At 44.2% G+C, this 72,089-nt stretch overlaps 2 protein-coding genes and 1 long non-coding RNA gene across 3 annotated transcripts in view; 2 read left to right on the forward strand and 1 right to left on the reverse strand.

Moving 5' to 3' along the window:
• LOC134485012 (sperm motility kinase Y-like) overlaps positions 1-2,422 on the forward strand; it is a 3,419-nt gene extending 997 nt beyond the window's left edge. Inside the window, exons 1-2 of the mRNA XM_063280835.1 lie at positions 1-688; positions 1,401-2,422. The exon at positions 1-688 is cut by the window's left edge and continues 997 nt beyond it. Coding sequence (XP_063136905.1) covers positions 1-645 — 645 coding nt within the window. The 3' untranslated portion in view covers positions 646-688; positions 1,401-2,422. The remainder of the gene's footprint in view (positions 689-1,400) is intronic.
• A 25,991-nt stretch (positions 2,423-28,413) lies between these two features.
• On the reverse strand, positions 28,414-44,717 carry LOC134485013 (uncharacterized). Its single transcript, XR_010062915.1, has 3 exons — positions 42,649-44,717; positions 40,641-40,763; positions 28,414-30,478 (listed from the first exon to the last, which is right to left on the reverse strand). It is a non-coding gene; the product is annotated as an uncharacterized LOC134485013 (long non-coding RNA).
• A 14,383-nt stretch (positions 44,718-59,100) lies between these two features.
• On the forward strand, positions 59,101-63,098 carry LOC134485014 (sperm motility kinase Y-like). The gene is made up of 2 exons (XM_063280836.1): positions 59,101-62,270; positions 63,000-63,098. Exon 1 carries the CDS (start codon positions 60,698-60,700, stop codon positions 62,225-62,227), a length of 1,530 nt encoding a protein of 509 aa, XP_063136906.1. The 5' UTR covers positions 59,101-60,697; the 3' UTR covers positions 62,228-62,270; positions 63,000-63,098.
• Positions 63,099-72,089: the final 8,991 nt, after the last annotated feature.

Here is a 72,089-nt window from a genome sequence, read left to right on the forward strand (position 1 = left end):
GACCCGGCCATTTTGGATGCCATGAAAAGCATTGGATTCCAAGCCTCTGTAGTAAAACACTCTTTAAAACAAAGAAAATATAATGAGGAAATGGCAACTTATTTCTTTCTACAAAAGCAGGCTCTCCAGGGGGATGGCTGCACAGCCCAGACACAGCAAGTGAGTCCCGTTGCAGCACCATTCCCTAGCCTTGATCCTGCTGCTGCTTTTAGATTAGAACCAAAGAGGAGTGGAAGCCTGCCAGTCCTTGGCACCTTGCGGGTGTCATCCTCCCATGGTCACATATCTCACTATGGCCAGAATGCTCATCCAAAAGGAGGCAAAAGATACACTGTGGCTGGTCGTCTCAGGCCTCTACCGATGACACCTACAAAGGACCACTATCACAAATGTGCCGTGAGTGTCCCATGCATTCAAACAACAAGCATCTTGAGTGAGAAGAGTAGCAATAAGGAAATCAAAGAAGACAAACCACTCTCCCACAGAGCCCCATTAGAGGATAAGCCCATCCCCAGCAGGGTCCGGCACAGAGGTTTTAAGGGGTGGACCAGGAATATAGCAAATGCCCTTATAAAGCTGTGTTGCTGTATGCCAAGGAGAAAGAAACCTCGCCTGGGGCAGAACAGAATCTCCCCCCAGAAATGAGCCACAACGGGATTCCAGAGAACAAGCAGCAGGCATAGCCCAGGTACCTTTGTGCTTTGTCCTTTTCAGTTTGCTCTATGCTGGTCCTTCCTCTGTCTCTGGTTTCCATTTTCCCCACAATTCTTACCTTGTATCTGCTCTAAGTTCTTTATGAGGTTTCCCCAACACCAAGCCTTCTCCCTCTTCTTGATTTCTCCTTTTCCCAGCAGGGACCCAAAAGGATTGATGATTTTCACACTCTACAGAGTTTTCTAGTTGGCCCATCCCTTCAGATGGACTCCAGCTCCCCCTTAGGCCAATAGCTCCCACAAGGTGAGGACAAGAGGTTCATGGGCTCATGGACTCCTCCAGGGGCTACTGATCTTTTCACATGTGGTCATCAATCACAAGTGCTGCAGAACAGAGTCTTATGTTTTCAAATGTAACATCCCATTCCATTAAGCCTCAAAATTAATTAACAAGGTTTGTCATTGAATAAGTATCAACAACCTAGTTTGTGGGTTATAGTTGATGGTCAGAATCCTGCATGCATGCATATTGTTTTGCATACTGGTTTTTTTTTTTGTTCCTAAGACCTAGTGATCTATTGAATTTTATAGGTAGTAGTTCTAAATGGTTTCTTTCAAAGACCTCAACTGAGAAGTAGAAAAAAGAAGTTATAATATAGTAAGGCAAATCAAAGCCCCAAATGGTAAGCTAAGAATTCTACCTCACTGTTTTTTTGCTTGGAATAAATTGTCTTGTCTATTTCACAGTGTCATCTGGAAATTCTTTCATGTCCTCAGTATAAACAGTAGGTGATTTCAGACACATGGCAATGGAAAAGACACCAGGAGAAACTAAAGCAGCAACAGGAGTAGCAACAATAGCAGAAGCAGCATTAGGCACAGCAGCAGCAGGAGGAGGAGAACGAGGAGCGTAGGAGGAGAAGGAGGAGGAAGATGAAGAGAGGAGGAGAAAGAAGAGGAGGAGGAAGAGAAGGAAGAGGAGGAGAAAGAGGAGGATGAAGAGCAGGGGGAAGATTTTGATTCCCTGTCCCCGTGAGAATTGCTGATGACTACTTCTGGACACAGATATCATGCTGAGAACTGTTTATCAAAATGATTTAACAGAATATTAATTTTCATAGAAGACATGTCAATGTTCCTGAGGGCATGCAGCCCTGGAAAGGAGAGCCAGATGGCAGAGGCAAGCAGTGTGGAATGTTCTTACTGAGGAAGACCTTCTCAAAGCTGATGATGTAATAGGTATGAAGGAGCATTTCATGGGAGTCATGGTCCCATGCCCCTGTGTCAGGGCACACAGAGCTCCTAGCCTTGCATCCTGCGTGAGAGGGGGCCTGGAATATTCCCTGATCCCAACAGGGTCCTGGATTGCATGGTTCTCCCTCAGTCATGGTCCTCCCTGTGCCTCATGGGGTACGCAGCTTCTACGGGCTGAATTTATATCAGTGATTAACTGGAGCTGGACCACAACCACACCACAGGCAAGCCCTGGGCACTGAGGACATTAAGAGCAGCAGACAACATCTCCTCCGCTGCTTCTGACTCTGCTCCACAAGTCAAGGCAGCTCCCACACAGCAGGCATCCAGCCTAACTCCCAGCAGGGAGAGTGTGAGATGTCTGTGGATGAGCCCACAGGGACTACAGGATTCTGTGGGAAGACATCTGGTAGCTTCTGGAGCAGCTGCAGCAGCCAGGACACATGAACTACAGTGGAGGTGAGCTATAGGAACAGGTAGCAAAGAGCCTGATCTGGCCAATGCTGATCTGAATCCCTGAGGGCAGGCTGGAATGGTCACTCAGGGCTATTAGAGTGAACGCCAGCCAAGGGCATACAATGTGTCACTAACATTCTCAAAGTTTGTCCAGGAAAAAACCACTGGCCTTGACCACTAAAGTTGAGTCCAGACTCATGGGCTACAGGATAGCAGATTGAACTGAGTCTGAATTCCCATGAGTATGACCTCTGGCTGCTCCCTAGGCTCAGTATAGATGAGCATGAGAAGGCACCATTGCTGTGTTTGCAGGAGTAGCAGAGAGCTCGGAATACATGACCCACTCCTAACCCAGACTGGAGCCACTCTGGGGAGGAGATGGCATCATTTGAGAGATGGGCTTTGCGGGACACTGTGCTCTGGTTTGTGGCACATACAGCTCCTGTCTTTCTTGCTGACAGTTCAGATCCTCAGCTGGCCCCATCACGGACAGTCCCATGAGGAGGGGGTGTTTGGTTCCTGCTTCCCAGTTAGGGCAGGAACAAGCCCAGACGCAGTGAGTAAGGACAGTGCTTCTGTCTTGACCCAGCTTCCTTGTCCTCCCCCCTCCCCCAACTCATCAGGAGCCACCCAGAGACCTTCATAGGAGTGTGGGTCATGTTAATCAGAATGCACAGCTGGAGATTAAATTCTGGGTAAGGTCTCCATACAGCCCTGGTGGCTCCCACACCCTGCCTACCTAAGTTTTCCCAATTGGGTCCTCAGGGTCGTGGAGAATCTTCTACAGGCTGCCATGAAGATACAGCCAGTTTCTTGGTAACATTGTGTTTAGCAGAGGTTCTCTGCTTCAGGCACAGAGCCTTCCAGTGAGAGGGTTTGCTGAGTAGCACAACAGGACCAGAAAAGTGTAGAGCCCTCCAGTGGTAGACATGAAGTACTGCAGGAGTTTATTTCCTGATTTCTTCACATCTACCTTGTTCTAAAGGCTTTTTGTCAGACACATAGGGACCTAAGAAACTTGAGTTTGCACCCCCATAGGGAACCCAGGACACTAAACCAGCAGCCCTGTTAAACATCGGCAGAGGACAGTCTGGGCTCTGTGTTTATAGAATGGCTCTAGACTGGTAAAGACTGATTGACCAGCCAGTCAAGGAGAGTTAGGGACAGTTAGAGACTTGGAGGAGAGCATGAGCGGCAGACACAGCAGAGTCCAGGCCAACAGTGGAACCAGTTCATTTAATAGAGAAGCATATGCCCTCCCAAAAGGCTGTCAGATTAAGGCACTGCACTGAAGACCTGACCCAATAACATGCCCAATTTACACATCACCCACCTGTGGCTTGTGGAGGGTCCTCAGGGTAGATCCTAAAGTCCATCATGGCTGAAAGGCAGAAGTTTGCACATCATTGCAATGTGGAGGCTACTCTCTGCTGATGGGACCCACACACTCTGTGAAAAAGTTTGCTTAAGTGAAAGTTGGCCCTCCTTGAACTCTCTGGTCTTCCAGGGTAGTGTGTGTTGACCGCATGCAGAGCCATTCCTGAAAAACGTAAGAGCCAAAATTCAACAATAGGGAGAGAATCCTGTGCCAGATGGAATCCCTCAGGCCAGTGCGGATTCAGAGACATCCTATGCCATGGCATGGAGGCTCCCAAGAACTTCTAGGATCAATGTGAGCCACACCAGAGGCCACAGTCTATCCTGGGAGAACATTAAAGTATCTGGAATTATCAGGGACCCTAAGGTAGGTTCGTCAGGATATGGAGCTGATGCATGGTGGGATGCTTGGAGGATACAGCCTAAGGCAACGTAGAGGAAAGTGTGTTATGAGAGCTAAGACAGAGCAACCACACAGTCTGAGAACAAGTTTGCTTAAGTGAAATTTGGCCGTCCTTGAACTCTCTGTTCTTCCAGGGTAGGATGGCCTATCGGGCCCAGGACAGAGCGACTATGCCAGAATTACAATGGTCTGTAATAGAGATGGAGAAGGTGTCAGGATGGGACTTGGGCAGTGGATGGAGCTCTATGACTGCAAAGACTGCCTAGGCTCCAAGGACCCAGAGCTGGCTGCTGCAGGAAGTCCTAGATCACAACTCTGCAGTTCCTCTTCCCAGGTCTTGCTTTTAACTACTGGACCCAACACAAAGCCTCCCTTGCAGGCTTACCAGAGTATGAAAATGAAATGGCCACCTCCTGTAACAAGAAAGACTTCTAGAAGAGGAAGGAGACATCAATACATTCACAAAACCTTCAACTCGAAATCTGTCTTGCCAATAAGTGTGCAGGGATAAAGGTAAAGCAGATATTGAGGGACCAACCAATCAATGACTGACACAAAGTGAGATCTGTCTCATGTGACAGACACAACCTCTGACGCTATTTATGATATTCTTTCTGATTTACTTGCAGACAGAAAAGTAGCACACCTGTCTCCAGAAGCTTCACTCAGCAGCTGAAAGCCACAGCAATCCTCAGATGGAGCTCGGGAAGTCTTGTGGAAGAGTGGGGGAGAGTGCCAAGCAAACTGGTTGGGTTAAAACACTACAAGAAGTCCCCTACCGTCAGATACCTTGGACCATGGAGTATGCTAGAGCCTGTGCAACCAACCCCAGAGCCGGGTTAGCTATCTGCCGTTGGTCTCCATGTGGGTCATCTGACAAGTAGATCCAGGACTGTCTGTCTGTGTTGCCTGCATTGGATCTGTTCTCCATACCCGGACTGCCTGATTGTAAATCTTTGGGGCAGAATGTGCTCGGTCCACCTGGGACTAGAAGTCCCGGGGTGGTGTGGTACCCAAGGGACTCTCCGCTTCTATTAAGCGAAGGGAGAGCATTATGGTAGAAAGGATTTTAAGGTGGGACTGGGAAGGGAAGAGGGAGAGTGACTGGGATCAGGATGTAACCTGAATAAAGAAGAAATTATTGGAACTAAACAAGTTAGCCTGGAAAATGGAAAGATTGGTAAGTGGCTAAGAGCACTGAATGCTCTTTCAGAGGTCCTGAGTTCAAATCCCAGCAAACACATGGAGGCTCACAAATGTCTCTAATGACATCTGATACCCTCTCTGGTCTTTCTAAATACAGCTACCCTGTACGTATGTATAACGAATGATTGAATGAATGAATGAATGAATGAATGAATGAATAAATAAATAAATAAATAAATAAATAAATAAATAAATAAATTTTACCCTGTCTTAGTTATCAGGCAATGAATAAAATATCGAGAAAATGTTCAAACCCATGTCATGGATTGCCTGGATCTTTTAGATCTGCAGGAAACATCTCAAGGAAGAACAAGAGAGGGTGGAGAAGAATGGGGAAGGGTTTGATCCCTGAAGTTCCTCAGTGTCCACTATCACATCACTTGTCTTTGGGAGGTGACATCTTTCACTCTTCCAGACTGTCTCACCAATCAGAATTACAAGCTCTGTGGATTAACCTGTAAAAAGGACAGTTACTCTTGGGCCAATATGGAGGTTCCTGACCTCTCAGCAAGCTCACTGCTGACTTTTGAGGTCTCTGGAGGGTGAGCAAAATGAAGACACACAGAGTAGCCTCAGGTTGAGTCAGCCAGGCCCAGGGGGCTCAGTGGTATCTCTCAGATTCCCAGGCCCTCCCTGAGATTGAACACTCTACACAGTGTAAGAGGATTAGGGGATAACCAGGAAATGCAGTTGCTCAGGTGGCTGACTCTGTAGGAGGGAAATAAATCATAGTGGGAAGCTTCAGGACAGTCAGGTGACCTGAGCCCTCCACAGAGTCTAAGTCCAGACTCACAGACATTCATCTGTCCACAAGTCTCCTAAACACAGGCCTTGTCTGACCTGCAGTCCAGAGTATGTTATCGTACAGTGTCCCTTAGAGAGAGGACATACTTTCCAGTTAGGCCTCTTCTGTGTCACACTGAGACTGGGTTTGTTGTACAGGTGATGCAGATGGGGACTGGACACAAGTGGCAGTCTATCACAGATCATGCAATAAGTAAATACATAAATAAATAAATAAATAAATAAATAAATAAATCAATACCCACTTATCTCACTGCCTGCAATCCTCATTGTCACCACAAGGGAGCGCTGCTTTGACCTTCTCAGAAAGAAAAGCTGACTTCCCTCAGGGAAATGGATGGATGGATGGATGGATGGATGGATGGATGGATGGATGGATGGATGGATGGATAGACAGAGAAGTGATTTGACTTAATCAGTTTCTTCCAGTCCTACTTTTCTGGGCTAAACACCTTGGACATGGCTGTTGCAATTGCTTGTTCTTCATTTCTGCTTTCTTTGGCTGTTCATTGAAGGGAGCCCCCTTAGAATCTGCTCATCTCAATAAAGGCCCATCTGTGGAATGTATAGCTTCTCAGTTAGGAGCTGAGGCATTCTTGGAAGGACTTCCCAAAATCCCCTCTGGGGCAGGTGCCAGTGTTCTCTACTTCAGACAGCAGCTGCATGAAGCAAACACACACCTGTCTGAACATTCCAGCTTGGGTGCACGTCACAGTGCACCTGACCCAGGGTCCCTGTCAGTTACACATGCCACAGGGCCACTACTACAAGATCCCTTCCCCAGGACTCCTGCCCCATTGCATCTCCCCCAGGATCACTGCTCTGTTGTAACTGAACCAGGGTCCCTGCCCTGTTGTTCCTGGCTCAGGGTTCCTACTCAGTTTTACCTGCCCCAACCACCCTGTCACACTGCACCAGCCTCAGGGATCCTGTCCCATTTTGCCCACCATGCTGCACTTTCCTGAGAGTACCTACTAACTGTCCCAAGGTGGCATTTTTCAAAATCTAATTCAAAGATCTTGCAAGTCAGAACCCATTGTCTTTGGTAACACCAAGTAGATATTTGCAGGGCTTCCTCACCTACACTTAATCAATCCCTTCTCTCAGTTGTCCATGTGGAAGCAAAGAAACTAGCAGCAGAACATGGATTATTCATCCAGGATATCAGCACCCCAAGAATTCTCATGAGATGGGCTGCTGTGACTGTGATACAGGGGTGGCAGGGAGGCTTTGACACTGAACAAGCCCAGAGTGCTGACCCTGCTCACATGTGTGCCAGCATCTTAGCCTACCTCTAGATGTCCTAAACTCTGAGAGGAAGAAGGAGATCTTCCTACATAGAAGCTGTTCTCTGAATCTGTGCTGGCCAAGGTCAAGCCAGAGTGTTTGAACATGCCAGTTCCAGCCCCTGAGTGTTCTCTGCCTGCCTGGTGTTTTGTTGTGCTTTACGTATGGCACGGTGAAGATGTGGTCCATACTAGGAATATCTTTGTAGACAACTGCCCTGGGTTCCCATGCTAAAATTCAATTAGGGACTGACAGGGACCTAAATACCAACAAGACAGTGCCAAGACCATGAGTTCCAAAATCAAGAGAAAATGGTGCCTTGATGTTATCCTGTGCTGATCTGACAGGAGTCAGCACACACAATTCTCCTGCACATCCAATGCCCCTTGGAAAAATCCTCTGTCAAGGGCAGGTGATGCCTCATGAGAATGAACTGTCAGCGTAGGACAAGACACTTGGGACTACTGTCCTGAACTCACCAGTCTCAGAAGAATGGGCTTTGAAAAGTTTTCAGAACACAGGACATGGGTGTGTAAGCAAGTGCAGGTAATCCTTGGGAAACACATAGTTCCTGAGGAGGTTCTGAGAGCTGTTGGATCCAATCCTGGAAAAGGCAGCATTGTGTTCAGGGGGGTAAGAAAGCAGGACCCTGCTGATGTTTTCACAGTATTGCATGGGAACAGTAACAATGCCCTTAGGAGCAGGATGTCCTAGCACTCTCAGATCAAGCAGACAGCCTAGAGCCTATTAGGCCCATATCCCAAGAGAATGCCGCTCATGTGTGAAGCTTCTATAGCCAGGAAGCTGAAGCAGGGAACATCGACATTGTCTCAGTTAGTGGTTTACTGCTGAGAACAGACACACCATAACCAATGCAGCTCTTATGAGGACAACATTAATGGACACAGGATTGCAGGTTCAGAGACTCAGTCCAGTATCATCAAGCTGGGAGCATGGCAGCATCCAGGCAGTCATGGTGCCAGAGTCAGTGAGAGGTCTACATATTCATCTGAAGGCTGCTTGGGGAAGATTGGCTTGCATGTGGATAGGAAAATGGTTTTAAAGCCCATGCCCACAGTGACACACCTACTTTAACAAGACCACGCCTCCTAATATTGCCACTCCCTGAGCTAAGCATATACAAACCATCATAGACATCTTGCAGGAGGGTGGTACTGTTCTAGCAGAGAGAAGCCTCTGCTCCCGTTAATATACTGAGGTCAACCCTGGATAGGGCCCAGAGCCCTCCACACATCCTGGGACTCAGGGAGGCATCCTATGAAAGAGCTTTTTCCTTGAAGGACACATGGGTGTTAAGGCCTCCCTTCCAGCCATGCCGTAGGGAGTGTCCAATGCTAAACTCTGTCTCTTTGCAGAAGTGAAACAATAAAAATTCACCCTTCACAGTACAGTGAGTAGCAAAAATGGTGAAAGGTGTAAATAGAACCAATTAGTACCTGAGCATGAGGATTGGTTTTATATGAAATGTGGGTGGGTGCAGTGCAGTATCCTCCTGCATGTACCTACATGTTCAGTAACTACCCTGTTCGATGCTGCTTTACACAGAACCATCTGGAATCCATTCACTGAGGGACTCCATCCCTGGACTGGAAGCTACAGGTGGGACTTTTGTATCCAGGTCTCCCAGCCCTGGGACAGGGATGCATAGATAAAGTGGAGAGAAGCAGACTGGAATGGTGCAGAGGTTATCCTGCCAACAACCCCAAGCCCCCAGCTGCATGACAATGTAGAATAGCGAGCAGTTTCCCAGACAGCCTCACTCCCCATAGACAGACTTCTTCCAGTCCCTCCTTATGCCAAGGGAAAGAAAAGCAAAAAAAGCAGGAGCACGGAAAGAAAAATTGCACTACTCCCAGGAGCCAAGGACAAGCCCCCTCCCATCCTCTGATCTGACCCCATAACCATCCACAGCCAAGGCCTGGGCTCATCTCTAGAGGCACAGGGACCCAGGCAGATGAGCCCTTGAATCACAATCGGCTCCTCAAAAGCATCCTATGGGTGTCAGTCCTGAGTCCATGAATCGGAGGTGCTCTGCACAGCTATTCAGAGAAGCCTTCTCTTGATCTCTGTCAAAGATCTCTGTGTTGGATGTCAGAGGAGAGTGTCCACCCAGTATCAGTCCTGGGACTGTGGCCCTCTAATATGTTAGCCCATGTGAACCTCCCCACAGAGCACCACCTCTCCTTGTGCAACTCCTCCTTGATCGCCTTCTATAGGAAGATATTTAGAGTCCCTTGCACGAGGCAGGGAAAATGGCACACAGCTGAGGGTGGTAGACAAAGCTGGGAACACATCAAATATTGAGTTGGTGTGAGGCTCCCTAAGCCATGCTTGGGCCGGTCTGTGCCAGCGATCCCATAAGTCCCTTTGAATCTCCCCATGTACACAGCAAGAACCAATTGCCAGGCCTACCCTCTGCCCAGAGCAAAGGGAGATTGGGACTTGGATTCCAACCTTGGCCATTATTGTAATACCTGACCATGTAACCCTTGCTCCCTTTGGGGCTCGAACAGTCCCCCTCAAATGTAGACAGCAATGTCTAGATGGTGTTCACAGCTTTTCTTGCCTGAAACTGTGCTGTGTTTGATACTACAAACCAGGAAGTAGAGACTTGAACTTGGGATCACTGACTCGGGCTAGGGAGGACTCCAGGGCACCTGAGCTCAGCTGCAAAGGCAGAAGCTGAACCACAGTGAGCAGAGGTGGCACATTTTCCTGTTTCTTTCCTTTTCTGCTCTCAGGCCTTTCAATGAACTCCACAGATGGGGATCTTTCCTCCCAGGCTGAGTGTCTGCAGCCATGAGGGTCCTCTCCAGGGGATTCAAAACCCCAGAAGAGTCTTCAGAAGGAAAGCGCTACACACTGCTCTGCCCCCAGCACTCTGAAAAACAGAGACCCTTTCTGGGCTTTGGCCAGTCAGTGCTCAATAGTTAGCTTCTGGCTGCACTGGCTGCTCACAAATAACACAGCTGCCTGGGTCCTGTGACCTGGCTCTCACAGACTGTGATTGAGAATTTATTTCAACTGTGTCAGCAGAGCCACTCTGTTCCTTCTTGTCCCAGTTTGCACAGAGCTCCTTGTCCTCATACACGCCTGTTCCATCACTGGACCTTAATATTTAAAGTGAGCCCTACACTCAGGATGTACTTGGTTTTCTATACATCATGCCAACCTCTGTGTGAGAGGAAGTGTCTGCATGTGTATGCATACCCCCTTATGTGCCTAGGTGTCCATGCATACCACTACCCCATGTCCTGTCAGGGGCCATCCTCTGGACAGGTCCTCACGTCTGCATGTCAGACCACCTGTCTTCAAGCCCCAACCCCTCACCACTGCACAGATGCTGAGCTTGTGGGCTTTGCTGATGCATCCAACATTGATGGGGGTTTTGGGTATTCAAACTCAAGTCCTCACCCTTGGGAGGCAAGTGCTCTGCCTATCCCTGCAGCTTTGTCTCAGGTGTTTGATGATAACCTAGAGCCTTTCTGAGGATTTATGAGAACAGTGTCACCTTGATGGGTCAGTTTAGAAACTCAGCTTTGTCTTTTTTCATTTTTTAAAATCTGTACCATCAGTTTGAGGCTAATCATTCAGAATTCAAAGAAAAAGTGACACAGCGAGCATAGACATGAGGACTTTAAAGCAGGAGGCACAGCAAATATTCAAAACAGAGAACTGAGGAGAGGTAAACATCTTACAGGCTTTGATTTCTAAAAGCCTAAAGTCTCTCCATAGCCCACAGAAGCCAGAGCCTTGAAGCCCTTCCCAACCATGTCATGACAGGTCCTATTGTGACCTCATGAGGAGCGACTGTGAGGAGGTCCTGCCAACAGATGTTAAGCTGTAGCCAGGCCTGGATTTCTTTGAGTGCTTTGAGAGGAGGTGTGGAGTGGAGCCCTCTGGGACTTGGTTGTATCTAGTGAGCTGTGTGTGGTTGTATCGGATTTTACTGTACTGTGTATATGTGTATGTGTCTATGTGTGTAGGATGATGTGTGTTGACAGATTTGCTTGTGTGTGACTGTGTGTACACTTTCGCCCGTGTTTGTCAGTATATGTAGGAGTGTGTGAGTTTTCAGGTTTGTTTGTTTGTATGTGTTTGTATGTGTGTACGTTTTCTTGTGAATGTGTGTGTCCCTGTGTGTATGTTTGTGTGTGTATGTGATGTGCGTTTTTATTGGTGTGCTTGTGTGGAGTATGTGTGTACCTGTTCATATGTGATTGGGTTTTGTGTGAATCTGGGTGTTTGTAAGAGTTTGTCTGTGTGAGTATAAGTACACTTTTGTGTATTTCTGTGTGTGCTTCTGTGTGTGCCCATGTGTGTGTGTGTGTGTGTGTGTACACACGTTCCCATCCCCTTTTGCCCCTTCTTGTATCTATATTACCTTCACCTCAGTGCAAGAGAGTGTAGAGGCCAGAAGTCAGCCCGGGCTCCTGTTCCTAAGGTAGGTCATCAACCTCATTTTCAAGACAGGCTCTCTCACTGGCCTGCTGCTGCCCAAGTACCTGTGTTGGCTGACCAGTGGCTCCCAGGATTTTGATATGCCAACCCCATAATATCAGATTAAAGGCCTATGTAGACGGCTGCCTGCTCATTTATGGTTTGATTTTTTTTTTCTGTGTTTAAGAGATAGAATTAGGCCATATATTCTCAAGACCACTGGCCATTTCCTTATTGTGGTTTTGATCTTTCTTTCTTTCTTTCTTCCTTTCTTTCTTTCTTTCTTTCTTTCTTCCTTTCTTTCTTTCTTTATTATGGATTGCTGGTTTCATTTTTTGGTGGTGGTTTTTATGTTCTCACATGCTATATTACTGCTTTGATTATATACATTTGTGCAGTCGGATGATTCACTCTATCTCCATTTTCAATGTCCTGCGGTTTCATCCTTTTACATTATTCCTGTTTCTCTATTTATTGAGTACAAGCAATCATTGGCTTAGTCTTGATACAAATTTGCCCTTTGTGACACTTTGACTCCCCAGCCTTTGCTTAAGGTTTACTGTTCACTGATATTTAACTGCCTTATTCCTTGTGGTTGGTTAATTTTAATTTTCAGTATTTTGCTCTGGAGAGTTGTGGAGTTTTGTGGATCACTAGGTCCTGAAATTCAATGGAGTTTCCCTTAAGTGTTGGCTTTTTACATTTCTTTGTTTTGTCTTATACTAATTGTTTCTCCTCTCGTTTCTTTCATCTGACCTTTTTCTTCAAACTACATCCATTCACAGTATTGATCAGCTTTGGCTGCACAATCCTATTGTAGTATGACAATTTTTATTTTCATCATTGCATTTAGTATGTGTGTGCTCTTGGCTTTCTCTTTTGGGTTTGGTTATTTGGGTGGCTTTTACTTATGATTCTTCATATTTTCCCCCTTTTCATAATTTTATTCTATTTTTCTAGTCTAGTCTTTTCTTTGTTTTTATTTTTTTCTTTTTGTTTCGTTTGTTTCTTTTAGGTTCCACATGTGTAATTTTAGTTCCTGAATTGCTCCATCTTTTTCATTATTTGATTCCATTTTTTTTTGTTATTTTTAGGTAGCATTAGTACTGATAAAATGCCTACAGAGATTGAGAAGGAGTTATCCCCTCCTAGGCCCGATCCCAGTATCTCTCAGGAGGGAACCTTTCATTCCCAATATAAAGTACTGAAGACTATTGGAAAAGGAAGCCATGCCAAGGTCCTCCTGGCCCACCACCAGCTCACAGGAACCCCAGTGGCGGTCAAAGTTCTCCGAAAGAACAAGCAGTGGTTCCGGCCAGCCATGACAGAAGCAAACATAATGAGAAAGATCAACCACCCCAACATTGTTTCTCTCTTACAAGTCATTGAAAACAAAACTAGAATATACCTCATAATGGAGCTGGTGGAAGGCCAACAAGTCTACCAGTACATCAGAGAGTCAGGGCACATAGAGGAGGATGAGGCCCGGCAAATATTTGAACAGATATTACCAGCAGTGAGCTACTGCCATGGAAAGGGGATTGTTCACCGAGACCTGAAAGTGGACAATATAATGATCGATAAAAACAAAAAGGTCAAAGTCATCGACTTTCAGCTTAGCACCGAAACACAACCTGGACATATGCTAAACCAGCACTGCGGTGCATAATCTTTTGGTTCCCCGTAACTCTTCCTTGGACTTCTGTATGACGGGATGAAGAATGACATGTGGACAATAGGAGTGGTCTTGTATTATATGGTAGTGGGAAAGCTTCCATTTGATTCAGTGATCATCCAAGAATTACAAAAACAAGTTGTTGTAGGGGTGTATCCTGCCCCCTGTGGGGTTTCAGAAGACCTGGAGAACCTCCTTAGTCAATTACTAACAGTAAATCCAATGTATAGACCAACAGCCAGTGAGGTGATGAAACACGCCTGGTTCAAAGAACACGGGAAGGGGTTCACAGGTCGTTGTGAAGAACTGCTTCCCCTCAGGCCAGACCCTGAAATTTTGGGTGCGAGGAAATGCATGGGATTTCAAGCCTCTGCAATAAAATACTCCCTAATAAAAAGAAAATATAATGAGGAAATGGCAACTTATTACTTCCTACAACAGCAGGCCCTCCCGGGGTATGGCTGCACAGCCCAGGCACAGCAAGTGAGTCCCATTGCAGCCCCATTTCCTAGCCTTGATCCTGCAGGTGCTTTTAGATTACAAAGAAAGAGGAGTGGAAGCCTGCCAGTCCTTGACACCTTGCAGGTGTCATTCTCCCACGGTCAAGTATCTCAGTATGGCCAGAAGGCTCATCCAAAAGGAGGAAGAAGGTCAACTGTGCCTGGTCCTCTCAGGGCACTACCACTATCACAAATGTGCCATGAGTGTCCCATGCATTTAAACAACAAGCATCTTCAGTGAGAAGAGTAGCAACAAGGAAATAAAAGAAGATAATCTACTCTCCCACAGAGCCCCATTAGAGGATAAGCCCATCTCCAGCAGGGTCCGGCACAGAGGTTTTAAGGTGTGGACCATGAATATAGCAAATGCCCTGATTAATCTTTGTTGCTGCTTGCCAAGGAGAAAGAAACCTCGCCTGGGGCAGAACAGCATCTCACCCGAGAAATGAGCCACAGGGAGAGTCCAGAGAACAAGCAGCAGGCATAGCCCAGGTATCTTTGTGCTTTGTCCTTTCCAGTTTGCTCTATACTCCTCCTTCCTCTTGACTCTGGTTTCCATTTTCCCCACAATTCTTACCTTGTATCTTCTCTAAGTTCTTTATGAGGTTTCCCCAACGCCAAGCCTCCTGCCTCTTCTTGATTTCTCCTCTTCCCAGCAGGGACCCAATATGAATGATGAGTTCCCCACTCTACAGATTTGTCTTGTTGACCCATCCCTTCAGATGGACTCCATCCCCCCCTTAGGCCAAATGCTCCCACAGGGTGAGGACTAGAGGTTCATGGGATCTTGGACTCTTCCATGGGCTACTGGTCCTAGCACATGTGGTCATCAATTCCAAGTGCTGCAGAACAGAGTCTTATCTTTTCAAATGTGACGTCCCATTCCATTAAGCCTTAAAATTAATAACAAGGTTTGTCATTGAGTAAGTATCAACAACCTAGTTTGTGGGTTATTGTTGATGGTCAGAATCCTGGATGCATGCATAGTTTTTTGCATACTGATTTTTTTTGTTCCTAAGGCCTACTGATTGGTAACATTTCTAAATGATTTCTTTCAAAAATCTTAACTGAGAAGTAGAAGAGAAGAAGTAATAAAATAATAAAGCAATCAACGCTCCAAATGGTAATCTAAGTATTCTACCTCATATTTTTTTTTGCTTAGAATAAATTCTTTTTTTCTTTCACAGTGCCATCTTGAAATTCTGTCATATCCTGTGTATAAACAGGTGGTGATTTCAGACACATGGCCAATGAAAAGACACCAGCAGAAGCTACAGCACCAACAGGAGTAACAGCAATAGCACCAGCAGCATTAGCAGTAGCAGAAGGAGGAAGAGGAAGAAGAGGAGGAGGAGGAAGAGGAGGAGGAGGAGGAGGAGGAGGATGAGGATGAGGAGGCAGAGCAGGAGGAGGAGGCAGAGCAGGAGGAGGAGGCAGAGCAGGAGGAGGAGGAGAAAAATCTGGAGGAGAAGGAATAGGAAAAGTGGAATAGGAGGAGAAGAAGGAGGAGGAGAAGGAAGAGAAGGAGGAGGAGGAGGAGGAGTAGAAGGAGGAGTAGGCAGAGCAGGAGGAGGAGGCAGAGCAGGAGGAAGAGGAGAAAAATCTGGAGGAGAAGGAATAGGAGAAGTGGAATAGGAGGAGAAGAAGGAGGAGGAGAAGGAGGAGGAGGGGTAGGAGGAGGAGGAACAGGAGGAGGACTTTGTTTCCCTGTCCTGGGATAATTGCTGAATGACTTCTTTTGGAGACAGATACTATGCTGAGCAATGTTTACGAAACAAATTATCAGAATATTAACCATTCATAGAAGACATGTCAATATTCCTGAAGAGGATCACCCCTGGAAGACAGAGTTAGATGGCAGTGCAAGCTGTGCGGAAAGTCCTTAATGAGGACGACTTTCTCAAAGCTGATGATGTAATAGTTCTGAAGGAGCATTTTGTGGGAGTCAGGGTCCCATCTACCTCTGTCTGGGCACACAGAGCTCCTGGCCTTGCATCCTGCCTGAGAGGTGACCTGGATTATTGGCTTCCCTGGTCCACACAGGGTCCTGGATTGCTTGGTTGCCCCTCATTCCTGGTCTACCCTGTGCCCCATGGTGTTTGCAGCTTCTATGGGCTGAATTTAATCAGTGATTCACTGGAGCTGGATCTGAACCCAAACCACAGGGAAGCCCTGGGCACTGAGGACAATAAGAGCAACAGACAAGATCTCCTCCACTGCTTCTCTCTCTGCTCCACAAGGCAAGGCAGCTCTCACACAGGAGGCATCCAGCCTAACTCCCAGCAGGGAGAGTGTGAGATGTCTGTGGATGAGCCCACATTACAGTACGATTCTGTGGGAAGACATCTGGTAGCTTCTGCTGCAGCTGCAGCAGTCAGGACACATGGAACTACAGTGGAGGTGAGCTATAGGACCAGGTAGCAAAGAGTCTGATCTGGCCAATGCTGATCTGAATCTCTGGGTGCTCAGGGCTACACTGAATGCCAGTCATGGGCATGCAACGTGTCACTAACACTGTGTGTGACCACATTGTGAAAGTCTTGTCCAGAAAAAAAAAGTGGTCTTGAGCACTGAGTTTCAGTCTCGACTCATGGGGTACAGGATAGCAGATTGACCTGAGTATGAAATCGCATGAGTATGCCCTCTGGCTGCTCCCTGGGCTCAGGATAGATGGGCCCTGAGAAGGCACCATTCATGGGTCTGCAGGAGTAGGGGAGGTCTTGGCATTCATGAGGCACTCCTAACCCTTACTTGAGCCACTCTGGGGAGGAGATGGCATCATTTGTGAGATGGGCTTATGTGGGACACTATGCTTCGATGTATGGCACAGACAGCTCCCGTCCTCCTTGCTGACAGTTCAGATCCTCAGCTGGCCTCATCTCAGACAGTCCCATGAGGAGTGGTGTTTGGTTCCTGCTTGACAGTTAGGGCAGGAAAACACCTAGGATACGATGGGCCACTGCAGTGAGTACGGGCCATGTGCCTGTCTTGTCCTTGCTTACTTGTTTTTTCCTCTTCCTCTTCCTCCTCCCCCTCCTTCTTCTCTTCCTCTTCTTCATCCTCCTCCTCCTCCTCCTCCTCCTCTTCCTCCTCTTCCTCCTCTTCCTCCTCCTCCTCCTCCTTCTCCTCCTCTTCCTCCACCTAATTTCAGGAACCACCCAGAGACCTTCACAGGAGTGTAGTTCATGCTAATCAGAATGCAGGGCTGGAGATCAAATTCTGCTTAAGGTCTCCATCCAGCCCTGGTTGCTCCCCCACACACCCTGCCTACCTGAGATTTCCACATTGTGTTCTCAGGGTCGTGGAGAATCCTCTACAGTTAGCCCTGCTGATACAGCCAGTTTCTTGGGAACACTGGGTTTAGCAGGAGTCCTCTCCATCAGGCTCAGAACCTTAGAGTGAGTGAGAGGGCTTCCTGAGTGGCACACTAGAACCAGAAAGGTGTAGAGCCCTCCAGTGGTAGTCATGTAGTACTGCAGGAGTTTATTTCCTGATTTCTTCACCTCTACCTTGTTCTAAAGCCTATTCAGGGACACCTAGGGACCTAAGAAACTTGACTTTGGACCCCCATAGCGCAACAGAGAGACTAAAGCAGCAGCCCTGTGAAACTTCTGCAGAGGACAGTGTGGGCTCTGTGTTGTAGAGTGGCTGTGGAGTGGCATGAAGGCTGACTGACCAGCCAGTCACAGAGAGCTAGGGACAGTTAGATTCTTGGAGGAGGGAGCATGAGCGGCAGACACAGCAGAGTTGAGGCCTTCAGAGGAGCCAGCTCATTTAATAGAGAAGCATATGCCCTCACAAAAGCCTGTCAGCTTAAGACACTGCACTGAAGACCTGACCCAGTAACATGCCTCATTTACACATCACCTACCTGTGCCTTGTGTATGGTCCTCAGGTTAGATCCTAAGTCCATCATGACTTAAAAGCAGAAGTTTGCACATCACGCAATGTGGAGGCTACTCTCAGCTGATGGGACCCACGCAGTCTGTGGACAAGTTTGCTTAAGTGAAAGTTGGCCGTCCTTGAACTCTCGGGTCTTCCAGGGTAGTGTGTGTTGACCACATGCAGAGTCATTCCTAAAGACATAAGTGCCAAAATTCAACAATAGGGAGAGAATCCTGTACTGGATGGAATCACTCGGCTCAGTGTGGACACAAAGATATCCTATGCCATGGCATGGAGGCTCCCAAGAACTTCTAGGATGAATGTGAGGCACACAAGAGCCCACAGTGCAGCCTGGGAGAACATTAAAGTATCTGGAATTATCAGGGACCCTAAGGTATGTTGGGCAGGATATGGAGCTGATGCATGCTGGAGAAGGTGTCATGAAGGGACATGGGCAGTAGAGGGAGGTCTATGACTGCAAGGCCTGCCTAGGCTCCAATAATCCAAACTGGGTACTGCAGAATTTCCGAGATCACAGCTCTGCAGTTACCCTTCTCATGTCCTGGTTTTAACTACTGCACCCAACACAAAGCCTCCCTTGCAGTATGTCTCAGATCCATTTGAGACTCTGCAAACCAGACATCTTTGTACGGAATGGAAAAGAACCCTTACTGCACAACTCAGGTTGTGGAGGCTGGTCCATCCTGTCTGACAGTGTTTCTGAGGCACTGGTATAGGGCTGTTTGGGGTCTCCTCTCCTCACCTTAGCCAAGGAGGTCCAGGGTCATCAAGCAGGTACAGTCCTGGGCTCTGATATGGTTCATGGTATGTTATCTACTCATGGAGCCCTCAAGATTTCTTTACTGCCCAGGCTCCAAAGAAGTATTTGATGTACCTTTACTTGGATGAGAGGAGACTTGAATGTCACTGCTGCTCACAGGTTCTTGGTAGTTGAGCCCAATAGTGGATGCATTTTTTTGAGTCATATCTGCAACTCCTCCTAACATCTGTTAGAGTAGATAAAGTCTGTCTGGCTGGGTGGGGCAGTACCTCCTCATCTAGGCCTTCTTGTGTGCATCTTGACCTCGGCTAGAACATGTGGAGTTGGGACAACCATTCTGGATGTCAGCTGATGCAATGCCTCACACAGAGGTGCCGGCAGAACTGAGGGTTCTATTCCCTGGACATTGTGACACGAAACAGACTGGGAACAGTGGGAAGAGGAGGGACCACAAGGCTAGCTCAGACTCCAATCTGTAAAGATCAGATTTCATCTTTCATACAAAATCTGGTGAACTAGCCCTGTACAAGACTCATATTACCTTCCATTAGAAAACCTTTGGGAACAAAAACCCTATTGTAAAGTGGTGTCTGTGCCAACTGTGGGTGCCTGGCATCAGTCAGGTCTGGTGTCAGGATAGGCCCATCCACAGACATACACAGGAACACACACACACACACACACACACACACACACACACACACACACACACATCATTTCATGCAAGCCTACACCGCCCCCCCCCAATCACCTGCTATCTTGGGATGTGTCCAGGCTGCCTCAACTTAGCTTCTTCCCACCACATATGTCCCTAAATTGTGTGAACCAGGGGTGGTCACTCCCCTTGCTGGGTTCCCTATTCCTCAAGTTCAGGTGAGGTCACTCTGCTCCTCCTGATCCTTTCCTGGTCTAGAGCTTGTCACCTGACCCTGTGGTTCACAAGTGCTCCCAAGGAAGAAATAATCCATGTCTCCATGTTTACGTGGTTGCCCATACTGCTGATTCCTGGCAGGAGTCATGTGTGGATGGGTACTTGACAGGGTCTTGGTCCTTAGTTTGTCAGTGTCTCCATGAACACAGCATTCCTGTGAGACCAAAGCACTCCAGACACAGCTTGGGATATGCTGAGTGGCATGGCAGAGTATGCCCATGAAGAGCAGGCAGGCCCAGCATGGCCACAGAACAGCCTTGGATGTGCCTGTCTGCCTTTCCCACCAGAGCATGACCTGCTGTAACAGGTGCTTGTCATTATCTTGGGGAACACAGCAGTGAGAACCCTGTTGGGGCTTCTGGTCTCCATGGAGCAGGCAGGGGCCTTGTGCTCACTTGTCCCTCACTAGTCCCCTTGGCCCAGGGATTGTGGTTTTCAGGACTCCCAGAAGCATCAGAGGCCAGCACAAGTCATCCTTAGTGTGTGCAGCAGCTACAGGTGCATGCAGGTCAGGACCTGTGCCCTGTGTCTTCAGAGACAAGAAGGAGCCAAGAGTATTGGCTGACCCTGAGAAGCCACTTGGGTCTCATAAAGATTCTATTTATGTCCTTCCTCTGGGCCTGTGGAGACATTGTAGGGAACTATACCAATTTCCTTGGATGCCAGGCTGTGCAGAACTGCAGACTGTGGTCACAATCCATAGGGAATGGACAGGACAATTACAGGCCACGCTCTGCCATGCCTCTGCCTAAAAGTGTGAATCAGGGGTCAGGGTATGGGCATAAGGAGGAGCCCACACAGATTCGAGTCTCCTTCCAATATTCATCTGTGGGCTGGGTAAAGAAAGCCAGCACGAAATCACAGTAACTTTATATGATTGTCTTTTAAAAGAAACATCAAAGATAACAGGTGTAAATCATGAAAATGGCATCTGTGTGTGCGTAGACAGCTGTTTGCATGGAGAGTGTGTACCCACACTCCAAGCACAGACTACAGGCATGGGGAGTGTCTGTCTACACTTGGAGCAGAGCATACATGCTATCAAACACACAATAAAGGCCATCATGCCCAGGCCCTGGGTATATAAGCCACTGAAAGCCTCTCACTCCTCAGTGGGGTCTGATGTCCAATACCTTAGAGACATCTGCAGACTGTGCTGCCAGAACATGAAGAGCCATGAGAGTCTCCCCCGGAAACTCTGTAGTCTTGCTGGAAATGCAAGAGGAAAGCCCAGCCTCTAGGCCAACGTGTAGCATAGTTCATACAAGTATCACTGACACACAAACATGTTGAAGACAACATGGCAGGGCCTGGCAGAGCTGTAACTTGGCCAAAGGTGGAGTGGCTGGGACAAATGAACAATCATGGCTGTGGTAGCTCCCTAAAGCCTGGATTTCTGCCCCCTCTATTATGAGGTCTCTGAAGAAGACAAACGGATGGACTCCTAGAGCATCCTGTTGATTAGCTTGCTGTTCAGAAGTGGGATGTGGTCACAGTGCTCTGACAAGGCCACAAGAACATCCATGGGAGTGGAAACTAGCCTAGGTGTGTCCTACTGTGCCCAGGGATCTGCACTCTGGCTTATGGTGTGGAGGCTCAGGGTGCAATGGGTCAAGGTGTGGCATAAGTAGGAGCCCACGCAGCATAGCATGTGAGTCCTTGAACTCACTGCATTTAAGTCCTGGGGTGAGTCTCATGTGGTCAAACTCTGCATGACTCAGGTGACTGACATCTTACCTGCTGTGATTGACATCACCGGCTTTTACAATGTGGGTGTAGCCTTAAGCGCCATGTTATATACTTGTCAACTGGAAAACAGAACTTGTGTTTCACTTAGGATGGATGTGTGTCCTTCCAAAGTGTGAGTGTACCATACTTTTGTTTTCTTCCCTCCCTCTCCACTTCCAAAGTCTGGAAGGCCTCCTTGATGTGGGCTCTAGACCGCCAACGCTCACTGCAATGATCACTTGGGTTTGCCATGAATGAACTTCTGTACTGGGAACTGACCTGGCACAGGGCTAGGCTTCCCTTCCTTGCTGACCGAGCAGAAACCTGTGACAATCAAGTGACACCTGAAAGAGTTCCTGTGCACCAAGTTGGGGTGCAGTTCTCTGAGTTGCATGCCTCTGTGGATGAGTCCCACAAACGCCAAGGCACTGGTGACAGGCCTGGAAAAGGACAGCATAAGTCACAGGAGACCCCATGTTGATCTGGCAAGGGATAAGCACTCTTTGCTATGATTAACCTTATCTTGCTCATGGACAGACAATTCTCATGTGAACCAAGTGTGCTAAGTTTAAGAAAATGGTCTGGGGCTGGAGAGCAGGCTCAGTGGTTCAGAGCCTAGCTTTCAAAGCACTTTCAAAGGTCCTGAGTTTGATTCCAGTCACCATATTATGGATACTAACTAACTATAATCAGATCTGATGCCCTCTTTGGACACACAGATGTACATGCAGATAGACCACTCAAATAATTGAATCTTAAAAGAAAGGAACAAAGGAATGAAAGAAGGAAGAAAAGAAAGTTAAAGAATGAAAGAAAGGAAGGAAAGTATGAAAGAACGAAAAATCAAGAAAGGCAGAGAGAGAGAGAGAGAGAGAGAGAGAAAGGAAGGAAGAATGAAAGAAAGAGAGAGAGAGAGATAGAAAGGAGAAGAAAAGAAAGGAGGAAGCAAGCAAGCTGGTCAGCTGTAGAGAAATGGGCCTGTAATACCAGACAATCAAGACACACAGTAGGAAGGGGGATCAGAAGTTCAAGGCTAGCCTGGTCTACAGCATGAGTTCAAGGTCACCATGGACAACTTAGTCACACACTTTTTCTAAAGGTGAGGAGGGCTAAGGCTACTAACTCAGTGGTAGAGCACTCGTGGGGAAAGCAGACTGCTGTCCATTGATACCTCTCCTTCCTTGCTCTGAAATACACAATGGTATTAGAAGAGTCAAAGGTTCTTGGCCTAGTATCCACTATTCTATTTGCTACATCGTTAAGGGTGCAGTTTTTGGTATTTTGGTCAGGGATCAAATCTATGAAATAAAACTTAAGCAATACTCTTATTGCTGTCAGAGTGGCAGGTGGATGATAAATGCTTGACCACCTGCATCAGTACAAAGCTGGTTCCTTGGACTCCCTGCAAACACATCACTGCTAACTGTATGCCCTGTGTAGGCTTTTCCAGCACTGTACATAGCTTGAAAACCTTCCCTGCTATGGACCCTTGAGTGGGCATCCTGCCTCTCTCAGTCTCAGAATGGAGCACCTGGTCACCTCTAGGCTCACAGGTCAGGGACCTCTTCCATCCCATGGTGAACAAGACTGGCACGGCTGCACACACCTTGAAAAAAGAATATTTTGGCAACCCTTAATGAAAAAGATGGTTCTTACTTTCCATTATGGCATTCTATAAAATACGGGTATTTCCTGGTACAATTACACATGTCATTGATTGTGTGTGTGCGTATGTTTTTGGAGGTTGGAGGGGGATAATTCATTTCTCTAAGCCCCTTCCTCAATGCGAGGTGAAAAACATTGACTCTCATACAGACTTTTAATAATTACACAGTTATTTACATATTTTTAAGATTTGTTTATTTTTCCAACTTTTTTTAGCGCTCTCTCTCTCTCTCTCTCTCTCTCTCTCTCTGTGTGTGTGTGTGTGTGGGTATGTGTGTGTAATTAGATATAATACTCAGGGTCAGTACATCCTACACTTGAGCTACCCTATAACTTTTTATGTTTTAAACAGCTTTATTATGATATCTTTGACATATAAAGCTGATATGTGCTAGAGGTGAGCATATTGATGTTCTTAAAGACATGTTCTTTCTCAGATACAGAACGCAGGCTGGCTAAAATCCTTGCTGCTCTTGCAGATTAACCTTGTCATGCACTGAAGCAATGGGGCGCATACTAAGCACACTCCCTGAGATGCCTCCTAGGTCGGTAGCACTGGCTCCATCCCAGGCACAGCTGGAGTGGGCAGCTGTAAGGTTGAGGACCTGCATTTAGGACACTGGGCCCCAGGAGCACCTTACCTGCAGGTCATCCTTTGTACCTCTGAATGTCACTCCTGGGTTCTCACTGCCTGGCACTTAACCATAGACACCACTGTAGAACTGTCTAAGGCCAGAAGGGCAAAAACATTGTTGTTATAAATTTCTACTATGTAAACGTCAAATGTTGAGCTTCTTGAACAGTATTCTGAAATGAACCTGGGAGAAACACAAGAAATATGGTCTGAAGTCTCTTCTGGAACTGCCACTCCAGCATATTCTTCCACAGGCAGTCACTCTCCTCTGCACTACCGTCCCCCTTGTTTTGCAGCTCATGGATCTCCTTGCTTAGCATATCCACAAGGTGCATTTGCTGTTGCTTCTCCAGCTTCTCCCTGGCATCTTGTTTCCATGGGTCTGGAGACAGACTCCCCAGAGGACAACTCCTCTTTACTGATAGTTATGAACTTCAGATCCCTGTGCTCAATAGTGGGGGGCTGCTGCGGGGACTACAACACCAGAATGACTGTTTCTTGGGGCCTCTGCAGTGTGGAAGGTTTTCCTGGTTTGGTCGGTGTGGTCAAAGATGAGAAGGAAGCAGGTTCAGGGAATGAGAGTGCATCTGTCACCCATTCCTCTCCTGCTCCCTGTGCTTCCTCTCTGCTTCCTTGTCCAGGCAGGCCTTCTATATCTCAGACCACCGCTGCTGCTCCTCACTCTCTTTTGCTAGCCAGCAGCCACCTGAACAGACTGGGATCCTGCCTTGTTTGCAGAAGGTGGTGGGAGGGGCAAATCCACTAAAATGCCGCCAAAATCTGGTGTAGTGGACCTGTGGTAGAGGAGGTGGTGGAGGGAGGTCTGTTCATATGGGCTGGGAGACAGTGACAGTGGTGGGCAGCACCTCTGCTGGGGTTTCCCAATGGCCAGGAACACTCTTAGTCAGAGTGGAAGCAGGGGTAACTGACTTGGAGGAAGGGTTCAGGTGCTCCTGTCTGGATGTCATAGATTACAACGAGGAGCTCTGGATCCACATATTACTGTCACACTAGAGACCCTTGCCAGCCTCTACTCAATGGAGCTCAAGTAGGTAAAACTCTTCCTGAAGTTCTTCCTTGGAAGAGGTAAGAGGCTGAGAAAAGAAAAGAGGAAGCTCTACTACTTCAGGGACTCACCAGAGATGTTAGCAAAATTTCATGCATGTTTCTTCCTCACAGAGGAGGTAACAAAAACTGGGGAATGGGTGAATAACCAGACCTGACACTGCTTTATGGCTCACCTGCCAAGTAGCCAGCTGTTCCTGTGTCTATGAAGGAATAAAAAGATTTTTCTATACACTGATGCATGCTGTTTGTGGCACTGTCACTCCTGCAATTTAGCTCCTAACCAGGTCTAGGTTGAGGGGTCTGTTCTTGTGAAATGTAAAGAAATAAACAATCAGATGCTTGAAACTGCATAAAAGGCATACTTTTTCCTCAGGGATCTGTTTTACAATCTTTTAAAAAGCATTCAAGGGGGTTGAAACCCCGAAAGGAGCTTTGCCATTTCAGGAAAGGGCGATGGAGGGAAGATTTGTATGGTGGGTTACTGGGAAGACAGGAAGGGCTAATATTGGATTATAAAGGAAATAAATAAACGGTTTTCTAAAAAGCATGTATTTTAAATGCTGTGCTAAAAATGTAATGTTGACCCTATGCTTTCAATAAAAAACATTTCACATTTTCTTATTTACTCATTTATACTAATTCTCATTTTCCAGATTCATTAATTTAGTATTAGTTTACTTGAGTAGCGTAATAAAAATAAAACTTCAGTGAACAAAATTCAGGAATGATAGTTAATGTAATTTGTTGAGAACTGTATCAAAGAAGTCAGATATTTCACAAGTAAGAAAGTGTTCCAGCTCATCTCAGACCTCAGTGCAGAGGTCTCCAGTGGAGACAGATGTTAGCTGGTGTTCTAGTGGTATATGCACACTTCTCTCCAGGAATAGGAGGCTGATCTATTAGAAATAGTGTTAAAAACCTAAGTGTCACATTAAATGACAAGTAAAATAAACATAACAATGTTCCTTTAAATGCAGGAGCCATGTCATACCCATCATACACTGAGGGCAGGATGTTTAGCACTGAGCCAGAGACAAAGATGTACCAGAAGTTGGCTTCACGCACCCCTACAAGTCTCCTGACACCACAGACCAGGATAAGGACTTTCTCCAGGACCAGATGAGATCTGTGCTAGAGACATGAGAGTAAATACGTGAAGCCTTTTGGAGGTTGAAGCCTTTTGGAGGTTGAAGCCTTTTGGAGGTTGGGGTCCCTATTCAGGATATTCCATCCTCACTACTTTGTTAGCCAGCCTTTTAAGTGTAAAAATGATCTCCACTACCTTGGAAACCTGACACTTTTTTGAAGACACATTTACAGTGCATTTTGATCTATAAGGTCAAGGGGTTTTCAAGTAAAATCCTAATTTTGGACTAATTTGAGACCTCTATGAAAACAACAATGATCGAAGTACAATGTGCCTCACTGGCTTCTGGGTTACAAGGTGACTTAGAGAGTGCCTCCTCTTGTCACATTGGGGCTGAAAAGGTGATCTGCTCTGTTTTTCATCAGCCTGTCTTTACCAGGCAGATTCGTTGGATCACTGTGCTCTGTCCAAGGCTTTTGAGGACTCTCTGGGGAGCCGTTTTGAGCTGAATTATTATAGAGCTCAAAACCTTTACTCTTCCACCTATCGATGATGGACAATGCCATCGTCTGCTACACATGTGGCTGGAGCCATGGATCCCTCCATGTGTACTCATTAGTTGATAGTTTGCTACCTGGTAGTTCTGGTGGGTTGTGGTTGGTTGATATTGTTGTTCTTCCTGTGGGGTTGCAAACCCCTTCAGCACCTTCAGTCCTTTCTCTAACTCCTCCATTGGGGTCCCCCTATTCAGTGCAATGGTTACATGCAAGCATCCTTATTCCAGAGCAGTGAGATGGGAATGGGTGGGTGGGAGCGGGAGCATCCACATAGAAGCAGAGGCAGGGGGTTGGGAGAGCATGGGACGGGGATAACGTTTGAAATGTGAATACATAAAATATCCAAGAAAAATAAAACTTACAAAAACTTCACCCTGTGCTCTGGGTTTACCTGAGCCATAATGATCTGAAACTGAAACCAAAGCCAATTCATTCATTCTCTCCCTCTCACTGGTTCTAAGACTTGAAGAGCTTCAAAGTATGCATCTAAAATTCTTATATTTAATAACTGCTCTTGGTACAATAGGGTGATCTTTATATACATTCTTTGACTAGCGTAAAAATGCAAAACCAACCAAGCAATCAGAAGAAACCATAGCCCAGGGTCTCACTATATATTTGAGGCTCAGACAGGGGCACCTAGTTAGGAAACTAACAGAAATCTGCCTCTTTCTGCATTCTTAGAGCTGGCATTAAATGCACATGCCACCAAAAGTAGCTTTATATGAACATTTTCAAAAGCTTTTACATATATTGTGTCTAGAAAAACATTTCATTTAATTAGTAAGTATCTATGGGGGAAACAACTTATTTTTTTCTCAACACCTGAATTGTAATTTGTAAATAACAAAGTAACCTTTTTTAGAGTATTTTTTAAAAAGTACTCAACTTCTCTTCTCTCACCTGATAACACACATATTATTATCCATCAGAATGACAGCATCACATGGTGCTGTCACCTGGTGTGATTATCCACACCTGTTCATAGTTTAGTCTTCCTGTCTGCTCACCTGGGACTCATTCGTTACCCACGTCCCTCTTTGTGTTTGTAAATGGTGTTCTGCTTTAACATGCCAACACATGGTCTAGCCAGGATTGTTTCCTGTTCTACGCTTTAGTAAAGAGGATTCTAGGCTGTCAGATACTGATACTGTTGTTGATACTCTAGCTACAAAGGTCAGGGCTAGGGTGTGCAGGTTCCACAGCTGAGTCAGGGTCAGAAGAGTGTTCACAATACTGCACCTAACAGACTGTGAATATATCTAGGAAACTGTACCATCCGATCTGATCTGAATCATGATCCAGAAGTATTTCTCAGCATCATGCACTCAGTCTCAACTAACTTCTTCCTTGAAGAGCTGAGCAAGAGCTGTGGTAGGAGCTACTACATGGGACTTTTAGGGCCTCTCTTTATAAAAATAATTTATGTGTATGAGTGTTTGCCCAGCATGTGTGCACATGAATGTTTGACTGGTGTCCAAAGAACTTAGAAGAAGGTTTCAAATCCCCTGAAATTAGGGGCAATTGTGAGCTAACACTGGTGTTGTAAAATTCTGAACCATCTTTCTAGTCCCAGATTTTGATAACTTTTAGGAGGAGCCATATCTCAATACAGGATTACTATATGTTGGCTAACCTGGCTTGAGTCACTAGCTCTTACCTCTCTGCACCATGGAGGACAATGTCTGGGTAAGAAAGGTGGACAGGCAGTGAGAGAGGATGCCTTGATTTGCAACTTCCAGGGTAACCATGGAACTGGTACTAGTCATGAGTTCAGCTGCCTTAGGTAGAAAAGAAACAGCGGTCACTGTCACAGTAGAGTCTATGTTCAGAATACTTGTGCTTTGGTTCCTCAACCCGGTTGCTGTGTGGGAAATAAACTAGGCTTTCAGAAGATTATATGCTGTCCACATCACTTATGATAATTAATTATAAAACAGGTAAATATATTCTATTCTGTAACATTATCATTAAGATATTTAAACATTTTACAAGCTCTAAGTATATGTGTACATATTTATATAATTATTTAAGGAAATACTCTAAAGAATATACATTCTTATGAGTGAACACAAATGAGATTCATGTGCTCTAACAACTAGGATTATAGGGGAAGATGAGTAAACACAAAGAGCTTTTACATCACTTCTTTTTGAATTCAAATTTCAAAATAAAAAGCAAAATATCACTTCAATACACTAAGACTAACCAATCAGCTTTAAAGTAACCAATTAGTCATACCTTTCCTGAGAAAGTCCAACCAGACTAAATCCATCCACAATGAGGAGTTGGTCATGGGCACCTAGTTGTCCAACCTGAGCCACCAGAAGGATGCAGGAGTAGGGAGAAAAGAAAAAAGGCAGCGTCAATGCACATCAGCATTCCTCACACCACACAGTCAGTACACAGCAGCATTCCTCACACCACACAGTCAGTGCACAACAGCATTCCTCACACCACACAGTCAGTGCACAGCAGCATTCCTCACACCCTTGCTGATTTCCCTCTAGGACTAAATAGGAATAGAAGTGAACACAACTTAGACACATTGTTCTCCTCATCTTCCAATGGCCTAGTGTCTCCCTATGATCATAAGGCTAGTCACAGAAGAAGCAGAAGTACCATTGGGCATGCCCATCTTTTCAGGACACTCCCGACAACACCCACAGTGAACAAAGCATACATACACTCCAGAAGTATCCTGTGCCTTCACTCAACAATCAGCCACACTTAGAAGAGCTGTAGCAACGAGAAAACAGAGGACGACCTACTTTCCTGCTGTCTCTCAGCAGAGAGCAGGACATCCCCAGCTAGGGATTTCCCAGAGGCATTAAAGGATGAACCAATTCCAATGGGGAAATTCACTGATGAAGTTGTGTTGCGGTTTTCCTTCAAGAATGAAACCTTACAAGGGGGTGGGGGAAGAGTTTTCTCCCAGAAATGAGGACCAAGGAGATTGTCCAGAGAACACGCAGATGGCAAAACCCAAGTGCCTTTGTACTTTGTCCTTCCCAGTTTGCTCTGTGCTCATTCTTCCTCTGGCTCTGTTTTCCAGTTCCCCATAATTCTTACCTTCTTATATCCTCTAAGTATTTTATGATTCTTCCCCCAACCCAACCATCTCCCTCTTCTGGATTTCTTCTCTTCCCAGCAAGGACTCAATATGACTGCTGTGTAGCCCACTCTAGAGCGTGGTGCAGCTGAATGCATCCATTCACCTGAAGTTTATCACACTCTAAAAACACCAGCTTCCACAAAGTGAGGTGGAGAGTGGTATGAGCTCATGAAGGCTTCCATAGGTTACTGGTCCTAGCACACACGGCATTTATCACAAGAGCTATAGAACAAATTCTTATGCTTTCAAAAGTAACATCTCATTTCATTCAGCCTGAAATCTAATAACCAGCAATGACTTTGAAAAATTGAAATTACAGTTGCTGCAACAGTGCAGATCCTGTGAAGAGGTAGGTCCTGCGACAGTGGAGGCACTGAAATAGTGCCGGTTCTGTGACAGTGAAGGTCCTTTGAAAGTGTAGGCACTGAGATCGTGGCGGTCAATCTACTTACAAAGGAGCTGCTGCACAATTGAAGGTTCTGCTACAGTGGAGGTCCTGCAAAATTGGAATTGATGATACAGGGGTATTCCTGTCACTGTAGAGATCCTGTGGCAGTGAAGTTGAAGCATCATGGGAGATCTTGCTTCAGTTGATGTCCTGAAACACTGTAGTTGCTATGGGTGGTGCTACGACAGTGGAATTCCTGGGATAGTGGAGGTGATAGGACAGTGGGTGTCCTTAGACAGTTGTAGTGCTCCTACAGTGGAAGTCCTGTGACAGTGGAGGTCCCGCAATAGTAGTGTTGCTTGGACAGTCCAGTTCTTGGACAAAGGAGGTCCTGTAACACTTGAGATGCTGAGACTCTTGAGTTCCTGAACAGTAGAAGTGCTGTGATAGTTGAAGTTCTGAGACACTTGTGGTCCTGTAACAGTGGAGTTGACACACAGACAGTGGACTTCCTGAGGTAGTGGTGGTGCTTAAACAGTGGATGTCCTGTGACAGAGGAGGTCCTGCAATAGAGGAAGAACAATATATGCTGGCTGATGACCCAGAGCTTCCAGAAAATAGACCACCAACCAATATATATCAGAGGATGGCATTATTTGAAACCAATGGGATGGAAGGCCCTTGGTCCTGTGGAGATGTGATGCTCGAATGTAGGAGGAGGCTGGAGTGGTGGGTTTCGAAAAGTTGGGTGAGTTTAGGAGCAGCATGATAGTGGCAAAATGGAGGGAGGAGGGAGAAGATTTAGGAGTGGGCATTTGTAGATTGGCACCTAGGACGTGGGACATCATTTGAGATGTTAAAAACAGTGGAAATGATAAGCTTTACATTGTCTGACCCAAACCTAAGGGATACTACATAAGGAACACAAAAACCTACAGGTGGTCACCAACAATCAGATAAAATTTGGCCTTATGCGCTCTACTCCAAAGAAACTATTCCAAGAACACTGTTTTTTGTTTTTTCAAACAAAGTTTAAAACTCTTAACTGTACTCTCAAATCTGCCCTAATTCGCATAAATTGGTCAAAACTGTTGGCTTTGTAAATACTTCTATCTTGTCCCAATAGTCACATGCTGGTCATCCCAACAACATGATACTTGTCAAGGTGGGAGACAATCAACATGGGATCCTTGTTCCAACTGGGCCATGCAGACCCTGAGCTCACCTTCAGTTTCTCATACACACCCACACACACACACACACACACACACACACACACACACACACACACACACACACAGAGAGAGAGAGAGAGAGAGAGAGAGAGAGAGAGAGAGAGAGAGAAGAGAGTGCTTATCATCTACTTTCTAAGGCATATTGTGTGCTCTTCTCGTTGAGCACAGAGACTTGCACATGTAAACCAGTCTTGTACACCTAGGAACATTTTCTGTTCCATATTTTCTCTTTTCTATCCAGTTTTTAGGATATCTTTAAAAGCAAGTAGGGCATTGTCCTACCATGAAATCTTGGACGTAAAGGTACATTTTAATACAAAGCTTACATGTCACTTACAGATGACTCTAGTAGGAAGTACATTAAGTTTAGAATCATTCAATCAGAAACCCTTAATGTGTATACACCATTCTCAATGCCTTCACTTAACCTCATGTTTGGACCACTGTTCCTAGCTGGAGATTCCTGTTTATCTCCCAGAATAAAAGGGAGGCTCCAGGCTCAAGTGGAACAGCAGATTCAAGGTGGGACAGTTGGGTGACATAACAGTGAACATCAGGGGCTGTCCCATGGAGGGAGGACGTGGCCCTTTCTTTCCTCCTGGGGAAGCAGTATCTACATTGTCCTGAGCAGGGAAGGATCCTCTCATTCTAGCAGATATTCTGGATGACACAAGGAATGTGAATAGATTATGAGATCACTTTACCACATTTCTTTCTGAGGCAGAGACCCTTGCGACCCTTGGCTCAGGAGTAACAGTTCCAGATAGCAAGGTGAGGTCAGTGTGGGCCCTGTGTTGACCTATGAATAGTTATTTATGTTAATCACCAAATCTTTAAAACTTACAGCATGTGAGAGAAAAGTCTCCCAGGAGTCTCAGCTAAAACTAATCAGTGAGTTTTTAAGAACAAGAACAACTAGGAAATTTAAATCCATGTGATTGCTACAAATAAAGCAAGACACTGTCACTAGGTCACCTTTGTGTAATGGCCCTGACGACATACACAACTTAAGATGTGAAGTGCTCAGCTAGCATGCTTCATGGCATGAACCCAAGACACAGTTTCTCTGTGTCTCATCTCCTCTGAAGCATGGTCCACAAACAATGGCAACAAACCTTCTCTTCCTCAGAGTTCAAAGTTACCTTTACTGTTAGTGATAGTTTCCACAGTTAACTAACCTCTACTGGATAGACAGGTTTGACTAACCTTCTCTGAGCTTCTCCAAACCATGTACACATGATACATCCCTCTGCACATGAGGCCTGTTCCTCTCAGGCCTGCTGTTCTCCTTCCCAGATTAGAAACTGGATACCTTTCAAGCCTACATTCTTAAGTCATCTATCAACTTTGGGTACATGATAAGCACAACATGACATTGGGTGCCAAATAACACTTTCCTACCTGACAATGAATATGGTCCAGGGGTACCAAACATAGAAACTGGTCAGGTAAGGTCAGGTAACCCCCATACTATCTCCATGTGGAGATGAAGATTGACACACCTTCCCAAGCACACGTTCTCAGCTGTCTCAACCCACACAGCAATCATTTGCTGAGCTTCCTTACGCCCAGTGACTGATGAGAGTACATGAGAAGATGCCTGATTTCTGGAAAGCCCTGGGCCCCATGACCCACAGTAGCAGCAGCTTCTGATCACAGGTGATTTCAGGAACTGAAAATGCCTAATGTTCCTGTGTTGATTTGAAGATGCTCAGCCCAGGGAGTGGGACTATTTGCAGATGAGCCCTCATTGGATAGGTGTAGCCTTGATTGAGGAAGTGTGTCACTGTAGATGTGACCCTTATGTTCCTTGTTATAGCTGCATGAAAATCAGTTTTCTAGTAGCAGCCTTGAGATGATGATGTAGAACACCCAGCTCCTCCTGTACCATATCTGCCTAGATGCTGCCATGCTCCCACCTTGATGATAATGAACCAAACTACTGAACTTGTAAACCAAACCCAAAGCAGTGTTCTTCTTATAAGATTTGCATTGGTCATGGTGTCTGTTAATAGCAGGAAAACACTAAGTAAGTCACTTTCTACCACAGATTACGAGGTTAATTGAGTGATGTCTTCACCCGAGTAGACATGGCCCCTTATTAAGGTTCTAATCTCCTAAGTAATTGCAGGCTCTCTTCTGGCCTAGGCATTCGCTATAATATTAATCTTCCCAGTGTCCTTTTCTCTGTAAACTATACATTTTGCATTTCTATTTGCCCCATTTGCTCTTTTTCATTGAAGACCTATAACCTCAATATAACAGAGGCCATACTGGGCTCTCTTCAAATTTTCATCGAAGAAATTTGTTTATTATTTTTTAATTTAGCCTCAGGTGGTTTTTACGATGTGGGCAGAAGGAAGCCACATTTTTGTAAAAGCATCATAGAAATTATCCCAGACCAGTTACAAATATTATTGCCTTCTGAATCCCCTTGTCCTGGGCTTCCACATTCTGAATAGGTCTTGGCATTCCTGACTCCCAAGCTCCTGCCAGTATACCCCATTAAAATCTTCTTAGAGCACTGGGCCAGGGTTCTAGTTCAAAGTTCTGAATTCTTGCATATTTTCCAAAACAAGTAACAAGCACAAACTGGCATGGTCAGGTATCACACAGCTCTATTACATCACCTTCTGCATTAGTTAACTTTGTATTTCTGTGACAGAAATGCCATGAGCACAGCAAACTATAAAACATGAAGGCGATTAGTGATCCTATTTCACAGACCACCTGTTACCATAGGTTAAGTTCCATGACTACAGGGCACAGTGGAAGGAGCAGGAAGCAAAGGACTCACATCTGGAATCACAAGTAAAAAGCAGAGAGTGCACAGGGAGTGGTGCAGAGCACTAAAACCTCAAAGCCCAGCCCCACTGGCATTCTTTCTCCAGCAAGGGCACACCTCCTGAGTTTTCCCAAACAGAGTCACCAACTGGGAAAGGAGTACTCAAATGCCCGAGACAGTGGAGGATAGCTCATGCAAAATGTCATGATGATTCAGGAATTCGAATCAGTAACAGAGAGAACCTTCACTCTGGGTCAATGTGTGTTGCTGCAAAGCCAGCAAGCTGCTCTCCCTCCTCTTGAACATAAGATGTGGATTATGTAAAAATGTAAACAAGCATCTCCATGGAAAATCAACAGCCCTGTTAATCTGGTCATACTTATAGGATAAGTCCAGCGGTGCTGGATATTGAAATCAGAGAAGAAGCCAACACAAACTCAAACCCTTTAGTCTAATGGAATAAACATATGACAGAAGCCAAAATGGGTAACGATATGGAGCAAATGCTCACTCACTCAGCAGATAAAATTACACCTAGCCCTTACTCACAGACCTACTTCATAAACAGTGTACATTCTGCTGGTACCTACTCAACACAATCCTAAATGCTGCAATCAAACCAAATGGTTTCTTACTTTGTTGAGTATGACTTAAAAACACTAAAGTACTCTGAAGGAGGTGAATGGAATGTTCCCAGGTCCTGGGGAGGTCAGCTAAGGGAGTACAGATTAACAAAGCAACACAACCCAATTTCCCCACCAGCAAGAAGAAACCGGCCTGATGTCAGTTGCCAATTCCTGAGGGTTTAAGAGAAGCCTACAGACTGGAAGCACTGAGGTAGGTGAGGTTAAAATACAGTTACACTGAATGACTGAATGCTGGAAAGTGCTGTGTGTGTGTGCGTGTGTGTGTGTGTGTGTGTGTGTGTGTTCCATGCATGTGTTTCTGTGTGAGTGTGGTTGGGTTGTTGCTGTTGTGTGCTTAATTTGAGACAGAGTGTCACCACAAACTGAAGCTGTCCTAAAACTCACCCTGTACACAAAGGTGGTTTGGACAGTAAAGAGACCTTCTCTCTCCTGACAGGAGGATTAATGATGTGTAGCACAAGCTTTGTGTGAATGTAAATTTCAAAATCTGAAGATTTTATAAACCTCCTTTGGCTTGCTTTAAAAATGCTGGTGATTACAGCAATACATGGTACACTGAGGACAGAACAGAATATACAGTGTGAGCTTTTGAGATGGTTCAGAGGTGAAAGGAATAGCTGATGATCTGAGTTTAGTTCCAGAGGCACTATTAATAATCAAACACAAATGTAGCCGACTTTTATCCTGTGAAAAAATCAGTCAGGGCATCCAGTCAGAGTTTAAAGTATTTTTGGTGTTGTGATGCTACACAATCATAAGACTGATTCCTGTGGAACAGGCTAGTGAAGCAGACAGTAATCAACAGGACACGAGAAAACCTACAGAGCAGGAACTAGAGAGAAAGCTCAGGATTTCAGAGCATTGGCTGCATTTGCAGAGGACCTTCACTTGTTTTTCAACACTTCCAAGACAGCTCACAGTCATGTGCAACTCAAGATCTAGAATATCTTACCCTCTTCGGGTTTTGTGGGCACTACATAACACACACAGTGCACATATACTCATGTACACCCTTTTTGGATGACCATAATCCAACACAGCAGAGATAGAGCTCGCCACCCTCAAGCCTGCCAATTTGAAGGAGGAAGCCTTCTTGTTAAAAGCACTGGAGAACAGCAGGCACAAGGACACCTGACTCACACATTCCACCCGAGATCTTGAGATGGAAGCCACACATAACTCTGGCCTTCTCACTGAAGAGAGGTCATCTTTGGATAAGGAGCTTTCATCTGATCCTGTTTTCCTCTTGGATCCCATTACAGAAAAGCATTTGTGTTTGTCCAAGTCTGCACAGGTTCCCAGCACCCTTCCTAGTCATGTCTGACAAATCCATATGGAAACCACTGTGTAACTGGAGTCCTAGTCTATAGCATCTCTCTCCTTCATGCTACCCTCCTTTTATAATGGAGATTTCATAGGAAATCATATTCTTTGTGTACTTACAAATCCCATGTTGTTTACATGTGGCTAAGGTTTCTTCCTCAGCATGCATGCCTGGAGACAAGGCTGGATGCAGGTATTCTGTAGACAAGGCAAGATGCAGCTGCTCTGGAAGCCATAGGACACCAGCATCACAGCTGTAGTTCAGTGCATGCATGGCATGCATTCACAGAGACTGTAGCCCCAAGGTCAGGTACATCCACAAGGTACTAAGGAGAGGGACCTGATTGCTACTGTTGATGTTGCATTTCCTCTTTGTTCTGACTATTTTAACTGGAATTGCCCCCACACAGCAAAATTCCTAAGATATCTGACAGCCACACACAGATGCACATCCAGGTAAAATACAAATGCATGTGAAATAAAAATAAATAATTTTAAACTGGTGAGAGAGAGAGAGAGAGAGAGAGACAGAGAGAGAGAGAGAGAGAGAGAGAGAGAGAGAGAGAGAGAGAGAGAGAGAATGGTGTTTATAAAAGAGAAACTTACCCTCAAAATCTATTTACCCTCCTGAAACTTCTTTCTCATGCGCAGAGGAACATAGACATGAAATTCTTTCTCTCTACACTTCTCAGTGTGTGCTGGGGTACTCTAGATTACTGGTTATTTGGTGAAATGTTGAGAGGTTTAGAAAGATGAACATCATGTTGCAAGTCAGTGGTCTTTAGTTCCTCGTGAGTTCCGGGATTTCAGCTGAGGATCTCTTGCAATGGGTTCTGTATCCAGAGTTATAATCATGAGCTGTGGAACTTCATTTTCTACATGGATACAGGGCCCCAGTGTAGTCATCTGTTACTTCCCCAACCCATGAGCATGACCCAGGCCCAGTCACAAGTCAGAATTGGGTCCTCAGAGATGCCACTAGGAATGTATGTAGACAAAAGTAAGAAGTCTGGGGAGGGTAAGGAGGAAGAGTGTCAGGTTGAAGCCTGTTTCAAATTCAGAATAGCAGAGTATGTATTTCAGTTAACTGCTTTCATATTTCCATAGTCGGTGCAATATTAGGATTTGTTAGATTAGATCTTTGAGCCATAGAGCTAACACCACTGAAGCCAAAAATTTATACAGACAGGCTATCAGGAGTGTCACCCATGTTTACTCTCTCTGCTTCCAGAAGAGGTACAGACACATATTTCCTCACTCATGGTGAGTACAGCACAAAGGAAACCAGTGCATGCTCCTTACACCCCTGAGGACTTCCCAGGGTAGGGGTCCCCAACACACTGGGATCTGACAGTGAAAGTGTCTGTGATTTGACTAGGGCACTAGGGACTACTTACATCACTTTTCCAGGGATGGCACTGCAGAGATCAGACAGTAGTTAAACTTGAAAGCTCATCACATTCAACTTCTTCCTGTGCTCCTAACACACATGATCCCCACACCCTAAGAACTGGCATCCCTTTAAGCTGCTGCTGTACTTTCACACCCTGCCTCCCGGGACTCTGGACTCTTCCTCCTGATGCTCTGCTCCCAACTGCCTTACACCTAGCATTTTACTCCTTTCTTTTTATTTCTTGTTCCCATATCCTGCATGTGTTCTGAGTGGGTCAGCTATGCAGCTATGGGTAGGATCATGAAATATGTGGCTACACACACACACACACACACACACACACACACACACACACACACACACACACCAGGTACCAATTTAAGACAAGGCAGACTGTTTATCTTCAGGGGATGCAATGCCTTCAAGAATTGGGACCCTGAAAAAAGAGCACTACACTTCAAAACAAAAATCCAAGGAAAATAAACAACTGGAGTGTCAGTGGAGGTTCTGTAAGTAGAGTGTCAGAAGAGCCTGTGAGAAGATGAAGGGTACACTGAACACCAAGCCAAACTGGAAACGTCTGCATCTGAACTGTGCAGCATCCACCCTGCAGTGTGGCATGCTGTGGGGGTGTCTGAGAAACCATATCTCATCACCTGAGTTTGCACGTATTTAGACCAAGTCTTTGGGTGTTGGAGGTGACTACTATATCTATAGATTAATTAAAATTAATATGGATGAATTCATCATGCATAAACAGTACAACAAAGTTGTCTAGACCCAACTGTTGGATGTATCATTAATGGATTATTCCTTAAATACTTCTGAGCACGAGGATGAAAAATTTAGGATTAATCTCAGTTCCACTAGTGGATGACTCACCAAATGTGCACCACACTGGAGGGGACCAACCATCAAAGGAAAGCTACGGTTCTTTTAATCTTTTGCAACTGCAGTAGCCTATGCAAAGCAAATACTCACATGTGTCTCATCAGTCAATCAGTCCACAGAACAGAGATTACCTATGCCAATCTCAGGGACAGAACAGCATTTTCTGTTTCCAGTTCAACTACCTTTTTTTCTTTAACCTGCAGCCAGGATCCAAAAAAATGCATCAAAACAGCATTTACCTGCTCACACTGAAACACCATTAATGAACAGAGAACAAGAAATGGTAGAAACAGTCTCAGCAAGGAGAAAGTCAACAGTCAGGTTGTGAAGACTCCATCACATACTACAGAGACAAGACAAGTCGGCCTCAGCAAGGCCCGGCCAGCTACCCACACACCCCATGGCTCTGAGCCCATCAGCAACAGACCTGAGGACTACCAGGGAAGCAAGCTTGACACTCGAGACTCTTTTATCTTTCGGTCAGTAAGGTGCCGTGGAAAGTAGCTGGGAAGCAGAGTTTACAGAGAAAGTCATAGAAACATTTCAGCATTAAAAATCAAAATCTGATCCCTTCAAAGCCAGGTGTGCATGTGTGTGTGTGTGTGTGTGTGTGTGTGTGTGTGTGTGTGTGTGTGTGTGTGTGTGTGTGTAGGGGCTCATAAGTCATAGGTGGTTTGGAAAATCAAGCAGAGGAAGGATTTATTGAGAAGCTGAGATGGTGGGCAATGAAGGGTGGATGTTGTAAGGAAGCTAGAGCATGGTGGGATTTTATAAGCCAAAGAAGTGAAATTCGTATTTAATTCCCTTAGACAACTGGTCCAGGTGCAGTGTTCCTGATGGTGGCTCAGTGCTCCAGCTGTGGATTCAGGGAACTCAGAACATCATACTGAAAATAATCTCTCAGACTACAGAGTCAAATTCCTGCTGGTGCTCCAGTCCCATCAGAGAAGAAAGTAAGTCCCTCCTCCTATGGATCCTCTCATTTTTGTCATTCTCGCCTGCAGGAGATTCAGTCCTTCCTCTGAGGGGGCTACTCATACCTGCAGGTGATTTAGACCCTCTTGAAGGGAATTCTGTCTCCAGATTGGGACGCGGACCCTCCTGTTAGAGAATTAACTCTCTACATCTTCTCACAGAGTATGTGTGACTACCTGGAGACAGCATTATCTGCACTTCTAAACTCTGATTGGTAAAGAGAACCCACGATATGAGTTTGAAAACCTCTGAGTTATATACTGAGTAATGAAAACCTCTGAGTTCTATAATATTGATTTCTAAATTCATTCAGTTGATTATGAAAATCTCTGCAATATTTTGATGAAATTTACTTACTTCCTAGATTTCAAAGAATAATAGAAGCTATAGTTAAAAGTTTAGTGTGTGTTTGGCCAAATTATTTACAAAATATTTTTGATTTTTATAAAAGTTGGTGTACGACATAGAAATTTTCCCCTATTTTGTTTTGTTTACTGCTAGGATATAGAAATGCTTTATTTCTGCTGACAGAGCTTATATTCATTGGTCTTGTATAACTCACTGTTCAGTGCTAAACTTTAGCAGATTCCTTAGGGTCTCTGCCATTTATAACAGGATTCCATCTACAAGTCGACTGCCTTGTTCTTCGTTTCTCATGGGATGCCTTTTGTTCAGTTTTCCCCCGTAAATGACAGAGCTATACTGTGAGAAAAATGATGGACAGCAGTGCCAGAAAGACCTGGGACACATTTACAAAGTCTGGTCCAATTAGAATGGGGCATGATGAGATAGTTCTGTTATGTTTGCTCTGACCCTATGAGTCTCTCTTCACTACCTTCACTTGGACAAGTTGTAACCCAATTAATATGGTGAAGGATGAAGTCCCTGACACTCAGTAGGTGACACTTAAAGACAGTGCCTCCCAGGTGATCCATTCAAGGAAGCCTGAAATGTGGGCTCTCTTGTAATGACATTGGTGTCCTTATGAAAGGAACCCTAAAGTCACAGACACTTGAAGGGTGTAGACAATGACCACAGGGCACCAAGAGGAACCAGCTACCTACAAACGGAGGAGAACTGGAGCCAACTCTTGGACCCCAGTCCTCCAAACGGAAGCCAACAGAAACCTCTGCTCAGTTCTGCCTGCAGCCCACAAACACTAGAGTGTGAATTCTTGGTGCCCTAGAGCCTGAAACTCGCTGCCTTAACCCCAGCTCTGTCTTGGGGTGGATGGAAGTCTTTTCTATCTTGGGGTGGATGGAAGTCTATCTCTCAAGGTGAGATAAAGTGGTCCTGAGTTAGGTGCCAAGGTACAGTCCCGGGGGAAGCTTCTCGATAGCTAAGCTTGAGCTTGAAGCAGGCAGAGCTGTGCTCTCCTTAAGGAACTTGCCACTTGTTGCTAGAACAGAGGTTTCTTCTTTCAATGTACACTTAGGCAAATTTGCAAAGATCCAAAATGCTGGCTGCGGCTCTCACCAGTTTCCTTGGAGTATGCCCACAGAGTTCCTTGTCTGCTACTGCCAATCCAAGCCTTGTCTTTTAAGGGGCTGCTCATGCCGTCATCTGACTTCTCTGGTCAGGAAGCACACCTGCTAAAAACTGAATTTTAGGAGGCAGATCAGATGAGAGAAAGGACTGAAAGAGATTGAAGGGGCTCGAGACCCCATATGAACAACAATGCCAAGCAACCAGAGCTTCCAGGGACTAAGCCACTTCCCAAAGACTAAACATGGACTGACCCTGGGCTCCAACCTCATAGGTAGCAATGAGTAGCCTAGTAAGAGCACCAGTGGAAAGGGAAGCCCTTGGTCCTGCCAAGACTCTACCCTCTAGTGAATGTGATTGTTGGGGGGAGGGCGGTAATGGGGGAGGATGGGGAGAGGAACACCCATAGAGAAGGGGAGTGGGAGGGATTAGGGGGATGTTGGCTCAGAAACTGGGAAAGTGAATAACAATCGAAATGTAAATAAGAAATACTCAAGTTAATAAAAAAAAAAAAAAGACATAGTGACAGGAGGAACTGCATCCTGAACTTTTGTGTAGGAATTTTGGCTTGGACTGATCAAGTATCAGAAAGACCATGAATTCCCTATGGCCAAATTAGCTGGGGCTATGTTTATACCAAGAGAGCTCCTTGAAATACCTGATCTGCATTTTGCGCTCCCTTTTACAAGCAACTACTCAGTTGAATGTAAGTGACTACATCCAGGTTACTTAGCTGGCTGCTAAGTGTAAATCTACTTTTACCTGTATTTAAACATACGGTTCACATGCCATTAAATGGAAAAGCCCCAGTGGTATTAGTTATAAAGGTGCTCACATAATAAGTTTTTGCCAAGAAATTTTCAGTAATTTATGTAAAAATCTATATGGAGAATGCAGTATAGTACAGTCAAATCACAGGCTTAATAATCCTATATTTAAAGTTTGATATGATTACAAAAATTAAAGCAGGACTATTTTAAATATTCTATTATATTTAATTTAGAATTAATCTGTTTTTCGATGCACCAATCAGCCATAATGTAGGTTAGCTTGTTTCCTAAGTCATGTGTTTTAAGAGGCGTATCAGTCTACCAGTTGAATTTGAAACACCTTTGACAGGATTGTATTATTTAGGTACCAGGAATATTAAAGAAGATGAAAAGAATAGGAAAGTTAAATTGATTTAGTAAGCATTAAGTTTTATGGATGCATAACAGCTTAAATCTTGATGAGATATGTGTGAGAAAACTAGTAGGGGGAGCATAAGTAAAGGAATGATCCTATCACTGCCTCTAAACCATAAAATGCATTCCTACAGTTATCTGAACTCCATTGACTATGGAAATCATGGTGACCCAAAAAAAAAAAAAAAAAAAAAAAAAAGAGGCAGATCAGATCATTTTTCTTTCTGATTATGTTCACAGCCTAGTCTTCTTTATTTGTTTGTTTGTCTGTTTTTGGTTTTTAATTTTTTATTAGATACATTTCTTTACCTACACTTCAAATGTCATTCCCCTTCCCGGTTTCCTGTTCATAAATCTTAGGTGGGGCTTCTGTAAGGTTCAGACTCTCTGCTTGGGAGCCATTACCACACATGATGTTTATATTTTTGTTCACTTTTATCAATCTATTTGTTCTGCAGTGTGCTCTAAGAGGGCAATGAGTAGGGTTACATCCCAAATCCTACTCAGTATGGAGTCTGCTGATGTTCAGCATAAGGAGGTGCCAAGTCAGGGGACCTTGATGTGCTGATGCAGCAAATGAGAGTCCACAGAGGCCCCAAGCGGGAGATGGAGGAAGGAGCCATAAGGACAGTTGGGAAAAACAGGTCAACTTCCCTAAGATTCAGGAAAGAAGCAGTTGGTCTCCATCCCGAGGGAACTCAAGCTAAGACTCACAAAATAGTGCTACTAAGCCAACCCAAATTCTCTTATTTTTCCCAAATCCCTGAGAGCAGAAAGGAGTGGTTTCAAACTCCATGGGCTCCCCTCATACTCACTGGAATTCGATGCTGAAACTGCCATAATCTCTGTTCTGAAAAATCCCCTCAGGAACTAATGAAGGGCGTGGCTAAATCCGAGAGGAGGTGCGGGTATTGTTCATTGGCCACTCATGCGCATGAGCTCTATGCCTGTACACTGAAGTTTTCCAGGCTACCTTTCAGGATCCTTCGCATTTGCAGTGCTTGTAAAATACAAATCAATTTACTGTGGCATCGAATACCCATCTCACCTAGAGGCATCACTTTCCCAGCCCACTGGCGATCCTGCCCCCTGAGACTTGTAATGGAGGAGGCCCTTCCCCTTCCTCTCTACCATCTCAGGAGAGTCTACCACACAGACAATGTCTTACAGGGTCCTTCAATCAGGCCCCGCAGGTTCTGTGTTCATCTCACACTTTAACATTTATCCACACCTGTGGTCTGATGATGTCCCCTGATCCCCCAGCCTTTCCTGTATGTGACTGCCTGGGATCACAGGGTGAGTAGGGGCAGTACTATCTACATACTGTTTAAAACGTTTAGGCAATCTCAAGACTGGCACTTACCTCCCAGCGCTGTGAGTGAACAGGTTGAAAAAAATTCTTATACAAACAAATCACTTGACACTTTAGGAGATGAAAATTTCTTCTGCCAAGTCAATCAACCACCCTATTCTGATTAATTGTATAATAAATTCATGAGTATAACTGTTTCTGAAATCACTTTATTACCTGGGAATGGGCAAAGGAAGACTCATGTAGGATTTGGCAGAAAATAAAGTGGTACAGAGACCAGGGGCCACAGTAGGCCTGAGCCACAAATCCCACACAGGACAGGGAGCACAAGAAGACATGGTCCTGGGTCAGCACCAAATCTAGTTTCTAAGGGATGTCTCTACAGAATTTTTAAAATAAAGTAAATTAAACTATACAAATCCAAACACTAATCCCAATATATAAGTTCTGTTCTTCCACAAAAGTTCCCCACAAGCTTTTTAAACCCTCAAACATGCTTCCCCTTTCTTAAAGTTCCTTTGCATTATTTATAGGACACTGCTGAGTGTCATAGGCTACAGGTAACAGTACTCAAAGTCATTCCCTGTTCATCTGAACTTTACATCCTTTGACCAGCAACTTCCCAACTCCATCCTTACATTTCACCCAAACCCTGAGATTTGGACACTGTCCTGCTCCCCGTGCTAAAGCACAGTAGTCATGAGGGTGAGGGGACACAACATCCCACTGACCCTTCAGCCTGCTGGAACTGATCAGTGTATCTTGTGCCATGATAATAAAACATACCTTCCTTCCATCAGTACTGAGTGGCCACTTACATTTGAAACGTGAATGACCAGAAGACCTTTAAGGCAATGGGCTTATCAGTGCGTAGTTTGGGGAGTCCAGGCCTTAGGAAAACATTTCCCAACAGTAGTGTACGCTATTCAATGTGCTCTTGCAACACTTATTCACATCTGACCTCACTGTCCAGGGATGGCCAAGTCTACTTCACTACAGGTCTCACAAACACACATGCAGTGTTTTCAGATGCTTGCAGGTTCTTGAGTGCATCTGTCTTCCCATAGACTAGGGACAGCAGGTACCTGCTCACCTTCGGGAGGTATTTTTATGCTATCGAAGGCTGCCCATGTGCTGCAGACACAAGGAGAATGCACTTCCTGGGCAAGACAAGTGTGCAAATCCTTCATCAGCTCTCTGGGACATTCTATTCTCTTACAGAGGAAAAAGCAAAGACACGCTTTCAAATAGGAAACTCGATAAACGTAAAAAATACTAATGGTTGTATTTCAACAATTGATCGAACAGCTCTTATTAAAAAGAATTTTTAGGTTTCAAATGCTTCCGTTTTTTTAAAAATTGTGATTATTTCCCTGATGCACAGATTTCTATGGAACGGAAAGTTCTTCTGAAACCACATTAGAGATTCTGAAAAAGAAAATGTGTTGAAATCATAAAGTCACCTTTCACACAAAATAAGCAAACTGAGGCCTTTCTCCCATAGCTCAACTGAGGAATGAGGATGCAAAATTCAGGAATTAAAATTAAATAAATCTGTTAGGCTGAGAAAGAGATGCAGACTCAACTGACACAAGTGTTCTTATAGCACTTAAGTCACAGCAGACACAGCAACACGCTTCTTCCTTTCCTGACAGTGTTTATAAATCTCTTTACTAAATTTACAACTTCTGAGATAGCTGTGCTTGACAGCCACCCATGAGCTCCCATTTATCTCAGACTTCTTTGTTCCTACCTGAAAGAATGCTGTGTAATGCTGTGAGAGTTCTAGAGCCTTTGGAACCTCTGAAGTATTAGTTAACTCTCTAACAGAACTGTCACCTTTGCTTTCCACCAATGATTAGTGTTCTGGTGATTTGAATTGATAAAAATAAAATCCCTAGCATCAAATCTGAAGCCTTTCTCTAGAATTTTGGAAATTAAATTATGAATTAGATATTCAATCTCAAACATTTACATTGGATCAGGAGGCTCACATTTTAGATGAATGATGTGTTGTGCGCCTTACATAAAAAACTACTTGTAGCCCACTCATGTAACTTAAAGAACGTACAGGCAACATTTCACCTGCCCCAAGAGACCTGTCTCCTGCATACAGGGTCCCCAATGACACAGGAATGCCCTAGGCGGAGAGGCCTGTCTCCTGCAGACAAGGTCCATTATGACACAGTAGTGCTCTGAAATTTTCGGCTATCACTGTCTGGTAGGAAAATGGAGTTTGGAGAAAGAACAGAAAGATAATATCTAGGCCTACTGCCCTTGGAATGACAATGAAAAAGGTAGGGTAGAGGAAACACCCTGTCATCTTTAAAGCCCTTCATTCTGCCTTCTGGGTCCAAGAGTGCCAAAGCTAACAAGAACGGGTAACTTCACCTTAGTCAGATCACTAAGAACTAGGCAGGATTTTTCTTGGTAAAGTAAGACAAAATTTCTTGGATGTGGAACATCTCTCAATTGCAACCATTTCAGAAAAAGAAATTAAACATCACTTAGAAGTACATTTGTTCCTTCCTCTTCAGGCCCACCCCACAATTCCACTGCCAAGGTCAGACCTGCTTGAGTACAGGTGACCTCTCTCTTCTCACTTAGTGTTCAGTTCATTCTCAAACTCTGTTACTTTACGAGAAGCTTCCACTTTGTCAGACACATCATGACTTTTTGAGAAGATGTGTGGACGCTCTTTAAACATCAGGTTTTCATGATCTCCAGAACTGCCAGATAAGTGTGCATCTTGGCTGGACAAGAGCAGAACACAAAAGATTATACATAAAAATACAACTAACTAGCCTAACTAAATTTTCATCTAAATTTTAATGTTTCAGTGAGAGCTGTTCATTTTTGCACATTATTTCAGTTATTTTATGTATTCTGGCTGAAACAAACTATACCTACTCTACGGTCTGAGCAGAACTTTAAAATCCAATCTTTGCTCATCAACTAAATGTCAGTTCAAAGAAAAGGGCAGGATTTGTGGAATAACCCTATAACCAACCTGGCCAAAAAGGTATGAGTACAACTTAAAATATATCAAAAGAGTAATGAACCAATAAAGAATTCCATGCAGAAAAGGGGCAAAATAAACTCTTGACTGTGACTTTCAAAAATAAATATGTGCACTACTGATGGCTCAGTGATCAACTGATGATTACATAAATGCTAGGAAGAACAGGCAGCCAGCTTAGTCATTGAGAGACTCTCTTTCATTGAGCAAGGGAGAGTAATTAGAGGATAATTTCCGTCAACCTCAGGGCAAGCCTCCACACGCACCTATGTACACAGATGTATATGGTGGTCCAACATAGCCACACTTATAAGGGAGAAAGAAAATAACAAAGTGAGGGTAATCAATTTCATTAAGCATCAGAATTTAAATGTTTTGGCCATGTAAACCTGCTTAACTATGGGGGTAGTTTAAAAGTACACCATTTCCACAAACTTTTCCCCTTTATAATACTGAAAGCTAGAACAACCCTGATTAATGTAATTCAGTGTTACAAGGGGAGAGGACATATAACCTGAATGAATGTCCATACACACACACACACACACACACACACACATATATATATATATATATATATATATATATATATATATGTATTTGGTCATACACATTCATACTTACGTAAATATATAACCATATACAACAAACAGCCAATACCAAACAAAAAGTAGAGAAACTTGAAGCAATCCCACCAAAATCAGGAACAAGGCAAGCCTGCCCACTCTGCCCCTATCTATACAATATATTACGAGAGTTTATAGACAGAGCAATAGGAGAACAAAAAGAGATCAAAGGGATACACATTGGGAAGGAGGAAGTTAAGATATCACTATTGGTGGATGAAATGGTAGTATAAACATGTGACCAGAAAAAATTGTACCAGAACTCCTCCAGCTGATAAACAACTTAAGCAGAGTGCCTGGATAGAAAATTCACTCTACCAAATCAGCTGTCTTCCCCTACTCAAAAAAATAATGGGCTGAGAAAAATTAGGGAAACAGCACCCTTCACATTAGTCACATATAATATAAAATACCTCAGCGTGACTCTAACCAAGCAAGTGAAAGATCTGTACAACAGGAACAAGTCTCCGATGAAAGAAATTGGAGAAGACCCCAGAAGATGGAAAGATCTCCCATGCTCTTGGATTAGCGGGATAAAGAGAGTAAAATGGCCATCTTACCAAAAGCTGTCTATAGATTCAATGCAATCCCCGTCAAAATTACCACTCACTTCCTCATAGAGTTAGAGCAATTCTCAAATTCATCTAGAATGACAAAAAAAACACAGGATAGGGCAAATATTCTCAACAATAAAAGAAATTCTGGGAGATCAGCATTCCTGACTTCAACCTGTACTACAGAGTAATAATTTTAAAAAACAAACAGTTATTGGTACAGGGACAGGAAAGTAGATCAAAGTAATACAATGTACAACCCAGAAAATAACCCTACACATGGATGGGAACTTAATCTGTGACAAAGAAGCCAAATCCATCTGGCTTAAAAAAAACAGCATTTTCAACCAAAGGTGTTGGTTGAACTGTCGGTGAGCATGAAAAGAGTGCAAATTTACCTATTCTCAACTCCTTGTACAATGTTCAAGTCCAAGTGGATCAAGAACCTCCATATAAAACCAGACATGCTGAATATAATAGAAGAGACCGTGGGAAAGAGCCTCAAACACATTGGCACAGGGGAAAATTTCTGACTAGAATGCCAATGGCTTATGTTCTAAAATCACCATTCGACAAATGGGACCTCATAAAATTGAAAAGTATCTGTACGGCAAAGGTCTTAATCATTAGGAGAAAATGGCAATCCAGAGATTTGGAAAAGATCTCTACTGATCCTACATTTGATAGAGAGCTAATATAAAAAATACACAAAAATTCAGAAGTTAGTCTCCAAAAATCCAAAAACAATATTTTTCAAACGGTGTACAGAGCTAAACAAAGAATTCTCAACTAAGGAGCCTTGAAAGGATGAGAAGCACTTAAAGAAGTGTTCAACATCCTTCCTCTTCAGGGAAGTGTAAATCAAAATGACCCTCACAATCCACAGCACAGCAATGACTAAGATCAAAACCACAGGTGACAGGAAATGCTGGCAAGGATGTGGAGAAAGAGCAACACTCTTCTACTGCTGGTAGAACTGCAAGCTGGTAAAATCACTTTAGAAATCAATTCAGTGCTTCCTCAGAAAATTAAAAATAGTTCTACATGAACAACTAGCTATAACACTACTAGACATAAATCCTCAAAGATGTTTCAACATATAACAAGGCCCCATGCTCCCTTATGTTTATATAAGCCTTATTTATACTATCTAGACGTTGTAACCAATCCACATGTACCTCAATGGAAGCATGGATATAGAAATTGAGATGCATTTGCACATTAGAGTACTACCAAGTTAGTATAAACAATGACTTCACGAAATTACAGGGAAATGATTAGATCTAAAATATATAAACTTGAGAGAGGTAACCCAGACACAAGCTGTGTACAAACTCATAAGTTGTTATTACCCCCAAAAGCTCAATATGCCACAATAAACCTCACAAACCATATGGAGCTTAAGAAGAAGGAAGACCGGGTTGGGGATTTAGCTCAGTGGTAGAGCCCTTGCCTAGGAAGCGTAAGGCCCTGGGTTCGGTTCGGTCCCCAGCTCCGAAAAAAAAAAAAAAGAAGAAGGAAGACCAAAGTGTGGATGTTCATTCCCACATAGTACAGGGAACAAAATAATCACAGGAGGTAGAGCAAGGCAGGGACCTGTGAGCAAGAGAGTAGTGGTAGATACATATGCAGGGTTTTGGGGAGGACAGGATCAGGTGATAGAAAAGACATGAGCGAATTAGAGTTTCAGGAAATTGATTAAAAGTATGTAGCAGTGGGGAATGATGAACTGGGTGTAGCCACTACAAAGTCCCAGATGTTAGGGTAGTGAGAGTCCCCCAGGATGCAAAAGGTTGACTTTATCTGACGTATGCAACAAGGGGGACCTGCAATCTGTATAGACACCTCCACTAGATAGACACAGCCCCACATAGGCAAAGGGGCCACACAATCATCCTAAATTTTTTTTCTTTTTCTTCTTTTTCGGAGCTGGGGACCGAACTCAGGGCCTTGCACTTGCTAGGCAAGCGCTCTACCACTGAGCTAAATCCCCAACTCCTCATTTCAAATTTCTAACCTAGGTATGTTCAAGTCCAAAGAAAAGACAACAATAAAAAAATAGAACAGACACTGAAGGAAAGGCCATACCTTTCCTTCAGTGCTCCACTTAGGATTCCATCCCATGAGCAGATACCAAACTGAGACACTAGTACTGATGTCAAGATGTGCTTACTGACAGAAGCCTGCTATTGCTATTCCCTGAGAGGTTGTACCAGCACTTGACCCTTACAGCTGTAGATAATTACAGCCAACAATCAGACTGTGCCTGGGGAACCCACTGGAAGAGCTAGGTGAAGGACTGAAGGACCTGAGGGAATTCAGCCCCATAAGAAAAACATTATCAGGTTAGTGGACACACAGAGCTCCGAAGAACAAAGCAAAAACTAAAGAATACACATGGAGGGAACCATGGCTCCAGATACATGGCTTTCACTGACATCAATGGGAGAGGAGGCCCCTGGTCCTGTGGAGGTTTGATATGCCAGCATAGGGGAATGTTAGAGTGGTCAGGCGGGAGTAGGGGAGAGAGTGGAGGAGCTCCCTCATAGACGCCAAGCTGAGGGGCATGGGGAGGATGGAATGGGTGATTGCGGAGGGGCAACAAGGAAGTGGATATCATTTGAAATTAAATGAATAAATTGATTAAGTTTAAAAAATCTCATGATCATCTCAGTAGATTCTGAAAAGGCCTTTGGCAAAACGTGACAGTCCATCATGTGAAACTTACACAGAGAGAAGGATACAGAAGAATACATGAACACAAAGTAATATACAGCAGTCCACTAGCCAATGTCAAACTAAATAGAGAGAAACTTAAAATAATTCCCATAAACTCTGGGGCAGGGCGTGGCTGGCCACCCTCCCCCTAACATTTCAATATAGTTCTTGAAGTTCAGGCTAGAGGAATAAGACAACTAAATGTGAAAAACGAGATATGCATTGGAAGGGAAGAAGATATCATATTGGCATTTGTGATGATATCATAGTATGTACAAGAGCCCCCAAAAATTCTATCACAGAACTCCTATATTTGATAAATACCTTCAGTAAAGTAGGTGGATACAACATTAACTAAAAAAAATCAGTACCATTCTTTTAAACAAACAATGAAGGGGCTGACAAATAAATTAGGGAAACATTGCTCTTTACAATAGCAACAAATAATATAAATGTCTTAGTGTAACTCTAAGAAAGTGAAAGATCTGTATGACAAAAATTTTAAATCTCTGAAAAAAAGCAATTGAAAGATATCAGAAACTGAATGCAATACCCATTAAAATACCAAAACAAGTCTTTACAAACCTTAACAGTGAAATTCTCAACTTCAAGTGAAATATTTCATAAACCCAAGAAAGCTAAAACATTCCTGAACAATAACAGAATTTCGGGAGGAATCACCATCTCTGATTTACTGCTGTCCTACAGAGCTATAGCAATAAAACTACAGTATTGGTATAGGAACAGGCAGGCTGATCAATAAAATGAAATCCAAGACCCTGAAATAAACCCACACAAGTATGGATGCTTATTGTCAATAAAGTGGGCAAAATCATATGACAAAAAATAAGAAAGCATCTTGAACAGGTGGTGCTGGTCTAATTGGATATAGGCATAGGGAAGAATGCAATGAGCCTTATCTATAAACCTGTGCAAAACACATGTCCAAGTGGATCAAAGACCTCAAAATAAAACCTTATACATCAAATCTGATACAAGAAAAAGTGAGAAATAGGCTTGAGCACATTGGTACAGGAGACAACTTCCTGAGCAGAACACCAATGGCGCTCAGATATTGAGATCAACAATTAATAAATGAAACTTGATGAAACTGAAAAGCTTCTGTAAGTAAAACAAAACATTTAATAGAAATGTCTGCATACAGGTTGGAAGAGGATCTTCACCAACCCTATAGTGCACAAAAGGCTAATATTAAAATTACATAAATAACAATTGAAACTACAAGAGACCAAATATCCTAACCTAATAATGTGCTGAAGAGATAAATTCATCAGCAGAACTTTGAATGGCCAAGAGCCACTTAAAGAACTGGTCACCATCCTTGGTCCTCAGGTATATCCAAATCAAAAGCACCCTGGGATTCCAACTTATGTGCATCAGTATGGATAAAATAAAAATCTAAAGTGACATCCAGCACATGGTGATGAGGATGTGGAATAGTGGGAACACTCCTCCATTGCTGCTTGGATTGAAAACTTGTACATCCATTTTCGAAATCATATTGGCAGTTTCTCAGAAAACTGGGAATCAGTTTTCATCTGGACTTAGCAAAACAACCCTGGGACACATAATCAAATGGTGACCCACCATCCCACAAGGACACTTGATGAACTATTTTAATAGTGGTTTTACCTGTAATGTCCAAGAACTGAAAACAACCTGTATGTCCCCCTACTGAAGAATGGATACAGGAAATATTGTATATCTACACAATGGAATACTCGTCAGCTATTAAGAATAAATACATTATGAATTTTGTAAGCAAATGGATGAACTTCAGAATGTTATCCTGAGTGAGGTAACCCAGAACCACAGAAAAATGTATGTCATTTATGAGTGGACATTAACCATAAAGTGCAGGATAACAGGTTGATAGGCATGAAGGAAGAAGGAGGACCTGAGTGAGGAGGTGTGGATCTCACAAGAAGGAGAAACAAAATAGTCTAAGAAGGATGAAATGATGGAACAGGGTAAGAGAAGAGGCAGGAAAGGAGATGGAAATGCTGGTCAGGTCTAGGGAGAGGGGTTTGGAAGAGGGCTAGGAGTGAGATTACAAATTGTCTGGGCAGGAGTGTCCAGGGATCTCTGGTGACTTGCTGGATGCCTGGTAAGGGAGAGGATGGGGGAGTCTACGGGGTGACTCTAGCTTAGATTCCTACTGGAGCAGAAGATGGAAATGGCCACCTCCTGTAGCAAGAAAGAACTTCTAGAAGAGGAAGAGGACATCAATGCACTCACAACACCTTCAACTCAAAATCTTTTTTGCCAATAAGTGTGCAGGGATAAAGGTAAAGCAGATATTGAGGGACCAACCAATCAATGACTGCCCCAAAGTGAGATCCATCTCATGTGACAGAGACAACCTCTGACAGTACTTACGTTACTCTGATTTACTTGCAGACAGAAAAGTAGCACACCTGTCTCTGGAGAGGCTTCACTCAGCAGCTAAAGGCCACAGTCAGTCCTCAGATGGAGCTTGGGAAGTCTTGTGGAAGAGTGGGGGAGAGTGGTGAGCAGACTAGAGGGGTTAAAAACACTTCAAGAAGTCCCCTATAGTCAGATACCTTGGACCATGGAGTATGCTAGAGCCTGGGCAACCAACCCCAGGGCCAGGTGTAGCTATCTGCAGTTGGTCTCCATGTGGGTCATCTGACATGTAGATCCAGGACTGTTACAGTCTCTCTTGCCTGCCATGGGAACCCTTCCCCATACCTGGGCAGCCTGATTGTAAATCTGTGGGACAGGGGGTGCTTCATACTGTTGGGAGTAGATGCCCCAGGGCGGGGTGGTACCTAGGGAGTCTGCCCTTCTACAAAGAGAAGGGAGAGCATTATGATGAGAAGGATTTGTAAGGTGGCACTGGGAAAGGGGGAGGGAGAGTGGCTGGGATCAGGATGTAACCTAAATAAAGAATACAGTACTGGAATTAAGAAAGTTAGACTGGAAATTGGAAAGATTGCTCAGTGTTAAGAGAACTGATTGCTCTTCCAGAAGTCCTGAGTTCAAATGCCAGCAACCACATTGTGGCTCACAAATATCTCTGATGAGATTTGATGCCCTCTCTGGTATTTCTAAAGACAGCGACATTGTATATATGTATACAGACACACACACACACACACACACACACACACACACACACACACACACACACACACATATATATATATATCAAATGAATAAATGAATAAACAAACAAACGTAGGAATTACCTGGTCTTAGATTCAGAGCAGGGAATAAAGTGTAATGAGATTATATTCAAACCCATGTCATATACTGCCTGATTCTTTCAGATCTGCAGGAACCATCACAAGGAAGAACAAGAGAGGCTGGAAAGGGGGTCTGATCCCTGCAGCTCCTCAGTGTATACTAGCACAGCACTTGCCCTTGGGAGATGATGTCATTCATTCTTCCCGATGTTGCATCAATCAAAATTACATGCTCTGTGGATGAACCTGTAAAAGAGGACAGTTGCTTTTGGGCCAATATGGGGGCTCCTTTCCTCTCAGCAAGCTCACTGCTGCCTTTTGAGGTCTCTGGATAGTGAGCAAAATGAAGACACACAGAGTAGACTCAAGTTGAGTCAGCCAGGCCCAGGGGGCTCAGTGGTGTCTCTCAGATTCCCAGGCCCTCCCTGATATTGAACACTCTACACAGTGTAAGAGGATTAGGGGATAACCAGGAAATGCAGTTGCTCAGGTGTCTGGCTCTGTAGGAGGGAAATAAATCACAGTGGGAAACTTCAGGACAGTCAGGTGACCTGAGCCCTCCACAGAGTCTAAGTCCAGACTCACAGACATTCATCTGTCCACAAGTCTCCTAAACACAGGCCTTGACTGACCTGCAGTCCAGAGTATCTTATTATACAGTGTCGCTTAGAGAGAGGACATACTTTCCAATTAGGCCTTTTCTGTGTCACACTGAGACTGGGTTCATGGTACAGCTGATGCAGATGGGGACTGGCCACAAGTGGCAGTCTATCGCAGATCATGAAATAAATAAATAAATAAATAAATAAATAAATAAATAAATAAATAAATAAATATCCACTTATCTCACTGCCTGCAATCCTCATTGTCACCACAAGTGAGCGCTGCTTTGACCTTCTCAGGAATAAAAGCTGACTTCCCTCAGGGAAATGGAAGGATGGATGGATGGATGGATGGATGGATGGATGGATGGATGGATGGATGGATGGATGGATGGGTGGGTGGGTGGATGGACAGACAGAGAAGTGATTTGACTTAATCAGTTTCTTCCAGTCCTACTTTTCAGGTCAAAAACACACTGAACATGTCTGCTGCAATTGCTTGTATTTCATTTCTGCTTTCTTTGGCTGTTCATTCAAGGCAGCTCCCTTAGAATCTGCTCATCTCAATAAAGGTCCATCTGTGGAATGTATAGCTTCTCAGTTAGGAGCTAAGGGATTCTTGGAAGGAGTTCCCAAAATCCCCTCTGGGGCAGATGCCAGTGTTCTCTACTTCAGACAGCAGCTGCATGAAGCAAACACACACCTGTCTGAACATTCCAGCTTGGGTGCACGTCACAGTGCACCTGCCCCAGGGTCCCTGTCTGTTGCACATGCCACAGGGCCACAACTACAAGATCCCTTCCCCAGGACTCATGCCCCCTTGCATCTCCCCCAGGATTCCTGCTCTGTTGTAACTGAACCAGGGTCCCTGCCCGGTTGTTCCTGGCTCACGTTTCCTACTCAGTTTTACCTGCCCCAACGACCCTGTCCCACTGCACCAGCCTCAGGGATCCTGTCCCATAGTGCCCACCATGCTGTACCTTCATGAGAGTACCTACTAACTGTTCCTAGGTGGCATTTTTCAAAATCTAATTCAAAGATCTTGCCAGTCAGAACCCATTGTCTTTGGTAACACCAAGTAGATATTTGCAGGGCTTCCTCACCTACACTTAATCAATCCCTTCTCTCAGTTATCCATGTGGAAGCAAAGAAACTAGCAGCAGAACATGGATTATTCATCCAGGATATCAGCAGCCCTAGAATTCTCATGAGATGGGCTGCTGTGACTGTGATACAGGGGTGGCAGGGAGGCTTTGACACTGAACAAGCCCAGAGTGCTGCCTCTGCTCACATTGTGCCAGCACCTTAGCCTAACTCTAGATGTCCTAAACTCTGAGAGGAGAAGGAGATCTTCCTACATAGAAGATGTTCTCTGAATCTGTGCTGGCCAAGGTCAAGCCAGAGTGTTTGAACATTCCAGTTCCAGCCCCTGAGGGTTCTCTGCCTGCCTGGTGTTTTGTTGTGCTTTATGTCTGGCAAGGTGAAGATGTGGCCCATACTAGGAATATCTTTGAAGACAACTGCCCTGGGTTCCCATGCTAAAATTCAATTAGGGACTGACAGGGACCTAAATACCAACAAGACAGTGCCAAGACCATGAGTTCCAAAATCAAGAGCAAATGGGGCCTTGATGCTATCCTGTGCTGATCTGACAGGAGTCAGCACACACAATTCTCCTGCACATCCAATGCCCCTTCGAAAAATACTCTGTCAAGTGTAAGTGATGCCTCATGAGAATGAACTGTCAGCGTAGGACAAGACACTTGGGACTACTGTCCTGAACTCACCAGTCTCAGATGAATGGGCTTTGAAAAGTTTTCAGGACACAGAATAGGGGTGTATAAGCAAGTGCAGGTAATCCTTGGGAAACACATAGTTCCTGAGGAGGTTTTGAGATATGTTGGATCCACTCCTGGAAAAAGCAGCATTGTGTTCAGGGGGTAAGAAAGCAGGAGCCTGCTGATGTTTTCACAGTATTGCATGGGAACAGTAACAATGCCCTTAGGAGCAGGATGTCCTAACACTCTCAGATCAAGCAGACAGCCTAGAGCCTATTAGGCCCATATCCCAAGAGAATACCGGTCATGTGTGAAGCTTCTATAGCCAGGAAGCTGGAGTAGGGAACATTGACATTGTCTCAGTTAGGGGTTTACTGCTGAGAACAGACACTCCACGACCAATGCATTCTTATAAGGACAACATTAATGGACACAGGATTGCAGGTTCAGAGACTCAGTCCTGTATCATCAAGCTGGGAGCATGGCAGCATCCAGGCAGTCATGGTGCCAGAGTAAGTGAGAGGTCTACATATTCATCTGAAGGCTGCTTGGGGAAGATTGGCTTGCATGTGGATAGGAAAATGGTTTTAAAGCCCATGCCCACAGCGACACACCTACTTTAACAAGACCATGCCTCCTAATATTGCCACTCCCTGAGCTAAGCATATACAAACCATCATAGACATCTTGCAGGAGGGTGGTACTGTTCTATCAGAGAGAAGCCTCTGCTCCCGTTAATATACTGAGGTCAACCCTGGATAGGGCTCAGAGCCCTCCACACATCCTGGGACTCAGGGAGGCATCCTATGAAAGAGCTTTTTCCTAAGGACACATGGGTGTAGGCCTCCCTTCCAGCCAGGCTGTAGTGAGTCTCCAATGCTAAACTCTGTCTTTTTGCAGAAGTGAAACAATGAAAATTCACCCTTCACAGTACAGTGAATAGCAAAAATGGTGAAAGGTATAAAAAGAACCAATTAGTACCTGAGCCTGAGGATTGGTTTTATATGAAATGTGGGTGGGTGCAGTGCAGTATCCTCCTCCATATGCCCACATGTTCAGTAACTACCCTGTTCGATGCAGCTTTACACATAACCATCTGGAATCCATTCACTGAGTGACTCCATCCCTGGACTGGAAGCTACAGGTGGGACTTTTGTACCCAGGTCTCCCAGCGCAGGGACAGGGATGCATGGATAAAGTGGAGAGAAGCAGACTGGAATGGTGCAGAGGTTATCCTGCCAACCACCCCAAGCACCCAGCAGCATGACAATGTAGAACAGCGAGCAGTTTCCCAGCCAGCCTCACTCCCCATAGACAGACTTCTTCCAGTCCCTCCTTATGCCAAGGAAAGAAAAGCAAGAAAAGTAGGGGCAGGGAAAGAAAAATTGCTCTACTCCCAGGAGCCAAGGACAAGCCCCCTCCCATCCTCTGATCTGACTCCATAACCAGCCACAGCCAAGTCCTGGGCTCATCTCTAGAGACACATGGACCCAGGCAGATGAGCCCTTGAATCACAATCGGCTCCTCAAAAGCATCCTATGGGTGTCAGTCCTAAGTGCATGAATCGGAGGTGCTCTGCACAGCTATTCAGAGAAGCCTTCTCTTGATCTCTGTGAAGATCTCTCTGTTGGATGTCAGAGGAGAGTGTCCATCCAGCATCAGTCCTGGGACTGTGGCCCTCTAATGTGTTAGCCCATGTGAACCTCCCCACAGAGCCCCACCTGTCCTTGTGCAACTCCTCCTTGATCGCTTTTATAGGAAGATATTTAGAGTCCCTTGCAGGAGGCAGGGAAAATGGCACACAGCTGAGGGTGGTAGACAAACCTGGGAACACATCAAATATTGAGTTGCTGTGAGTCTCCCTAAGCCATGCTTGGGCAGGTCTGTGCCAGCGATCCCATAAGACCCTTTGATTCTCCCCATGTACACAGCAGGAACCAATTGCCAGGCCTACCCTCTGCCCAGAGCAAAGGGAGATTGGAACTTGGATTCCAACCCTGGCCATTCCTATAATACCTGACCTTGTAACCCTTGCTCCCTTTGGGGCTCAACAGTCCCCCTCAAATGTAGACAACAATGTCTAGATGGCATTCACAGCTTTTCTTGCCTGAAACTGTGCTTTGTTTGATACTACAAACCAGGAAGTAGGGACTTAAACTTGAGATCACTGACTCAGGCTAGGGAGGACTCCAGGGCACCTGAGCTCAGCTGCAAAGGCAGAAGCTGAACCACAGTGAGCAGAGGTGGCACACTTTCCTGTTTCTTTCCTTTTCTGCTCTCAGGCCTTTCAGTGAACTCTACAGATGAGGATCTTTCCTCCCAGGCTTAGTGTCTGCAGCCATGAGAGTCCTCTACAGGGGACTCCAAACCCCAGAAGAGTCTTCAGAAGGAAAGCGCTACACACTGCACTGCCCCCAGCACTCTGAGAAACAGAGACCCTTTCTGGGCTTGGGCCAGTCAGTGCTCAATAGTTAGCTTCTGGCTGCACTGGCTGCTCACAAATAACACAGCAGACTGGGTCCTGTGACCTGGCTGTCACAGACTGTGATTGAGAATTCATTTCAACTGTGTCAGCATAGCCACTCTGTTCCTTCTGGCCCCAGGTTGCACAGAGCTCCTTGTCCTCATACATAGCTGTTCCATCACTGGACCTTAATATTTAAAGTGAGCCCTACACTCAGGATGGACTTGGTTTTCTATACATCATGCCAACCTCCGTGTGATAGGAAGTGTCTGCCTGTATATGCATACCCCCTTATGTGCCTAGGTGTCCATGCATACCACTACCCCCTGTTCTGTCAGAGGCCATCCTCTGGACAGGTCCTCACGCCTGCATGTCAGACCACCTGTCTTCAAGCCCCAACCCCTCCCCACTCCACAGATGCTGAGCTTATGGGCTTTGCTGATGCACCCAACATTGATGGGGGTTTTGGGGATTGAAACTCAATTCCTTACCCTTGGGAGGCAAGTGCTCTGCCTATCCCTGCATCTTTGTCTCAGGTGTTTGATGATAACCTAGAGCCTTTCTGAGGATTTATGAAATCAGTGTCATCTTGATCGGTCAGTTTAGAAACACAGCTTTGTTTTTTTTTTTAATTTTTTTTAACAGTGTACCATTAGTTTGAGGCTAATCAATCAGAATTTAATGAAAAAGTGACACCCTGAGTGTAGACATGACGACTTTGAAGCAGGAGGCATAGAAAACATTCAAAACAGAGAACTGAGGAGAGGTAAACATCTTACAGGCTTTGATTTCTAAAAGCCTTAAATCTCTCCATAGCCCACAGAAGCCAGAGCCTTGAAGCCCTTCCCAACCATGTCATGACAGGTCCTATTGTGACCTCATGAGGAGCGACTGTGAGGCGTCCCAGCCAACAGATGTTAAGCTGTTGCCAGGCCTGGATTTCTTTGAGTGCTTTGAGAGGAGGTGTGGTGTGGAGCCCTCTGCGACTTGTTTGTATCTTGTGAGCTGTGTGTGGTTGTATTGGATTTTACTGTACTGTGTATATGTGTATGTATCAGTGTGTGTAAGAGAGTGTGTGCTGACAGATTTGCCTGTGTGTGAGTGTGTGTACACTTTCGCTTGTATGTTTGTCAGTATATGTAGGAGTGTGTGAGTTTACAGGTTTGTTTGTGTGTATGTTTGTATGTGTGTACCACCTCTTTTGCGTGTGTGTGTGTCCCTGTGTGTGTGTGTGTGTGTGTGTGTCTGTGATGTGCATTTTTCCAGGTTTACTTGTGTGTAAGTATGTGTGTGCCTGTTCCTACGTGATTGTGTTTTGTATGAATCTGGGCGTTTGTCTGTGTGTGTGCCTGTGTGTGTGTGTGTGTGTGTGTGTGTGTGTTTGTGTGTGCACGCACGTGCCCATCCCCTTTTGCCCCTTGTATCTATATTACCTGCACCTCAGTGCAAAAGAGTGTAGAGGTTAGAAGTCACCCCGGCTCCTGTTCCTGAGGAAGGTCCTCAACCTCATTTTCAAGACAGGCTCTCTCACTGGCCTGCAGCTGCCCAAGTACCTGTCTTGGGTCTCCAGTGGCTCCCAGGAATTTGATATGCCAACCCCATAATATCAGATTAAAGGCCTACGTAGACTGCTGGCTGCTTATTTATGGATTGATGTTTTTTCTATGTGTTTAAGAGATAGAATTAGGCCATATATTCTCAAGACCACTGACTATTTCCTTATTGTGGTTTTGTTTTATTTATTTATTTATTTATTTATTTATTAATTATGGATTGCTGGATTCATTTTGGTGGTGGTTTTTATGTTCTCACATGCTATATTATTGCTTTGATTATTTACGGTTCTTCAGTCGGATGATTCACTCTATCTCCATTTTCAATGTCCTGCAGTTTCATCCTTTTACATTATTTCTGTTTCTCTATTTATTGAGTACAAGCAATCATTGGCTTAGACTTGATACAAATTTGCCCTTTGTGACACCTTGACTCTTCGGCCTTTGTTTAAGGTTTACTGTTCACTGATATTTAACTGCCTTATTCCTTGTGGTTGGTTAATTTTAATGTTCAGTATTTTGCTCTGGAGAGTTGTGGATTTTTGTGGATCACTAGGTCCTGAAATTCAATGGAGTTTTCCCTTAAGTGTTGGCTTTTTACATTTGTTTGTTTTGTCTTATACTCAGTCTTTCTCCTCTCATTTCTTTTATCTGACCTTTTTCTTCAAACAATCCATTCACAGTATTGATCAGCTTTGGCCGCCCAATCCTATTGTAGTATAATGATTTTTATTTTCATCATTACATTTAGTATTTGTGTGCTCTTGGCTTTCTCTTTTGGGGATGGTTATTTGGGTGGCTTTTACTTATAATTCTTCATATTTCCCCCTGTTCATAATTTTACTCTATTTTTCTAGTCTAGTCTTTTATTTGTTATTATTTTTTCTTTTTGTTTCATTTGTTTCTTTTAGGTTCCACATGTGTAATTTTAGTTCCTGAATTGCTCCATCTTTTTCATTATTTGATTCCATTTGTTTGTTATTTTTAGGTAGCATTAGTACTGATAAAATGCCTACAGAGACTGAGGAGGAGTTACCACCTTCTAGTCCCGATCCCAGTATCTCTCAGGAGGGAACCTTTCATTCCCAATATAAAGTACTGAAGACTATTGGAAAAGGAAGCTATGCCAAGGTCCTCCTGGCCCACCACCAGCTCACAGGAACCCCAGTGGCGGTCAAAGTTCTCCGAAAGAACAAGCAGTGGTTCCAGCCAGCCATGACAGAAGCAAACATAATGAGAAAGATCAACCACCCCAACATTGTTTCTCTCTTACAAGTCATTGAAAACAAAACTAGAATATACCTCATAATGGAGCTGGTGGAAGGCCAACAACTCTACCAGTACATCAGAGAGTCAGGGCACATAGAGGAGGATGAGGCCCGGCAAATATTTGAACAGATATTATCAGCAGTGAGCTACTGCCATGGAAAGGGGATTGTTCACCTAGACCTGAAAGTGGACAATATAATGATTTATAAAAACAAAAAGGTCAAAGTCATCGACTTTGGGCTTAGCACCAAAACACAACCTGGACAAATGCTAAACCACCACTGCGGTGCGTATTCTTTTGGTTCCCCGGAACGCTTCCTTGGACTTCTGTATGACGGAATGAAGAATGATATGTGGACAATAGGAGTGGTCTTGTATTATATGGTAGTGGGAAAGCTCCCATTTGATTCTGTGATCATCCAAGAATTACAAAAACAAGTTGTTGCAGGGGTGTATCCTGCCCCCTGTGGGGTTTCAGAAGACCTGGAGAACCTCCTTAGTCAATTACTAACAGTAAATCCAATGTATAGACCAACAGCCAGCGAGGTGATGAAACAAGCCTGGTTCAAAGAACACGGGAAGGGGTTCACAGTTCGTTGTGAAGAACTGCTTCCCCACAGGCCAGACCCTGAAATTTTGGGTGCGATGAAATGCATGGGATTTCAAGCGTCTGTAATAATATACTCCCTAATAAAAAGAAAATATAATGAGGAAATGGCAACTTATTGCTTCCTACAACAGCAGGCTCTCCCGGGGTATGGCTGCACAGCCCAGGCACAGCAAGTGAGTCCCATTGCAGCCCCATTTCCTAGCCTTGACCCTGCTGCTGCTTTTAGATTACAAAGAAAGAGGAGTGGAAGCCTGCCAGTCCTAGGCACCTTGCAGGTGTCATTCTCCCAAGGTCACGTATCTCATTATGGCCAGAAGGTTCATCCAAAAGGAGGAAGAAGGTCCACTGTGGCTGGTCATCACAGGCCACTACCGATGACACCTACACAGGACCACTATCACAAATGTGCCATGAGTGTCCCATACATTCAAACAACAAGCATCTTCAGTGAGAAGAGTAGCAACAAGGAAATAAAAGAAGATAATCTACTCTCCCACAGAGCCCCATTAGAGGATAAGCCCATCTCCAGCAGGGTCGGGCACAGAGGTTTTAAGGGGTGGACCAGGAATATAGCAAATGCCCTGATAAAGCTTTGTTGCTGCTTGCCAAGGAGAAAGAAACCTCGCCTGGGGCAGAACAGAATCTCACCCCAGAAATGAGCCACAGGGAGAGTCCAGATAACAAGCAGCAGGCACAGCCCAGGTACCTTCGTGCTTTGTCCTTTCTAGTTTGCTCTATGCTGGTCCTTCCTCTTGTCTCTGGTTTCCATTTTCCCCGCAATTCTTACCTTGTATCTTCTCTAAGTTCTTTTATGAGGTTTCCCCAACACCAAGCCTTCTCCCTCTTCTTGATTTCTCCTCTTCCCAGCAGGGACTCAATATGAATTCCCCACTCTACAGAGTTTTCTTGTTGACCCATCCCTTCAGATGGACTCCAGCTCCCCCTTAGGCCAATAGCTCCCACAGGGTGAGGACTAGAGATTCATGGGCTCATGGACTCATCCATGGGCTACTGGTTCTAGCACATGTGGTCATCAATCACAAGTGCTGCAGAACAGAGTCTTATGTTTTCAAATGTAACATCCCACTCCAGTAAGCCTTAAAATTAATAACAAGGTTTGTCACTGAATAAGTATCAACAACCTAGTTTGTGGGTTATTGTTGATGGTCAGAATCCTGCATGCATGCATATTGTTTTGCGTACTGATTTTTTCATTCCTAAGACCTAGCAATTCATATATATTGTTACATATATATATATATATATATATATATGTAACATTTCTAAATGATTTCTTTCAAAAATCTTAAATGAGAAGTAGAAGAGAAGATTTAATAAAATAATAAGGCAATCAAAGCTCCAAATGGTAATCTAAGTATTCTACCACATAAGATTTTTGCTTAGAATAAATTGACTTTTTTTCTCTCACAGTGCCATCTTGAAATTCTGTCATGTCCTGAGAATAAACAGGAGGTGATTTCAGACACATGGCCAATGAAAAGACACCAGCAGAAGCTACAGCACCAACAGGAGAAACAGCAATAGCACCAGCAGCATTAGCAGCATTAGGAGGAGGAGGAGGAGAAAGAGGAGGAAGAGGAGGATTCCCCAACACCAAGCCTCCTCCCTCCTCTTGATTTCTCCTCTTCCCAGCAGGGACCCAATATGAATGATGAGTTCCCCACTCTACAGAGTTGTCTTGTTGACCCATCCCTTCAGATGGACTCCATCTCTCCCTTAGGCCAATAGCTCCACAGGGTGAGAACTAGAGGGTCATGGGATCATGGACTCTTCCATGGGCTACTAATCCATAGAGAAACGGGCCTGTAATACCAGACACTCAAGACACACAGTAGGTAGGGGGATCAGAACTTCAAGGCTAGCCTGGTCTACATCATGAGTTTAAGATCAGCTTGGACAACTTAGTGACACCCTTTTTCTAGAGGTGAGGAGGGCTAAGGCTACTAACTCAGTGGTAGAGTACTCGTGGGGAAACAGACTGCTGTCCATTGATACCTCTCCTTCCTTGCTCGGAAATACACAATGGTATTAGAAGAGTCAAAGGTTCCTGGCCTAGCATCCACTATTCTATTTGCTACATCATTAAGGGTGCAGTCTTTGGGGTGGAGTTTTTGGTATTTTGGTCAGGGATCAAATCTATGAAATAAAACTTAAGCAATACTCTCATTGCTGTCAGAGTGGGAGGTGGATGATAAATGCTTGCCCACCTGCATCAGTACAAAGCTGGTTCCTTGGACTCCCTGCAAACACATCACTGCTAACTGTGTGCCTGGTATAGGCTTTTCCAGGACTATCCATAGCTTGAAAACCTTCCCTGCTATGGACCCTTGTGTGGGCATCCTGCCTTTCTCAGTCTCAGAATGGAGCAAAGATCCCCTGCTCACCTCTAGGCTCACAGGTCAGGGACCTCTTCCATCCCATAGTGAACAAGACTGGCACAGCTGCACACACCTTGGAAAAAGAATGTATTGGCAACCCTTAACAAAAAAGATGGTTCTTACTTTCGATTATGGCATTCTATAAAATACGGGTATTTCCTGGTATAATTACACATGTCATTGATTGTGTGTGTGCGTATGTTTTTTTGAGGTTGGAGGGGGATAATTCATTTCTCTAAGCCCCTTCCTCAATGCTGGGTGATAAACATTGACTCTCATATAGATTTTAATAATTATACATTTATTTATATATTTTTAAGATTCGTTTATTTTTCCAACTTTTGTAGCTCTTTCTGTGTGTGTGTGTGTGTGTGTGTGTGTGTAATTAGATATAATACTCAGGGTCAGTAATCCTACCCTTGAGCTACCTTATAACTTTTTATGTTTTAAACAGCTTTATTATGATATCTTTGATATATAAAGCTGATATGTGCTAGAGGTGAGCATCTTAATGTTCTTAAAGACATGTTCTTCCTCAGATACAGAACGAGAGCTGGCTAAAATCCTTGCTACTCCTGCAGATTAACCTTGTCATGCACTGAAGCAATGGGGCACATACTAAGCACACTCCCTGAGCTGCTTCCTAGGTTGGTAGCACTGGCTCCATCCCAGGCACAGCTGGAGTGGGCAGCTGTAAGGTTGAGGACCTGCACTCAGGACACTGGGCTTCAGGAGCACCTCACCTGCTGGTCATCCTGTGTACCTCTGAATGTCACTCCTGGGTTCTCACTGCCTGGCACTTAACCATAGACAGCACTGTAGAACTGTCTAAGGCCAGAAGGGCAAAAACATTGTTGTTATAAATTTTTACTATGGAAACATCAAATGTTGTGCTTCTTGAACAGTTTTATGAAATGAACCTGGGAGAAACGCAAGAAATATGGCCTGAAGTCTCTTCTGGAACTGCCACTCCAGCATAAGCGTCCACAGGCAGTCAGTCGCCTCTGCACTACCATCCCCCTTGTTTTGCAACTCATGGATCTCCTTGCTTAGCATATGCACAAGGTGCATTTGCTGTTGCTTCTCCAGCTTCTTCCTGACATCTTATTTTTATGGGTCTGGAGACAGACTCCCCAGAGGACATCTCCTCTTTACTGATACTTATGAACTGCAGATCCCTGTGCTCAATAGTGGGGGGCTGCTGCGGGGACTACAACTCCAGAATGACTGTTTCTTGGGGCCTCTGCAGTGTGGAAGGTTTTCCTGGTTTGGTCGGTGTGGTCAAAGTTGAGAAGGAAGCAAGTTCAGGGAATGAGAGTGCATCTGTCGCCCTTCCCTCTCCTGCTCCCTGTGCTTCCTCTCTGCTTCCTTGTCCAGACAGTCCTTCTATATCTCAGACCACCACTGCTGCTCCACACTCTTTTTTCCCAGCCACCTGTGCAGACTGGGATGCTGCCTTGTTTGCAGAAGGAGGGGGGAGTGGCAAATCCACTGAAATGCCACCAATATCTGGTGTAGTGGACCTGTGGTAGAGGAGGTGGTGGAGGGAGGTCTGTTCATATGGGCTGGGAGACAGTGACAGTGGTGGGCAGCACCTCTGCTGGGGTTTCCCAATGGCCAGGACCACTCTTGGTCAGAGTGGAAGCAGGGGCAACTGACTTGGAGGAATGGTTCAGGTTCTCCTGGCTGCATGTGCTAGATTCCACTGAGGACCTCTGGATCCACATATCACTGTCACACTAGAGACCCTTGCCAGCCTCTACTCAATGGAGCTCAAGTAGGTAAAACTTCCTGAAGCTCTTCCTTGGAAGGGGTAAGAGGCTGAGAAAAGAAAAGAGGAAGCTATACTACTTCAGGGACTCACCAGAGATATTAGCAAAATTTCATGCATGTTTCTTCCTCACAGAAGAGGTAACAAAAACTGGGGAATGGTTATATAACCAGACCTGACACTGCTTTATGGCTCACTGGCCAAGTAGCCAGCTGTTCCTGTGTCTACAAAGGAATAAAAAGATTTTTTTCTATACACTGATGCATGCTGTTTGTTGCATTGTCACTCCTGAAATTTAGCTCCTAACTTCAGGTCTAGGTAGAGGGGTCTGTTCTTGTGAAATGTAAAGAAGTAAACAATCAGATGCTTAAAACTGCATAAAAGGCATACTTTTTCCTCAGGGATCTGTTTTACAATCTTTTAAAAAGCATTCAAGGGGTTTGAAACCCCGAAAGGAGCTTTGCCATTTCAGGAAAAGTGTGATGGAGGGAAGATTTGTATGGTGGGTTACTGGGAAGACAGGATTGTAAAGGAAATAAATAAATGGTTTTCTAAAAAGCATGTATTTTAAATGCCGAGCTAAAAACTATAATTTTGACACTATGCTTTCAATAAAAAACATTTCACATTTTCTTATTTACTCATTTAAACTAATTCTCATTTTCCCAGATTCATTAATTTAGTATTAATTTACTTGAGTAGCGTAATAAAAATAAAACTGAAAAAATAAAAAGTAAAAATAAAAGCTGAGTCAGGGTCAGAAGAGGATTCACAATACTGCACCTAACAGACTGTGAATATTATCTAGTAAACCGTACCATCAGATCTGATCTGTATCATGATCCAGAAGTATTTCTCAGCATCATGAACTCAGTCTCAACTAACTTCTTCCTTGAAAAGCTGAGCAAGAGCTGTGGTAGGAGCTACTACATGGGACTTTTAGGGTCTCACTTTATAAAATTAATTTATGTGTATGAGTGTTTGCCCAGCATGTGTGCACATGAATGCTTGACTGGTGTCCAAAGAACTTAGAAGAAGGTTTCAAATCCCCTGAAATTAGAGGTTTAGGCAGTTGTGAGCTAACACTGGTGTTGTAAAATACTGAACCATCTTTCCAGGCCCAGATTTGGATAACTTTTAGGAGGAGCCATATCTCAATACAGGATTACTATATGTTGGCTAACCTGGCTTGAGTCACTAGCTCTTACCTCTCTGCACCATGGAGGACAATGGCTGGGTAAGAAAGGTGGACAGGCAGTGAGAGAGGATGCCTTGATTTGCAACTTCCAGTGTAACCATGGAACTGATTGTAGTCATGAGTTCTGCTGCCCTAGGAAGAAAATATAAAGAAACAGCGCTCACTGTCATAGAGGAGTCTATGTTCAGAATACTTGTGCTTAGGTTCCTCAGCCTGGTTGCTGTTTGGGGAAATAAACCAGACTTTCAGAAGATTATGTCCTGTCCACATCACTTATGATAATTAATTATAAAACAGGTAAATATATTCTATTCTATAACATTAACATTAAGATATTTAAAGATTTTACAAGCTCTAAGTATATGTGTACATATTTATATAATTATTTAATAAAATGTTCTATACTAATATACATTCTTATGAGTGAACCCAAAATGAGATTCATGTGCTCTAAGAAATAGGGTTATAGTGAAGGTAAGCTTTTACCTTCACAAAGAGCTTTTACATCACTTCTTTTTGAATTCAAATTTCAAAATTAAATGCAAACTATCACTTCAATACACTAAAACTAACCAATTAGTTGACGCGTTTAAGTGACCAATTAGTCATACCTTTCCTGAGAAAGTCCAACCAGACTAAATTCATCCACAATGAGGAGTTGGTCATGGGCACCTAGTTGTCCAACCTGAGCCACCAGAAGGGTGTAGGGAGAAAAGAAAAAAGGCACCGTCACTGGTTGCTGCCGCTGCGGAGATCTCATAGGCAGCACCCCACGAGCAAACTTGAGCCTCGGGACCACAGGTAAGACCAACTTTTCTGCTGCAAGAGACCTGCCTGGTGAACTCAGGACACACAGAGGCAAAAATCCTCTAGGACCAGGCACTTCCGGGGTTTACCGAGAGTCCCAAACCCGCGGATCCCGAAACGCAGCAGCTCTCTGCTCCCAAACCCCATGGGAGAGAGACCTCACTGCCTGGTCAGGTGAGAACTCCTGAGGCTGCAGAGCAGAAGAGACCACCAACACTGCTCACCCCTGCCCACATCCCTGGCCCAATACGAAACTGTTTAAGGCCTCTGTGTTCCTGCAGATGAGGGCCCAGATTCAGCAGGACCGCTGCGTCTGAGACACCACCAGATCCTGAAGGGACAGACCGGATAAACAGTTCTCTGCACCCAAATCCCGTGGGAGGGACAGCTAAACCTTCAGAGAGGCAGACATGCCTGGGAAACCAGAAGAGACTGCACTCTGCACATATCTCTGACGCCAGAGGAAAACACCAAACTCCATCTGGAACCCTGGTGAACGGAAGCTCCCAGAAAGGGCACCCCAGATCTTCCTGGTTGCTGCCGCCCCAGAGAGCTCATAAGCAACACCCCAAGAGCAAACTTGAGCCCCAGGACCACAGGTAAGACCAACTTTTCTGCTGCAAGTGACCTGCCTGGTGAACTCCAGACACAGGCCCACAGGAACAGCTGAAGACCTATAGATAGGAAAAACTACACGCCCGAAGGCAGAACACTCTGTCCCCATAACTGGCTGAAAGAAAACAGGAAAACAGGTCTAGAGCACTCCTGACACACAGGCTTATAGGACAGTCTAGCCACTGTCAGAAATAGCAGAACAAAGTAACACTAGAGATAAACTGATGGCAAGGCAAGCACAGGAACCCAAGCAACAGAAACCAAGACTACATGGCACCATCGGAGCCCAATTCTCCCATCAAAACAAACATGGAATATCCAAACACACCAGAAAAGCAAGATCTAGTTTCAAAATCATATTTGATCATGATGCTGGAGGACTTCAAGAAAGACGTGGAGAACTCCCTTAGAGAAACACAGGAAAACATTAATAAACAAGTAGAAGCCTACAGAGAGGAATCGCAAAAATCCCTGAAAGAATTCCAGGAAAATATAAATAAACAAGTAGAAGCCCATAGAGAGGAGTCACAAAAATCCCTGAAAGAATTCCAGGAAAACACAATCAAACAGTTGAAGGAATTAAAAATGGAAATAGAAGCAATCAAGAAAGAACACATGGAAACAACCCTGGATATAGAAAACCAAAAGAAGAGACAAGGAGCTGTAGATACGAGCTTCACCAACAGAATACAAGAGATGGAAGAGAGAATCTCAGGAGCAGAAGATTCCATAGAAATCATTGACTCAACTGTCAAAGATAATGTAAAGCGGAAAAAGCTACTGGTCCAAAACATACAGGAAATCCAGGACTCAATGAGAAGATCAAACCTAAGGACAATAGGTATAGAAGAGAGTGAAGACTCCCAGCACAAAGGACCAGTAAATATCTTCAACAAAATCATAGAAGAAAACTTCCCTAACCTAAACAAAGAGATACCCATAGGCATACAAGAAGCCTACAGAACTCCAAATGGATTGGACCAGAAAAGAAACACCTCCCGTCACATAATAGTCAAAACACCAAACACACAAAATAAAGAAAGAATATTAAAAGCAGTAAGGGAAAAAGGTCAAGTAACATATAAAGGCAGACCTATCAGAATCACACCAGACTTTTCATCAGAAACTATGAAAGCCAGAAGATCCTGGACTGATGTCATACAGACCCTAAGAGAACACAAATGTCAGCCCAGGTTACTGTATCCTGCAAAACTCCCACTTAACATAGATGGAGAAACCAAGATATTCCAGGACAAAAACAAATTTACACAATATCTTTCTACAAATCCAGCACTACAAAGGATAATAAATGGTAAAGCCCAAAATAAGGAGGCAAGCTATACCATAGAAGAAGCAAGAAACTAATCGTCTTGGCAACAAAACAAAGAGAAGTAAAGCACAAAAACATAACCTCATATCCAAATATAAATATAACAGGAAGCAATAATCACTATTCATTAATATCTATCAACATCAGTGGCCTCAACTCCCCAATAAAAAGGCATAGATTAACAAACTGGATACGCAACGAGGACCCTGCATTCTGCTGCCTACAGGAAACACACCTCAGAGACAAAGACAGACACTACCTCAGAGTGAAAGGCTGGAAAACAACTTTCCAAGCAAATGGTCGGAAGAAGCAAGCTGGCATAGCCATTCTAATATCACATACAATCAATTTTCAACTAAAAGTCATCAAAAAAATAAGGAAGGACACTTCATATTCATCAAAGGAAAAATCCACCAAGATGAACTCTCAATCCTAACTATCTGGGCCCCAAATACAAGGGCACCTACATACGTAAAAGAAACCATACTAAAGCTCAAAACACACATTGCACCTCACACAATAATAGGAGATTTCAACACCCCCACTCTCATCAATGGACAGATCATGGAAACCGAAATTAAACAGAGACGTAGACAGACTAAGAGAAGTCATGAGCCAAATGGACTTAACAGATATTTATAGAACATTCTATCCTAAAGCAAAAGGATATACCTTCTTCTCAGCTCCTCATGGCACTTCCTCCAAAACTGACCATATAATTGGTCAAAAAACGGACCTCAACAGGTACACAAAGATAGAAATAATCCCATGCGTGCTATCGGACCACCACGGCCTAAAACTGGTCTTCAATAACAATAAAGGAAGAATGCGTGGAAATTGAACAATGCTCTATTCAATGATAACCTTGTCAAGGAAGAAATAAAGAAAGAAATTAAAGACTTTTTAGAATTTAATGAAAATGAAGGTACAACATACCCAAACTTATGGGACACAATGAAAGCTGTGCTATAGAGGAAAACTCATAGCGCTGAGTGCCTGCAGAAAGAAACAGGAAAGAGCATATGTCAGCACCTTGACAGCACACCTAAAAGCTCTAGAACAAAAAGAAGCAAATATACCCAGGAGGAGTAGAAGGCAGGAAATAATCAAGCTCAGAGCTGAAATCAACCAAATAGAAACAAAAAGGAAAATAGAAAGAATCAACAGAACCAAAAGTTGGTTCTTTGAGAAAATCAGCAAGATAGATAAACCCTTAGCCAGACTAACGAGAGGACACAGAGAGTGTGTCCAAATAAACAAAATCAGAAATGAAAAGGGAGACATAACTACAGATTCAGAGGGAATTCTAAAAATCATCAGATCTTATTATAAAAGCCTATATTCAACAAAACTTGAAAATCTGCAGGAAATGGACAATTTCCTAGACAGATACCAGGTACCGAAGTTAAATCAGGAACAGATAAACCAGTTAAACAACCCCATAACGCCTAAGGAAATAGAAGCAGTCATTAAAGGTCTCCCAACCAAAAAGAGCCCAGGTCCAGACGGGTTTAGTGCAGAATTCTATCAGACCTTCATAGAAGACCTCATACCAATATTATCCAAACTATTCCACAAAATTGAAACAGATGGATCACTACCGAATTCCTTCTATGAAGCCACATTTACTCTTATACCTAAACCACACAAAGTCCCAACAAAGAAAGAGAACTTCAGACCAATTTCCCTTATGAATATCGACGCAAAAATACTCAATAAATTTCTGGCAAACCGAATCCAAGAGCACATTAAAACAATCATCCACCATGATCAAGTAGGCTTCATCCCAGGCATGCAGGGATGGTTTAATATACGGAAAACCATCAACGTGATCCATTATATAAACAAACTGAAAGAACAAAACCACATGATCATTTCATTAGATGCTGAGAAAGCATTTGACAAAATTCAACACCCCTTCATGATAAAAGTCCTGGGAAGAATAGGAATTCAAGGCCCATACATAAACATAGTAAAAGCCATATACAGCAAACCAGTTGCTAACATTAAACTAAATGGAGAGAAACTTGAAGCAATCCCACTAAAATCAGGGACTAGACAAGGCTGCCCACTCTCTGCCTACTTATTCAATATAGTTCTTGAAGTTCTAGCCAGAGCAATCAGACAACAAGAGGAGGTCAAGGGGATACAGGTTGGAAAAGAAGAAATCAAAATATCTCTATTTGCAGATGATATGATAGTATATTTAAGTGATCCCAAAAGCTCCACCAGAGAACTACTAAAGCTGATAAACAACTTCAGCAAAGTGGCTGGGTATAAAATTAACTCAAATAAATCAGTAGCCTTCCTCTACACAAAAGAGAAACAAGCCGAGAAAGAAATTAGGGAAACACCACCCTTCTTAATAGACCCAAATACCAAAGTACCTCGGTGTGACTTT

This window comes from Rattus norvegicus, chromosome 1 (genome assembly GCF_036323735.1).
Source record: "Rattus norvegicus strain BN/NHsdMcwi chromosome 1, GRCr8, whole genome shotgun sequence".
Classification (NCBI taxonomy): domain Eukaryota; kingdom Metazoa; phylum Chordata; class Mammalia; order Rodentia; family Muridae; genus Rattus; species Rattus norvegicus.

Excerpts from the sequence above, each read along its gene's own strand:
- LOC134485014 (XM_063280836.1), top strand. The coding sequence starts at position 60,698 with ATGCCTACAGAGACTGAGGAGGAGTTACCACCTTCTAGTCCCGATCCC.